Genomic DNA, 71,173 nt, shown 5'->3' with positions numbered 1-71,173 from the left:
AGGTGAATCAGATGAGTATCAACAGTTTGTACACTTAGCAGAAATCCTGCTAGTGGCGAAAACATATTCCGTTAAGTAATAGCTTTATTTTTTACAGTTCGTTTTTACAGCGGTTCGAGTTTGAGAGATCTTTGCGTTGTTTACGCCGCCATTACCCGCTTCCTGACCGTTGACCAATCAGAGAGGCAGAAATCTAAAGGGGCGTGGTTGGGCCAAACGCATGCGCATTGGGCTTCTAATTTGACATTTCGCTGCTACATGTTTATCAATAACGTTGTTTTGTTCTCTATTGACCTACATAGCCATGTATGAAATATTTGATGTGAAATAATTATATTATTAATAATTCTAATAAAATGATTATAATGAAGTACTTAATGTTAGAGTTAACAAAGTAATTTTAATTAAAGACATTAATGTTGAATATTTTTTCCATGTGTTTACATATGAATTATTATTATTATTGTTATTATTATTATATTAGTAGTAGTACTACTACTACTAATATTATTATGGTCTTTGGTAATACAATACCTCATTGAAGATTAATTGATTGATTTTAATTCTTCTTTTTTGTTCTCCAATACATCCTTGTTATAGGATTTTACTTAAACTAGTATGTTTTCAGTGAAGACCTATTTTTCCATTTTTACTTCACAAAAAATGGCAGTATAAGTTCATTGGGTTCCTGTAAAAGGGGTTACTCCACAGGTCATGCTGGCATTTTCTGATTGCTTTCATTCTGCAGACATATGAATAGCAGCTGCTGACTAAAAAAGCCCTGTAATTACAACCCGAGGGTCATGGTGGAAAGAAAGAGGGTGTGTGCACATGTGTGAGCGAGGGAGCCGTGCTGGGAGAGAATTGGGAAGGAGGGAAGGGCAAACAGAAAGATGGGCAGAGACACAGAGAGAGGGAGGGAGGGAGAGTCACTGTCAATGCACAATTATCTCACCTCACTGGTCTTTCTCGTTGGTCTGCTTCAGTTTGAGGAACACTGCCGTGCACCATCTCTCCTCCCATCAACGTTGATGTAAATGGCCGTTGCTGAAGAGGTGTGACTAAAACAACATTTGGGCACTGAAACCACGTAAGAGAGAGACACGACGCGACGAGACGACAGTCAGCAATAGTTTAGTTTCTGCCTCAACTTTGTGCTAAAACAACACAAAAAGAGAGAAACTGCTGCTGAAACTTTTGTGGATTATGGAGGAGTGTGAAGAAACCATGTGAAGAAACAACCTGCCCGGAGAGGAAGAAGAATTTCTATCCTCGCTGAGGAAGTTAAATTATAAGAGATGGACCTGTCTAAATATTTGCATTGAAAAACTGTTAAGAAGATAATGGAGAAAGACTGGAATATGAAAACAGAGGGACACAACCATCATCGCAGTCTTAAAGGGTGACGTGATTCACACACAGCTATTTTCTCCTGTCATGGTCTCCAGTCTCTGTTTCAACACAAAACACAAACCTGTGTGCAATCCATCCCTGTTCAGTGGACTACATTGTTATGTTTACACACTTATTGTTGTGATGCTTTTCGGTGACTTCTGGATTTGACACACAACAGTTCTGTTCCTCGATGTCTCGGTCAAATGATCAAAAAGACACTCAGGCCTTGCTGCAGTCTATGCTGCAGAGACTGAAGCTCCAGCCGGGAAGAGAGGGCCAGGCGTACCTGCACACACCTGTACCCGCCTCAGCTGCTCCCACACGGGGGCAAGATGGAGAGAGAGGAGCCTCGAGCCTCCAAAAGGGAAACAACACTCCTGTAAATGGCTTTGGTTCTAATGGTATCACCTCAAAAGAGTTCGGGATCTCTGCTGCGGACGGGAACTTTGGCCTCAAAGGCGAGGAGGTACAGCGACCAGGTCATGGCTGTGAAGTGGACGGGGGTGTTGTCTTCCCCTCCCAGAAAGACAACATTGATGGTCACACAGGACAGGCCACTCAGCCTGTGATCACCTCAACAGGAACATCGCAGCTGTCTCCTGATAAAGCACTTAAAGACGCTAATGTCACTTCCTCTGTGAGGAGTGACGGGGAGAGGGTGAATTTTGGCAACTTTGCAATGACAAGGAACATTACTAGTGATAAAGATGTTGTCACAAGCACGGGACAGAATCACGACCAGAGTTTTACTCCCAAAGTCTACTCGTGGTCCTTGAAGCCCACAAACACGGGGTCAAGTCAAGAGGTGTTGCATATGGGAAATGGAGGATTTGGAACTTTGGCACAAAGTAAAGACATGCAGATTGTCCCGACAAACAACAGCTTTAGAAGAAAACAGCGATCGTCTGAGAATAAAACGAGAAGATGGACTCAAAAGATCAAGGAGAGATGGAGGGACAGGCCGGGGAGCTTTGGCAAGAAGGGGAAAGAAGGAGGGGGAGCGGACCAAAAGAGTGTAGGAACTGAAGTGAGTAGTGCATTTTGATTATTTTTATAGTTAAAAGTTACAAAATAAGCATCTCAAAGTGAAACTGTAACTTGTTTACTTCATAGATTTCATCTCAAAACCAGCTATCGACCGCAGAAACTTTCATCACATCAAATAAGGAGGAAGAAAGGACACTCGCCTCACAGGACATCACAGATCCCAGTAACACCCCTCACACAGAGGACGCCACTAACGATGGATATATGAGGTAATCTACTGACAAATTGTCAAAAAAAGCCCACCAGCACTGAAGTCAGAATGACACAGGCTTCAACTGAAGTTCTCACAGTCAGGTTTAGTTGATTTGTCTCTCAGCCTGACAGCAATGCGCGTTAGATATGTGAGGTATTTCTGAGACATTTCCAACCACAACTTGGATATTAGTTTGGTCTGATATTTGTGGTCTGATGTGCCAAACACACCCCTGTCATCTGTCATCGGCCATGCTGTCACACTTTCGTTGTGTGCTTAGTCTCATGAGATTTTTTATAACTACACAGCATAACATAAATGCCTGCGAGCGATATACCATCGCACTGATACATATACACATGATTACATATAAAGAGATCTTTTTTTTTTATTTACAAAGGATGAAGATTAAGGCTGGGGGTGTTGTATGTTTTTCTGCCTAAGTCAGTCTTTTAATACTTTTTGTCTTTCCCAGGCTGTCTGTGGTACTTAGCAGCGCCGAGCTTTTAAAGCAATTAGTAGCTTAAGGTGGAAATACAGCTTTCCCGTCCGTCACGTGATGCCATTGGGCTCAAAAAGCCTTTTTCCTATAAACTTACATTTTAAAAGACACGTTTATAAATCATTGAATAAACTATTTTGAGCATCACAACCCCTGCAAAATGATTTGTTTCACTATCAGAGTTTGATCCATTAAGTCCAATAACTGAACCATTTCATCCCCTTTCATGTTAACAAAGCCGGCTTCAATGCCAGCTTGGCTGGTAGAAGTCTCTGGGGCACTTAGTCTATTAGGTGGTGCAGGAATGAGTCCTACAACCCGGATTTAGTTTGTTTTTCAGCACTCATGATTTTCTCGTCTCGAAGTCAGTGGGTGTTTTGAATGGATTTTTGGTTAGATGCCTGAAATAAGGTCTGTGGTTAACACAAGCTTAAGAGGCCTTTGAAGGTCTTGTCTCTTTTAAAAGACGATTGCTAACAATTGGCTGAATGAGACAACAGAACGTCTTCCTGCTGAACACGGCTTTACAGCCTCATTGTGGCATTGAGAGACGTGACCGAGGTGTAGTTCATTTATTGCCTAACCTTAGCTTTTTAATTCTGGATTGCATTTACACTTCAAAGATCCTAAGAGTGGTTTTTATTTGTGAAGATGATCTTGCTGAACAAAAAATGTAAATATCATAAAAGTTTGTAATCCAGAAACAAAAAATCCCTTCAGCTTTTTTACGAGGGAACCAAGGTGACGCAAACTCTCACGTCGGTCTACAGAAGAGCGACATCCCTGGAGATAACATTAGCTAGCTGCTGAGATCACGCATACAGTGTGTAAATATGTTTCAACTTTAGTCAATATGGACAAACTATACACAATGTTAGCTAAAAGAGATTAGTGGAAGTAGAAGAAAAGATAAGGAAAAAAGTCCAGTGAACTATACTCATAATAATATATTTAAAATGATTTTACAGAATTGCTTTAATTTTTAATATATATATTTTTTTAGGTAATTTCTCACTTTGCATTTTTTTGTTTGTTTAATTTTTTGTTTCTTGTTTAAGTTTTTTTGTGCAATTTTTCATGTAATTTTCTTGTACTTGAGTTTTCTTGTACCTTTGTTGCTCATGACTTTCTTCCCATGTTTTTGAAAATAAAGAAATGTATAAATAAAGCTAATTAGTCCAGGTTTTAAATGGTTAAATAAATAATTTAATTGTATTTTCCATCTTTGCTGAGCAACCGTTTTGTGCGAAAGGAAATAAAACCTGTTCCACTTAGACGCCTGTCCCAAATAAAAGCCTGTTGAGGTCAATGATTTAAGCAAATAATAGCTATTAATTGAAGTCTTACAGTAGTCTGAAATCTACTTGTCTTGATTGTAATTCATGAACTTGAGACCGAGGTGATTTAATTTGTGCTGTACAGACTTTACAGAGTGTCTTTTTTTGTTCCAGATCTATCGGTGACTTTGAGTTCGGCCTGGGCTCCTTTAGCTTGCTTGACGAGATCGTCACGGGTCAGAAGTGGGCCAAGTTCCTTAACCCCAACCTAACAGTCGCCTCAGCCAATCAGGGACCATCAGAACTCAAAATCCCACCACATCCTCATGATGGTGGTCAGTTATCTCTGATTTTGAACCAACATGAAGGTGTGAACAGGCATTGGAGCTTCAGGGGAACTGAGGAGGCATCACCAACTTCAGATTTCAGCATGGCACAAATGTCACCTGATGCTTTTCAACCTGTCAGCATGGACGTTATGGAGGGAAAACCAGCTGTGGAGCAGGGTGAGGCTGATCACTCAGAGCCAATGGAGCATGGACATCTCCGCAGACCTCCTTCATCTCTACAGGTTAGATATAAAAAAAGAATGCATAATTTAACAGAAATCATGCAATTAAAAATATGTTCAACAGAAATTACACCAAAATGAAAACACCCATAGGCACTGTAATTAATTTTAGTTTTGCTCAGGAGTAGGTCACCCTGTTATCTGTTTTTATTTGCAGCCTGCGGATATTCTGAACAAGTCAGCGCTGAGGAGCAGAGTCAGCCTCAGCAGGAAGAGACAGCATCAGTCAGCCGACAATAGAGAGGAGAGGCTTCAAACACAGAAAATACAGGATGAGAAAGACACACGCCAAGGTCAGAACAACATGACTCTCTGCATAGTCACGTTTCAGGCATCTGAGTTGGTAGAGGTTAAATGTTTTGTCAGTTATAGCTAAAAGTATGATCTCTAGAAGTTAAAAACTCAATTCTTGTGTCTCTCACAGAGGGGTCCGAATCTCCAATGAGCCCAACAAGCAACCACGTGATGGAGGAAACAGGAGAGTCACAACCTGATAACCTGAAGCCTGTATACATCCTAAAGTCTCCTCCTCCTCCTCCTCTCTCTCCATCTGTTCCTTTTGCTCCTGCACCCCGAGGAGTCCTCAAACACTCCATATCCCATGATTCACAGTGCTCAATGGAGACAGAGACAAAAAGGGTAAGTTGTGTCCCACACTGCCTCCCTGTGGTATAAAATGTAAAAATACATACTGGATGCTAATTCTTTTTTTCTAATCCAGCAACAGTTTAACAAAGACATGCATGTGGATGTTAAATAAAGATATATGGGTTCAGGTTCAGTTGTCGTATGTTGCAATTAGGTGAGGTTGAAGTGTTCATGGACTGTAGATGTTGAAAGGTTTTGTTAAAAAATGAGATCATTCACACAAAATAGCTTTTTCCATACACAGTGCTGAACTCTAAAAAAAACCCATGAATTTATAGATTTTTTTGATACCCTGGTGTGCACAGCAATATGTATTTTTAAAGTATATTTTTGATTTTCTAAAAATTGGAAACACATAGTTAAGTACTTTCTGTGTATATATATATATATATTAGGTATTTTAAGATGTATCTTAAAAAGAGTGATGTTATTTGAACCATACTTTAAGAGGAGGGAATATAAATGTCCCTGAGAGAAATGCTGAATTTAAACCTACAAATGTGTTTTTTTATGTTTAGCTGACAAAAAATGAAAATATTCAAGGTTACGCATGCAGTAAAATGTTAATGATTGATTTAAAAAGTACCAGCTGAACACTTTACCACATTTTCTTATAAGTAGTGCCAAATTACACTTAAAACAAACATGACACTATTAGTAAACTGTTCAGAAATAACAGATGCTAAAGCTTTCCTAAAATATTGTGCAATCAGTGTGATCAATGATTAACCTTTAATGCAAATTTCCACAAATGGCAAGAAATTAGTAAAAGGTGACAAGAAAATGCTGTGAAAATTATTTTTAAAAAAGGGGAGAATTCAGAGAAAACTGGTAAAAATGTTCAGAAAATTATATTATAATCATATTATCAAATTATGTTTCAGAAAAAAAAAATTAAACATATTTTTTTCAAATTTCAGTACTTTTTTTCTGCAGTTTTTTTTGTTTTATTTTCTTTCTTCTTTTTTGGCTTCTTTTCTTTTTTTTTTTTAAGTTTTTACTTATTTATTGCCATAGGTTGCTCATCGGCCTCTTCTTGTGTTTTTAAAAGAAATCAAATCAGTTTGCTCAGGTTTCAAAGGGTTAAAGTAAATATGACATTTTATTAACTATTTCTTCTTTTTCATATTCTGTTCATCTCCCCTTTTCTTTTATTCCATTCATCCTACCTCTGGATCAGAGGCGAGTCGAGGAGAACAGGCGGGTTCACTTTTCAGAGGCGGTGGTGACCATCGAGCCTCCAGAGCTGGATCTGGATGCTACAGACTCGGAGGAGGATTCAGGAGCAGATGAGGACTCTGTGTTGGAGCAGGACAGTGAGGAGGAGCGGGCAGCGATAGAGGAGGTGGCAGCACCGGCACGCCGGGCCGCTCTCCCAGCCTGGATACTGGCTCTGAAGAGGAGGAACACAGGGAGGAAGCACAGATAGGGACTGTAAAACTGCCAGAACTGCAGTCTCACTGACTTGTGTGTCTTAAAATGAGCTCTTTCTGGACACTTAAAGCACCTCTGAGTGATGTCCCGCTCCACACCACCACCGTTCAAAATGAAAGCTGATGACAGTATTTAAAGCCTTTGCATCTGCAGCCAGAATTTCTCTTTCAGTCTTGATTATCATTTTAGCTGCACAAGTAGATTTAGTTGATGGAGTAAATATTATTCAAACAGCTTTTACAGCTTTTATCAGAGATGTTGTCATCCTCCCTCTCACACTGACCAGCAGCAGACTGTCTCTGGGTAATGGCTCCCCGACCGGCCATCCTGGAAATTAACCCCAGAGGAGGAAAGAGAGTTGGAGTTAAAGCAGTGGCTGCAGGCTGTCCGTGGTTTCTGATGGTCTGCTGCTCTCTGATCAGCTCTTGAAATATTGAAACCTTATTTTGAAGCCATTTCGTTCTCTCATGTCTGTATGCGAGTGTATGTTTGATCCAGAGTCTTCGCCGGCTGCTCGTCTGACACATAAATGCCTGTAAAAGCTTCACTGTGTCATTTTTACACTTCAGTTTTTGTATGCATTAAACAAATTAGATGATATTTTAAGTTGTGAACTTCTGATGTTTCATTTTGACAGTCATGCTAGCTGCTAGTTCCCCCTCTGCTCCCAATCTCTGTGTTAAATTTTAGCTTCATATTTAACCCTTTGAAACCTGGAGTGACTCATTTTTCTCGTGCTGCTTTCAGATGCCTTTCACAAATACTTAAACCTTAGAACCCTGAGCAAACTGTGAAATTGGTGTGATTTCATGATTTCAAACATGAGGAAAAAAGGCAATAAGAAACTTAGTAAGAAATGTTGCACGAATAGCAAGATTTAATTTTTAAAAAGCTTAGGGAAAAATGTCAGGGGGGAAAAATACTATTTTTAATCATTATAATTTAATATTTAAAATTGTGTTACAGAATATTATAACTGAAGATTTTTTTCCCAATTTTTGTTCACCTCATTTGTTTTGTTGTTGTTTTTTAAAACTCCTTTTCTTATTAAATTTTCCTTTTTAAAAAGAAATTAGGTAATTTCTTAATTTTTGTGTCATACCTTCTTTCCTTGCTCATTGCCTTCTTCCAATGTTTTAGTCTGAAATCAAACCAATTTGCTGCCCAGGGTTCAAAGTGTTAAAAGATCTTACAGACATTTTTCTTCTCCTTTACCATCCTACCATCTTGTTATCCTGGACAGAAGTGTTGGAAAATCTGTGTTTGTCCACATGTCAAATGTGTGGACTGAAGTCACGTGACTTCAACTCGCATCAGATACGAATCATTTCATTAATTTGATGACTTCAGACTCGACTTGACAAAATCAAAAAAAATGTAGGTATCAAAACAGGCGTTCTTTGGATCCATGGACTAAAATGACCAAAAACGAGGGGGAAGCTAGACTTGTAGTTTGCTTTGTCAAATAAGTCATAACCCCTGAAAAAGTCACACTGTTTGGTAAAAGTTAACCCTTTTAACGGGTTTAGTGCCTACGCGTTTTTACTCACAGTCTTGGCAGCTCACAGATATATCAAGGCTGGTGTCAGGTGCCAGGCAGTCAGGGTAACGCTGGATATTTTGTCACAGGTGCAATCAATGAAGTGAGTGTGCACACAATCAAGTCAACTCCAACAAAGTATCATTGTTCAAGACCAGCAAATTCATTACACAATCAACAACATCGGAAAGTCACATAATCAGTTAATTCCCCTTCCGACAGCATCCAATCAGCTCGCAGGAGAAAACCATGAGAAAATAACATAATATTTATGAGTGCCAAAAATGATACCAAAGATGAATTTGTTCATGTACAAAAATTAGGCCACGGGCTACTGAGACATTTGGTAGACAGTGGATTTTGATTACTTGACATATCAACTTAAAACCAACAAATTATCACCATCATCTGTCATCAGTATTCTTCGCTGAAATTTTCAAATTCGCTGTGTCACACTGTCCTGACATCAAAATTTGGTTACCTGATGTAGGCAACCTAATTTCAACCAAATATTAACATATGGCATAACTGGGGGCCAGCTGGGTCAAGTAATCAAATTTGTGACTCAAGTCAAGTCATGTGACTCAAGTCCCCTACCTCCAGCCACCTCATCATCCTGGTTCCATTTATTAAATCCTCTAATTAGAAATTAACCAAAGAAGTGATCTTAACTGCTTTTTCTTATGATTTGTAATGACAGAGATGTGTGCAAGGAAACACACACACACACACACACACACACACACACACACACACACACACACACACACACACACTTAGTCTTGCTTGGTCTTAAAGTGCTGTTACTGTAAACAGAATCTATTTCTTCATTCTGTCCACAGATGAGCTGCAGATTTGCGTGAGAGTAACCGGATGCATCATTCAGAGAGATAGAGTGCTTCATGTCGCTATGTATCATATTCTGTCATTTCCATTACATGCATTATACTGATTTGTCTGATTAAATTAGTACATCAAACTATAGCTAACTGCTGTCAATTCCTCTGCGGCCTCTCTTCACAGCTATCTTCTCTCCTAAATCTCTGTCAGAGCCATTAAGAGGCTCTATAGCTGATGTATAAGTGCTCTGGTCACAGTTTATACTGAAACGAGGAATAGGAGGAGGAGGCACTAAAATGTGTGGGACAGAAAAAGCGAGAAATAGATTTAATTACATAAATGTCTGGGATGAAAATATAGTAAACCAGTGAAATGAAGGGAGAAAAAAAGAGAATCATAATGTAATTTTGGATTGGAAAAAGATGAATTACATGGGTCCATTAGTCTGTACAGTAACATCGACAGTACGTCATCGCCCAGAAGTGGACTAATAATGGCCCATTTGTAAACCTCAAACCACACACACATTTATCCCACTGTAGCCCCCTCTTATAACATGCGCGCATGCACACACACACACACACACACACACGCACACACTCACAATCATTAACCATGTCTTCACACCAAAAGGAGGCTCTTTAGTGCTTTTATTTGTGCAGGACAGTGAAGGACAGTTTGAGCGTGTGTGAACGTGACAAAAAGACATTCTTCAAATTATACAAATAGTTCATTCTAAGCACTATTTTTTTTTAAATTTAAAATTCTGTCTCATTCGAGCAAAGCTAACAGCAAACGATATTTATGAAGCTTTAATATTTCTGGCTGACAAATAGGAGGCTGTAGTTTACTGTAGCTGTAAAATGCATTATAAAAATGAAACTGCTTACAGTAAAATAACATTTTTTATGTTTCCCTCTAAGTTTAAATGGCTATCTTTAAATAATCTAAATGTTGAAGAGTTGACCATTTATTTAGTTTCATCTTTAAGGTACTATATAGTAAAAAGTCAGATTTCCATGTCTATTTTATCATAAATCAGTTATAGGCGCTATATAAATACTGTGAAAGTATCAAAAAGCTTAATCCACAGAGAAATGCATAAAGTCCATATATAGAAACTGTGCCTTTAAATGAGCCGTCAGGACTTCTGTGAATTATGATGTCACAAATATACTAAAAACTAAATCAGTGTGACGTCACACTAACAACAATAATCACTTCCAAGCGGATAACTGGCAATTGTTTGCAATTGCAGAAATATGTGAAATCGGCAAAATGTGTAAATTCTGTTGTCATTTTTGGTTGTAACGTAACTTTTAAAGATAGAAAGTTAAACACCGTGGACGCACCTATCTGATGTTCGTGCTGTGCTTATTTAATGTACTTTGTTGCTTTGCTATCATCTTTAATAAACCAAATCTACCGACAGGAGGCTAGGCAATGTACTGATGTGAACGAGACTAAAGCAAAATCAATTCTAGCCACCTAAACAATTATTATCAGTGTATGTGGACACTTAAGCTAACACTAATTGATCGAGGCCGCGGTAAACCAGCAACTCAAAGTTCTGCTAAGTAAAACTACCATATCTGTCAATGGGGTCTGGCGGCTTTGAAATGTTTGAGATATGATACATTGGAAAAGGCTGTCTGAGGGAAAGGTAAAGTGGTTAAATTTTCTAAATATAGCGTAAAGTAAACCGAAAGTGATTTTTTTGGACGGCCTTGTTTTAGGTGGTGAAAAACTGACCAATTGAGGCATCGTTTGCTCAATGCCATTTTATGTGATGCAATGATTTTCTGTGTGGAAGTTATTGCAAACAAATATTATGATTCGGTCTACAAAAGGGTATAAACTACTGTTACTCTGACGTTACTGTCATTTCGTGGCTGCAATGATGGTGCAGGGATCATGGATGTATCATAGGGAAGTCAGCCGGGATGCAGAGAGTACAAATTTGGAAGACCTGGAAACGCCGACCAATCAGAGCAGACTGTGTTTTTTAAGTAACAGAGCTTTAAGAGATGACACTAAAACAGACCATTTCTGACATCAGGCAGACAATATGAGAAAAATGAAGTCTTTCACATTTTCTAGTTGAAACCTAAAGTACAAATATTAGCATCATATGGGACCCTCAACCCTATATACCTATGTAAATTGGCTTGATTTTTTTTCCCCAAAAAGGTGGCAATGAGCAACTACAAAAAGATCGTCAGAAAATAGCAAGATATGAGTAAAAAATTGCAAAAAGTAATTTTAGTAAGTAATAAATTACCAGAAAATTTCAGGGAAAAAAAAGCAGAAAATTACCTAAAACTAAGCATAAGAAAAGAAAAGTTTAAAAAAATCACCAAATAAACAAGAAAATTACTCCGGAAAATGATTAAATTTAATTTAAATAATGAATATACTGATTAGAATTTGTATTCAACATTTACCTTTTTTTGAGAAAGAGTTTTTTCAGGCTCTAAAGGTTTAAAAGCTTGTGAAAGGCATCTGATCGCAGCACGAGAAAACTGATGTCAATCCAGGTTTCAAAGTGTTAATTTTTTTTTTTTTTTTTAGGGGAACTTTGGTTGCAAAGTTGTTGCAAATTAGGAGGCTCTAGTTATTGTTATGAGCCAAAAGGCTGTAATTCTTTTATCCCACTTCTTATCACAAAATTGTGAAGCTGGCAGCAACGTTGCTCTTTTTTTACCCATTTGTCAAACTGCAAGCTTCTGACAACAACAAAGGCATAATGATTGTCTTGTATTAAGGCAATAAGACTTGAATGTAGAGGCTCATGCACACCTTAAAAAACTTGCAGACATGTGCAGGAAATTGTCCCTAGGAGAAGAAAAGTTACTTGCAATAAACACAATGTTTTGGTCCCAAGACCGTCATCGGTTCAAGTTTACTGCAAGTAATGGGGCAGTGTGTGTGAATTATCTTTTCTTCAAATAAGGCAATAAGAGCAAGAGAAAGAGAGATCATGGAGGATGACTGTTTCTTCAGATTGTTGTCGTTGTTGCCAGGTCAGGTTGGTCAGTCATATCGAGGGAAACGGCTCCAGAGTCGTAGGAGCTCTTGATACCAGGTTTGAGTGACAGCTGGCTGCCTGGGCTCTGAGCAAGATATGCTTCTATCTGAGCCTCCGACACCTGGATGGAGACAACGATGACAAAAGTCAATTTAAATGGTGTTGAAATTGAAAGAGTATTTATAGATCTGAAACTATGTTGGAAGACACACATAAATTATATTAAACAGAAATTATCTAAACCCGATGCTATTCTCTATATAACAAGGGAGCTGTTGAATAAGAAACATCCGTATATATTTTATTACTCAATTGTAATGCCATATATGTATTACTGTGCTGAAATTAGGGGAAATGCATATAAACAAATATAGACCCTAAAATTAAACTTCAGAACTTCGAGGATTCTACACCTTAAACTTTCTAGTTATTGTATATTTGAAAAATATTGGAAATAAACAAAAGCCTTCCTGTCTGTATTCATTTTTTTAAACGTGAGAGAAGGAAATTACAATTTGAGATGGTTGTTTATTTTTGAAACATGTAATGTAAGAATCTCTCTCAGTTTTAAAAAAAGCCTTAACATATAAAATAATTACAGATTATAATATAAAATTATAATGATGTAAAATAATTGGGGATTATAATTTAGAATATAATGTATCTTTTATTGATTAATTTATTTTCTTTCTTTGGATATATTCTGGTTTATCCTTTGGTTGATACGGAATAGGCAAAAGTAAGCCTTAAGCTTCAGCCTATTCATTCATTCAAAATTTTTGTAAAATAATCTTTGTTTCTCAAGATGCATGTAACCGAAACAAAAAATATTCACTCATTGATTCATTCAAGTCAGTGATGAAGCTCTTATTGGAAAACTTTCCAGGATGCTATACATGTACGTATTGTTGGATAAAATGCGTGCGACTGCATCATACAAAAAGCATTACCTCTTCAAACTTCTTGGCTTTGTACTGGTCTGCCCCCTTCAAGAAGTTCAGTAAGATAACATCACAGAGAACCGTACCCTGCCGACACAGATATAAAAAAAAAATGTGATTAAAGCTGACAGCATCAAAAAAATATACATTTTTATTATCTTTAGTCTGATCAGAGATCCTTACCAGTCCAACAGAGGTGAAAGCAGCGACCAAGTTGATCAGAGTTGGGATCGTGTCAAACTTTCCTGCCTGGAAGAGAGTTTTAGTCACATCAGACAGGAGTGCTTTCTTTAAAACATATATACTTAAATTAAACATACACTCTGCAGGATTTTCCTTAAGAAAAAACAACGTATAGACTCATACAAAAGGAATCCCTCTCAAGCATCGCACACAGCGAGTCAGGACTTTATAAAAAGGCCAGGTGAAGTAACCAGGTGACAGACCGTGAGCAGCATGCATTCAAGAGGGCACTGCAAAAAAAATCACACACAGAGCCGAAAAACGCAAATATAATGAGGCAAAACAACAGGTGGAATGATATGGGGTTGGCTTTCACTTTTACTTTCCTAAGATGTCAAAGGAAGGGCCCGTCTTACTGTCTCTGATTTGCTTATCCTGACATTCTTATTGTAACCAATGGCACTCTCTTGCCTAAAAGCCAATCCAACCATCAAAGGCAATGAGTACTAGCCAATCAGAGGGAGAGTACGGAGGATTGCTCCTCCTCTATCTTAGGAAATGCAGATTTGCGTACAGAAAAGGCCAGCAGTGCCAACCTGTTTCTAGTCTTAGTGCTGAGCTCAGCTAACTGGCTGTTGGCAAATTTGTCGCACAGACTAGCGTTGCAAATTGTAAGCACTCTACTTGATAGATTATTGGTAAAATCAAAAATCGATTAATCAATTAATCATTATTTGAAAAGAAAAAACAATAAGGAATGCATTTTTGCCTCAATAAAAGATCACAGCACGGTATTGCATCAATTAAATTCTTGACAACTGATTTATCGATTGTTGATTAATTGTAATTATCCCTTATACACACACAAGGGGTTCAGTGTTTTCATCTGACTATCTTCAAGAAAGAATGCAAACTTTTAAAGAGGCGGATAATTCTCTCTGCAAATTACAGTAACAGTACAAACACTATCCATGATTTCTATGGCAACCAGTTGCTGCCAAATGGACAAATGCAGCAAGTAAACCAACCTATGTTTGAAACAATTTATGGTATTACCATATTCAAAGATGTTTTTAGTGACCCCCCCCCCAAAAAAAAACAAATAAAAGGTTTAAAAATGTGTTTTAAATTTATACAAACAAACATGCACTCACACACAAATTCACAAACGGGTTGCCACAGTGTCACACAACTCACATTGCCCGTGACCATGACATCAAAACGGATTGCATATGCTTTGTGAAGTGTCCGAAACTCAGTCCCATTCTCTGTCTTAAAATATTTGGCGAATCTGCATTCAAAGAGAAGGAAAAAAGTGACCAAAGAATGAAAAGGAATAAAAAGAGTAAAAAAACCCAGAAAAAACAGCCTCCTTACCTGAAGTTGTAGCCTTTGGAGACGGCATTCTTGGCAAATGGTGCGTCCAGTCGTGTGAACGAGTACTCGGGTACACAGTTTTCAATGTCCAGGTCCAGGTTACACCTCCACTGAATGTTTATTCCTATTTCTCCCCCCTGAAAGAGAAGGATGAGGAAAAGACAGATGCACCCTGAGGTAGGTCACCTGTAATTATTTGGTAAATCAGAATCAGAATCCAGAATCAGAAGTTAACTTTGTATTTGCTCAAACTCTGGATGTAATAATTAAAGTTAGGTCACACCAGGTAATGAAAACAATGTGCACATCTTTATATATTTGTTTTAAGAAGCTTGGTGATGTAGTAACTAGTGAGTAAATGTCATTTAATGCACTATTGTACATTGCTTTGTTCAATACAGTGTCACTAAGGAGCTCTCAAAGCTCACAAGCTTACTTAACGGAGAGTTAGCACACCTTAACCTGTTAACTTCTAATGGGACAATACAGTAGATTCACACAGTTTATTGAATAGAAGTATTTGTACAATCGACTCTTGCCCACAAACCCCTCCATTTGTAGAACATTTTATACTCCAACAGAGTTAGTTAAGTGAAAGTGAACATTACAAAACAGCTAATGACCAACAACAACTCCCCCAGTTTAAGACTCCCAGGCCCTCTGTCGCCTCAAAGGTCAGCACTGTCAGGACAGCTTGCAATTAGTCAACAACATAAATTCACAAGTCAAGGTCAACTACAACGGCCTTCAAATGGGTTAGGTAGTGTTTAAAACGTCCCCCTCTTGTGGTGTCCACGACCTTTTCTATAAGCTCTGAGTTCCCAAGTTGTGATGTGTTTGCTGACTTGTATTAGAAAGGCCTTGAAGATTCATTTTTCGGTGGATATTAAGTTAAAATGTTGTAATTTTAGTCATATGGCCCCCAGGCTTTGAAAAAAAATTCATAGTAGCCAAACACTGGAATTACAGCTATAAGAGCTGCAAAATTAAATCATTTTATTCCCATTAAAGTTACCAGAGGACTAAAGAGGAAATTGGCGTTAAGTAAATTTTGAAGAATAAGGAGGAGAGAGAGAATACATAAGACAGACCTTCTCTGCCAGGTCAGACACGCTCTGCCCTGTGTAGTTTAGGATGTCGCCCACACGAAAGATGGGGCAGAAGGGGTTGTTCTCCGGATGGTAGGTGCAACTCTTGATCTGTTCGGACGTCATACTGGAGGGAAAGTTCCCTCTGAGAGAAAGAGTTCATGTTAATGGTTAGAAAAATACATTTTTGTAGTTCTGAAAGGAGCATACACCAGATTATTTGTGATGATTCCAAATTTTTCACACATTACGGTGGCAAACAGGGGCAAACGCTTTTATTTTGAAGTCAGCTCTTAAACCCTCTCGTAATACACAAACAACTAAACCAGGTGGCAGCTAGTAAGACTGACTTTCTGGAGGTGGAGGCTGGCTTGACTGCAGTAAAAAACACCAACACCACCACCACTTTTACAACACCACTGACAGATAACCAACTCCACTAACATAAATCACAAACTGAGGCAAAAACAAGTTCGTCCAGATGTGCGCATCACTATTAAGTGTCCTCTGTATATATCCTCTATGTCCTCTGCCCTCTGTCTGTTGTGCTGTGATGAATTGCAGCGCGTTTTCAGAATGTGTTGTGTTGTGGGATTTGCAGCACGTTCTCCAAATGATGTGTAAGTCTTCAATTTCCTGAGGATGTTTTCTTAATTTGCTTATGTTTTGTCTATTTGCACGAGTTCCCTTCAATTGTTAGGCCCCTGTTGGCCACCGTAGACATTTGTTTTCAGCTGCTTAAATTTGATAATGAGTGTATGTGTATGTATGTCCTACCTGGTGACATCGAAGAGTGGAAAGCGAATACTATTTTTGATGAAGATGGTGAAGTTGTTCACATCTTGCATCGGCTCTCTGTGCAGGATGTTGACAAACAAGGAGCGAGGATGACAATCCAAGCTTTTAATGAGAGAAGTGCTGTCTGGTGCATAAATGTGTGTGCGTGTGTGTGAGCATGTGTGTGTAAATCTTACATCTTAACTTGGTCGTTCTCGGCTGGACACCATCCGTTAATCTCGCATTGACCCATCTCGTTGTCATTGGTGGAATTGATGCACGTGCCTGTTATTACACCTGGTGTGTGAGACAGAGCGAGAGGAGAGATGTCAGTGAAAGGGAGACATGATGATCAAATTTGTTTGGGTGGGGTGAAATCAGTGGCAGACTTAAGAGTTTACAAGTCTTTTTGTGGATCACTTTCAGAGATTGTGGATGTTTTTTTTTTTTTTAGCTCATACTCTTTCTTTTCTGCTTTTATGTCATTTATGACACCCAACCTTTACCTCAACTGATTGGCCAAACTAACTCGTTCTGGACATCAGAGTCAACAATGATCCGTATGACTAACTGGACAATCTTTTATTTGAAAATGAACATAACCTGAATGTTATGTATACGGCTTGCCTTACATTTAAGCAATTTAGGAATTATAACATTTTTCAACGGCTCATTTTTCTGTCAACAAAATCCCACATCAGCAGAATCATTTTAAAGATGCAATAATGTCAGGAAAGTCTCAACACATAGTAAGTTAAATGGTTTTATTGGCTTAGTCAAAATTAGGAGAATTTCTGAGGGTATTCTGGGAATTATTGCAAGTCTAAGACTCTGCAGTGTTTTTGCGTTAGGAGGAGCATGATATTGAGTGTACTTGAAAATAGCTTTCTTCTGATGATGACGTGTGAGTTTCTTTTATAGAGGTTCGACTCACCATTGGCAAGGATGCTGCCAAAATGTGTGTGGCAATCTTCATCTGTTTTACATTTAAACCTCCAGCCCAACTGAAACACACACACACACACACACAGAAACTTTAAAGTGCAACCTCATACATAGACTCAACTCATTCTATGATTACCCTGAAACACCTGTCCTTGTCAGTTATGAACGTCAGTAAAAACTTGCAGTTTGCCTTAATATCGGTATTAATAAGGTGAAATAAATTATAATATTGGAGTTATGATTGAAGTTCTTCAGGCAAGTAAAATTCAGAAATGAAATATAATACAATAAATATGTAAGAATGAAATAAGTATAACATTTAAGACATACACTGAAAATTGAATTGATGAAAATTAGGGCAAACATTTGTAAAAGAGAAGAGAAAAAAAAAGGTTTTAAGAAGTGATTTAAAAGATGTTCCTGAGTCTGTAAGCCTGACATCATCATGGAGCACTCTGACTGCAACATTTGGTGATGAGCAGGGATTTAAAATAGTGTTATAAAGCACTTACACTGTTTTATCCTCACCTCTTTACATGTTCCTTGAAACTGATTTTGTGTGATGATGACTTTGGTCATGATGCAGAAGACACCTGCACCCTGAATCACAGCAGAACATTTGTGTTACAGTGTATGTTCATGTAATGCTTTACAAAATGTGCTGCACAAAAATAAATGGATAAGCTCATAAACTGAAAAGAAAAGCTCATAATCACAGTTTCTGCACCACAAAGACAGCACTGACTCTCACATGCTTCACATGCACCTCAAACCATCCACAAACCTTTCGTTCCACCCTCATAAGGTTTTGTGTGTACTTCATTTGATAAAAAACCTCAGACAAAGCTGTAGATGGTTATTCTGACAGCAGCTAAATCAAAGGTCAAAGGTCATACTATATATTTGTGTTGGCATGTCATATACCTGTTGGGGGAAGACGTAGTCGGCCACATCCATCACCTGGTTGTGATGGTAACCAAAGCCTTTTACTTTGGTCATCACAGAGGATTCGATGCCGGTGTCGATCGACTGATAAGCTTTCTCGTGGATGAAGACCCAGCTGCAGGACACGAAAGAGTTCAGTCAAAGCCATGTAAAACATGAAGAGTCCTGCTGCTGGACATGTGTGTCTTTTTTAAAATATCAAATTCAGCCATAAAGGACCGTAAACAACATTCAGAGCATTAATATAGCAGCAAACTAAATTTGTGAAGATATAAAAGAGTAACAGCGTCCTGAGCCGAGAATAAAATTATGCTCCCTCTGTCTGTGTTTGAATCCTGGCTTCGCTTTTTGTTGTTGTGATAGACGGCACGGTAGCATGTGCATGCTAATTCATGTGAGTCCCTGTGTGTTTGTGTGTGTGTGTGTGTGTGTGTGTGTGTGTGTGTGTGTGTGAGTATCCCACTGGCTCGCTGCTGATCTGCACTGCGCTCATATTGCAGTTAGTGCTGATAAGGCAGCACTCCCTCCAAATGCTCCAAGGTTAACACCATTAGTTATGTCGGCACTGCTGCTGTTATTAGCACTTGTCACACTGTTAGCACAGTTAGCGATCAGCTTAGCCACCTCCATGTTGAGAACCATATGCAGACAATCTGATTCAGACTTGAGGAGCGCTGAATGTGGTATACAGCTTGATATAAATTTTGTTTTAATAAAAAAGAATTTTCTATTTAACCTCCAGTCTAAAATAACATTTAATGTTTTGTGATTTCACTTCAGTTTTAAGTAAATGTTATGCAGTCTAGCCCAAAAAGGGAAAAATCTCCTGTGTGAAACAATAACTTTCCGGTCACTTCTGCTGTTCCAACCCCACTCATGTAATCTTGCCGACTTTTTGTTGTGTTTTTTAAACACTTGGGTAGTGTCTCACAGGTATTACATTCAAGTAGTTTCCAAAACATAAATACCTAGCACTATTTTAAAACTTCAAGAGGTTCTTTAACAACACTCTCTATCCTAGACGCATTTCCAGAACTGTGAAAAACTTTTTTAACCATCTGGATAAAACAAAGTTTGTTGCAACATAAAATTTAGTACAACACAAGTAAAATATTTAAACATTGATAAAGACAAATATAAGTTATACTAAAAGTTGTTACTTTGGTTTACGCATGGTAATATGTCATTTCTGGATCCTTATTTGGACTATAAATTGTAAAGAAAGAAAGAAAAGAAAACCTTTCTTATTTTTTCTATCCTGCAGCAGACTGATACTGATTTCATCCAGATGGACAAAACAAAAAATCTTAAAGGAATCTCCAAAAAGAGCAAAGTGTCATCAAACAACCTGACAGTAAATTTGAGGGATCTCTTTGGCCAACGGTTCCAACATGTAATAAATTTAATCGCATTATAAGAAGTTTGATTTGTATAATTTTGAGGTATTTGTACGTCTCATTTATGCTACTTAATACTTCTGCACTAGATTCACTCCATTATAATCAGTTGCTGCTAAAGATGAAACGTATAAATGAGATAAAATGATCTCATTCTCGACCAGTGAACAACAAAGTGCTGCTCACATGTTCATCATGCAGCGGCCATTTTGCTCCACAATGAATACTTTTACTTAAGAATAGAATAGAAATACTTTTTTAATACCGTGAGGGAAATTGTTTTGTTGCAGCAGCAAATAAGAGAGCTGACAATTATTTCTTTCACTTGAGCTAACCTATAACATCACAATTTTGAGTTTAAGCACTCTAGTTTTGGATTTTGGGAGAGATTCGGTTATGTTTACTTATATTTTTTTAAACTGTCTTAGATAATTGGAATAACATTATGGATTTTGAAACTGGGTGTAGTTCCCTTCGGAGTAAAAGGATGTGCACTTCACTTTTTCTTCTTCTTTCTAGTCTAAAATTAAAGTGACAAAGGGACATATTTTAAGACTAAATGCAGGTGGTGTCTAGTGGCTGTTTATCACACAACTATTTCTTCTGAAAGTAAGCTAGAGTCTGAAAAACTGCTTGAAGAGGAGCCAAAGTGTTAAAAGTTGGCTCAAGCAAAATCAGAGATGTGAACATTTTAAAATATTTTATTGTGTTTTTTAGTTGAGTGTTGTAACTGAATGTAACGTTGATATTTTTTTTAAAACCTAAGGAGGGACAGGAGTTGGAAACTAGCAATAGCTACAATCTCTATAGTGAAACATCAGTTTCTACAGCCTGTTTGTAACAGGTGGAAGTGCTATTATATTAATTCACACCATATAAACTATATAACTAACTAACTATATATATAACTATATAAATAAATAAAATAAGATATATCTCAGGAGCTCACCAAATAAACTGCCATAAAAACTACCAACATGGCTAGATTAAGAAAAATTAAAGTAAGTTTTTGTAATTTGGCTGAACTGACCCTTTGACAGGACAGAGATTCAAATCTGGGATAGACAGATGATAAAAACATCAGAATTATCAACAAAACATGCAAAAAACATCACTGACCCAACAAAATATGTGATGATGAGCAATTGTACAATCCGGTTGATGATGCCCACAGACCAGCTCTTGACCACCACAGACTTGGTGGTCTCGTAGGTGAAGAAGTCAGTGACGCAGACCCACACCAAGGAGCTCATGGCTGCTTACAAGAGAGCAACAGACGGCGAGGTTGGGTCCTTCTCAATCTGAGAGAAAAGTGCAGCTCCTGTCCAGCCTCAACAGGTGCCTTCAGAGTAGTGGAGGGGTAAAACTGCAGCTCACTATAAGGTCCCTGTCCTTTCACTCTCGGTGTGGCTCGTGTTCATCTGCCTCATTGCATGTTTGAGAGTTAAACCTCTCCGTCTCTCCTCTTTGTTTCATTGGTTTATGAGACACACTGGACCTCCCCTTCATTTACTCACATCAGAGAGAGGAAAATGTGATAGTGTCCTTTTGTCCCTCCCTCCTCTTCTTTCTTTCTTCACCACAAATCCCCATCTCCCATGCCTCTTTTCTCTCACCACAAACACACACACACACACACACACACACACATCACCAAAGGACACTAATTACCATCCCATACATCCATTTTCATGTGCTCCAGACACATTTCTGACATCATTTCAGCGGGTTTTTCCACGTTTCTTTGACGCTTTTATCCTGAGTACACTACTATTCATTCACATTTTAAAGATCAACTCAAAGGGATGGGTTTGTGTAATGCTGTTTATTATTTATGGTTTATTTCACAACGTGGCTCTTTAATAGGCGTTAATGGGACAGAGTGAGTCAAAAGGTTTGCTTTCACTCTGGTGAAATGTTATACAGGATTCGTAATAATAATAATAATTCAGTCATTCATTTAGTTTCTGTAACCGCTTGTCCTCGTAAGCGTCGCGGGGGGCTGGAGCCTATCCCAGCTGTCATAGGGCCATAATAATAATAGTATTAATAATAATAAAGAATAATCATAATTTGAAATTATCATATTTTGACATTTTCAGCTGAGTCACCAGAGTAAAATGCTGACATGGTACATTTACACAAACCATGGATATGCTCTGTGTGTGTGCCATCATATTAACATTTTAAAGTGACGTAGTTTAGATTACATGTATATGAGCTGAGTTTCTCATCATATGGAGGAGAAGCAATTAAAGTGTTGGGATGGCAAGGTGGCTGCCAAGCTGCAGACAACAGTTTGAGTTCAGGGACATTTCCAGTCTGTTAGTGGGGACAAAATATGGCATTTTCAGCCAAAACATGATTCTTTCTTTCCCCGTGTTAACCACTGCATTGTCGCAACATTAAATTCACAACTGAAACATAACGAAACAGGAAGGTTCTTTGTTACATTTGAAATTTGCAGAAACGTACAGAGCCAACACAAGAGCTGTTTGTATTCTCCTTCAATGCTCCTTTAAAATCTCCTTTAGCATAGGATACATCCTATGAAAGGAGGTAATTCAGTCAAGTCAAGTCAAGTCAATTTTATTTGTAGAGCCCATTATCACAAAACATGCCTCATGCCTCAGAGGGCTTTACAGTGTACGACATCCCTCTGCCCTTAGACCCTCACATCACCCAAGGAAAAACTCCCGAAAAAGAACCCCTGTAACGGGGCGAAAAAGGAAGAAACCTCAGGAAGAGCAGCAGAGGATGATGAGGGATCCCTCTTCCAGGACGGACAGATGTGCAACAGATGTCGTAAATGACGAGTGATATACAACTGTGTAAAAGGAGAAAGAGAAAGACAGAGGGGAGGGAGGGAGAGAGAGGGTGCGAGAGGCACAGCAATAATGGAAACAGATGCATGTCATATCACAATAACAATAGGTGTGAAATTATTAAATGCACTCTATGATGAAATGCGCTCTATGATAATTCAGTCCCACAATGCTTTGTGGTGCAACATGCAAAGTGACCCGCCTTGATTGATTCCCCAAAGAGGAATCAACTTTTATATTACAAACAGATCCACAGTCTGTATGAGCCAAAACATCCTCAAAACACAATCACATCAACATGAAGCTGTTTACTGAGCTGCTGGTTCTTATGCTGTTATATGCACAGGCTTATAATATAAGGGCAGAGGGATGTCGTACACTGTAAAGCCCTCTGAGGCAAACCATGTTTTGTGATAATGGGCTATATAAATAAAACTGACTTGAAAACTGACTTATAATCACATCTTTGCCCTGAATTAAGGCTATATATTGTTAAAAAGAACAACAACAATTTGTTATTACTTCTTATAGGCTAATTTTGTTATTATACATTATTATGTTTTATGTGTATTTAATATTTACTATTAACTGGTTTCTATAATATAGTTTCTACCAGAAATATTTCATATTATTGTTTTTCTGTTAGCAAAGTGACAATAAACATCTCTACAAGATCATAATGATCATTTACCATTTTAAGACACATTATGTTTTTAATTCAACATGTTTGAAATGCAAGAATGCTCATGTGTACAGTAGTGGGTCTGACGCGTACATATCTTGCATAATTATTATTTTGATAAAATAATATTAGGATTCATGGCGATAAATATGTGGGTAAAAGTGACAAGGTTATATTTCACTTCTGTGACTTGGATCTTATATTATTTTTTTATTTAAATTTTAACTTTGGCAGTTATGTTATATCTTTCACAGGGTTTTCCTTGTTTAGCCGTTATAACGTGCATGACACAAGTTGAGTATGCGCAGGGCAAAGTAGGCTTAGTTAAGATAATAATATAAGTAATCATAATAAAGATCATAATAAGAATTTATAGCACACTTTGTATAAGATTACAAAGTGCTTTAAGAAGGCAGCAAAGTTTTTTAAAAGAAAACAGATAAATAAAACAATTACAAAAAAAATACATTTGGTGCATAAAAACTACTACAGTGAAGATGTGCTTTTAGTAAACCATCATCTGAACATTGTAGTTTCATCACAGCAAACCCACGTCAACAACATCCACTGTCACATCGTCACTGAGCTGAGAATAACTACAGTCAGATTCTTCACACTCTGTGGTTTTCTTTTTTAAAGTTTAAATTCTCCTTCACATCTTACCTTGATCTTGTGATGTTTTCTATCAAAGTAAGGAAAAATGGTTAGGAAAGGAGATTATCTGGACTTTTCAACTGTAGCCCAAGACTTAAATCCAAACTAGACTGACGAGGGGATGAAGTGCAGGTGGAGAAAAAAGGGCAGGGAAGCTCAGGTGAAGGGAATAAAGTGATGTGGCAGAAGAGCACGCAGGAAGCTGACTGGCTGAGAGAAAGTGAAGAGCAGGGAAGGACTAATGAGGCTGATGCAGGACAGATGTGTAGATGGGGTAACAGCAAACGAAAAACCCCAAAACCAAGAAAACACAATCATCTTAATAACAAGTCAACCAAGTGAAAACAAAGACAGACTAACTAATGAAGGTAACTTAAATGACTCATAAACAGACACTTAGTCCCAAAAAGTCTACAGCAGACTGTGACAGAGGTCAGATTTAAGCCTCATGGATAAATCAGCCGAGCTAAAACGCTTTATATCAACCGATATTAGCTTAGTGTAGATTTATTGGTATCTCTGTGAAAGTCAAGTCTGAATTATAATTTAGGGTTCCCACATGTTCTCATACGTCAAATTCAAGGACTTTAAAAGGACTTTCTGCGTTCAATTGCCCTATTTTCAAGCACTCAATATAGCAGAGTTTGACACATGGATCAAGGTTATTTATTGTTACAAATCTGATCATTTTTTAAGAAGTAGCAGGCTTTACAGAACCTCACGGACAACAATCAAACATAGCCTGTTTTCAAACAAGTGCAAAATAAGCTTGCAAATTGTGTGCACTTTCCTTAATCAATTATTTGTAAAATTAACAATTAATCTATTAATCTTTAAAAAAAAAAAAAAAACATAAAAATTGTGCTTATTTCAAACAAAACCAAATGTGTTTTTTTCCTTTATCAAAGCTCACAGTAACATATTACGTGCAATTTGACAGGATAGCATAACCTATAAATTGATTGAATTAAATTTCATGTTAGATTAAAATTGATCGTCAATTAATTATCATCCTTCCTACAAAAAAAAGCAAACTTTAATGTCTACTTTATAATATATACATTTTCCAAACTTTTCATTTTATGTCATTTTATGTCCAAACTTTTAAGTAGTTGGTTTTTTTCATCAAATTCACAAACTTTCAAGGTTTAAAGACTCACGGGAAACCTGATGACTAAATATTCATGAAAAATGTAGAAACAGTGTCTTTTTTACACTGATTGTCCTCCAGGAAGCATTAACCATTTTGTCTTTAAACTGCGAGACGCACCACTCAGGACAAATACGTATGTCAGAATTCAAGGAATCCATGAGAATTAATGTAAGAAAAAAAAAGGAATATTGATATGTCAAAAGTTTTAATCCTTGTTGACCTAAAGAAAAAATCTGGAGTTTTACAAAAAGATGTAAATAAAATTTTTAACACTACAAACAGGAGACTTTGGAAGCCAATCGAGACAAATTTCATCCGAGATGAATTCTTGAAAGAAGCTGTTAAAAACTTCTATATCATAATCTTCATTAAACGTCATTTTGGACATTTCTGAACATCACCAGTATAGAAAAAAAAGAAATCAGATTCTATACTTAAAGGTTCATATAGGAGGCTTGATGCACTGCAATGAATTACAAACAGTGGCGTTATTGACAACTGTGCAATAATTGCGACATATGATACGACCACTTCTCAATACACTCAAAAGCACCAGCAGCATTACTGCCTCTCACATCACAGAGATAATGTAATGATGCGATGACAGTGTGTGTGTGTGTGTGTGTATGTGTGTGTGCGTGTGTGTGTGTAGATGTATGTGCCAAGAGACTTTGTCATTTCTTAAGTGGGTCCATTATGTTTGTGGTCAATTAATGGTAACCTAATACAAGACGGGACAAACACACATGCACAAGCTTTCAGGCTGCATGCGGCTGTAACGTTCATTATGAAGACTGTAAGCATTCCTGTAATAGTCAACGATACTGTGAAACATATACGGCTACAAATGTGAGACACCATTTGTCAGGTCATAGACACGGACACACATGAGGAGGGAGTGGACTGTCTGATTGGATTTCTTTATGAAAGGGGAAACCAACATAAAAGTGATCATCATTCAACAGGAAGGGCCGAATGTAAATACGTTCGATCCATCTCTGACCGCTACATTTATAACATACCAGCACACAAACATCCCCAAATCACGTGAACATGACCCCACAAATAAACTGACACGTCTTATTTTTGGCTCTAGGATGGCTATGAGTTCACCACTTTGGTCCAAACAGAAATATCTCAACAACTGCTTGATGGATAGTTGTGAAACTTTGTGCAGACATTTACACCGATCAGCCAAAACATTAAAACCACCAACAGGGTGAAGGGAATAATATTGATCATGTTGCTTAGATGCAATGATCTGCTGAGTAACTTTGGATCCTGGCAACCACCCACCCAAACACCCTTACAAACCAAGTGCACTCCCTCATCTCAACAGCTTTCTTACATGGCTGTGGACCCCCAGCGGGACAATGTGCCCTGAGACACCACAAAAACTGCTCAGGAATGACCCAAGGATAAAGAGCTCAAGGCATTCACCTGGCCTCAAACTTCCCCAAATCACAATCAGATTGAGCAACCGTGAGACATGCTGGTACCCTGCCCCGCAACACACAGGACTCAAAAGATTCACCGCCTACGCCCTGGTGCACACAGGACACTCCCAGAGGTCTTGTGTCCATGTTTCGAAGGGTCAGAGCCAAGTCTGGTCAAAGAAAGCCCACTGTGAATGAGGGGAACCTCAAGGATACGAGTATGTCCCGATGATGCTTGATCTGATTGATCAGGTGGACGCCTTGAGCTCTTCATCACGTTCTCTGAGCCATTCCAGAGTAGTTTTGCGGTGTGGCATGGTGCATTGTCCTGCTGGGGCGGCAGAACTTCCTTGTTCTCTTCACTTTCATTGCTACATTTATATGTTTATAGCTACATTTCCAACAGTGAAAATGGCATCCCCCTAAAAAAAAATGTGTGCAGAGGATGTTCTGAATAAGGACACATTTCACCATGTTTTGGCTGACTTGACTATTCAGCCGTATTTGTTCGAGAACACAGCTGATGAAATGCATTAGAGAGAGGCCAGAGCTGCAGCTGCATAAGAGGATACAGCCGGCACCTCAGGAGACTCAAAACATGAAGTGCTGACTTGAATTATGATTTTAAGTGTCACATATTGTGAAACACATGGAGATCTTTAAGCAAAAATCCATTCAAATGACTGCATAAAAGGAATTCATATAAAAAACGGCAAAACAATGCAGCTGACATTAAACACAAAGGGCATTCTGAGGACATCCAGTCAGTGTTACTGCAGCAGGATATGCTGGAAGAGTATCTTGTCATAAAAACCAGCTCTGTCCAGTGTAAATCGACCACACATCCGGGAGTGTTTGGCTCTTAAAAACCACCCTCTTCGACCCTAATATAGCCGCACTTTTACAAACCGCTGTGTACTTAGTCCTCAGCCTCCCGTTTGAAACCACTGTCTCTCCATCATTCAATGTTGCCATCTAACTTCCTGTGATGACACGCACTTCCAAACCACCCAGACTGGTTAAAAGGTCCTGATGTACAACACCACAGAGGACAGAAATCTAAAGGAATTTACCGAGTAAGACTTCAGTAAGAGCTACGAGCTCCGAGCACAGTGCCATTCCTACACTGGAGAGTTGGATGTTTTCATTCTCTAACTTGGCAATAACAAATGACAAAACAATCTCACCAAAACTCCATTTACAGGTATTTGCTGTTCTGGCATGATATTTGTTTGGCAAGTGTTGGCACGACATTAGATGTTAAAACTTCAATTTTTTTCTGTACAATTTTAGGTCTTTCTATTCATGTTGACCAAAAAGTTGGGTGTCAGTATTCATCGTTTTGGGCTGAAATAATGTGATCATTTTTTGCAAATTAGCTTATTTCTTTATGCAAATGCATCCATGACACACCATGCTTTGATATGATGAAGCAGAAAACCATTTTAAAAAAGCTGATGCAGCATACTTACATATACAGAACTCTAACCTGACTTAATTATACCACCAAGATTGTTCAGTGCTTTAATGGCTAATTTTATTGATCCTCAGTTTTATGTACTGGTGTTAATCTTTGTTTTTTTTTTGTTAACTCTTTGAAACCTCAAAAACAAGGGAAGAAGCAAAGAGCAATTAAGAAATGACCCAAAACATAGAAAAATACAGTAAAACGTACAATAAAATAACAAAAGTAAAAGTAAGTAAAGTAAAATTAAAAATACAACAAATGGGAAATGACTTGAAAAACATAGTTTTAAATATGCAATTATGCTAATTAAATGATTGTCAAGGCATTTTACTTAGCTTTTTAAAAATAATTTTGTAAATCTGCTTACTTCTTGCAATTTGCGCAACACTTCTTCCCAAGTTGCACTTTGCCTTTTTCACCATCAAATAAATTTGCTAAAGGTTCAAAGGTTTATATATTTGTGAAAGGCATCTGAACGCAGCATATAAAAGTGATGCTGCTCCAGCTTTCAAAAGGTTAATTGATAAAATCATGTATGTTTTTTTCAGTTACTTGATATTAGTTGTGTCTGCTTTAAAGTGGTTGGTTCAGCTATACAATAAGAGCTGCTCTACGCTGCTGAAAGGATGTTTACACCAGACGATGAAAGAATAAGGCCAGGAAAGTCATTAAAGGTCCTCACCGCCCTTTTCTCTCTGTTGAGGTCGGTAAGAAGTTACCGGTTACACCAGGAAGAGCTTCTACCCTCACGCCACAAGGACCTTCAATGAGGACACCGCCTAAGACCGTGTCTCATTATCTTAAATTTACTGTTACAGTAATTTCTTAATGCATAAATTGATTGACCTAGCAGCATTACTTTATACAGGTTTAACATTTTTATGGACAAAATTTCACTTTTGCCATAACTTTTCAAGGACCTGTGATTAAAAAAAAGAACCATATAATATACTTTCCCTCAAATGTTTATTATATTATTATAGGCAGTGTTTGGACACGGAGCAGTAAGCTCCCAGAGTGGGAGAGTAACAGCCAACATTTCTGTTAGTTAATCTGTTAAAACATAAAATAAATGAAAAGCTCTGTACCTTTTCAACACCTAGCTCTACTCTCCAAGCAGAAACCAACATGCACATTGGCACTCGGAGTGACAACTGAACGCCCTAGGCTGCCCATGTCAATTGCTCCATCTCAAAAATGCTGTTTAATTTGTAAGTAGGAGTGGGGCATAGGCATGAAAACTTGCCCCTGCATGTTAAAAATGTCACATCATTTTCGTCAGATTTAAACTCTATAAAAACATAATTCCAGCTAGCTGGCATACATGGAGTGACAGAAGGACAGCAGAGAAAGTTGGTAAACTTGCATGCTTGCATGTTAGATCTATGCTACGTCAAAAGCTACATAAAAATAAATATCGTTATGTTACATTACATGGAAGGTTATCCACAGAACATTATTCCAACAGCCAACTGTTAAGTGAGATTTGAACACAGGCTAGATTATTATTTATTATTAGATTATTATTTATTTGTTAATCAACATATCATCAAAATGAACCATTATGCTTGCTTGTTGCCCCTCACTGTTTTATTATCATGATCCAGTTTGATTGTCTCAATCTACTTAATGGCAGAAGACAGTGTAACAAGCTGTTGATATTTATTGGTTATGATGCTTTTGTAAAGAATTTCTGTCCTGACCCCTGTGATGTCAGAAAGATATGATTGTGATTTAACCAAAACCTGAGAAAAGTTAATTTTGAAGTAGTCTGTTTTTTCGTCCATTTGATTCATTAGTTATGATAAGGTTGTTGTAAGCCCATAGTTGCAGTCAGTTTAATAAAAAAACGTCACTAATTTGTTGAATTACAGTTTTATAATGAGCCGTCATATTTGTCAACCTCAGAATTTTAAAAACATGTATTTTGTAAAATGAATGTTTATAGACTGGCTGTAGATTAATTGTGGCTTTTTTAAACAATCAGAAATTGTTTAAAAAATAAAAAATAAGTAAAATAGGTAAATAAACCTTGGGTTTGCAGGGCCCGTAAGTAAAACTTAATTAGTAGGCACCATAAAAAAAACTGAAAAAAGTCAAATAAAGCTGCTGATTTCCACAGACACTCATCATCATGATACAAAAAACCTCAGCAAAGTGCAAATTTATTAAAAATGATTCATTTATTTATTCACGCCTGAAAACATGACATGGTAGAACACACACAAAAAAAAAATTAGCTGCTGTGGTTAAATGCTCTACGCATGAAGAACAAAACAGCTTTGCATCTTCTCCTCTCCGTCACATCCACATCATATCAACTAATAACTCCTACAGTCCTCAGTGCTATAAAACTACAACCATCCCTGTGGGTGAGGTGAAAAACCCTTTGAGAATTGTGGGAAAAGTGGTTCACGAGTATACCACCATTTCACTGAGCTGTGAGCAGGAAAAAAAACCTGTTTGATAATTAAATGAGCTTTCAGAGTCACAAGATGAGTTTGTACTCTTACAGCAAAATATGCATCGGGAAAAAACAAAAAACAACAACTCAAGTCTGTTGATTTTTCTATCAGTCCGTTTGTGTGAGATCAACACAGAGAGCATAAACGCTTGGTCCTTGGTTTGTGGGTCGGATGGGTAAACATGTGTGTGTTTAGTCAGAGTCTTCCTCTGAGCTGGCAGGTGTGGATACAGCCTCTTCTTCCTCTTCTTCGGATTCCTGGTTTAAAAAAGAGACAGAGGTATTAGGCCAGTGCAATATATATCCCTTTAAAAAAATGGTGAAATACTGCAATATAGCATGCTACATAGTAATTGAATTGCATTTTGTCTGTGTAGCAAGGTTTGAGTTAGGTTAATTAATATTGTCAAATTAAAAATCCCAGTCATTCATTTACTTGTATAACTACTTTTGGACTTGCTTTTCTGAATAAAAGTCATGAAAAAATATTTTTTTAATTCTGAATTACTGCTGCTTTACTCTGAAGGAGTGCATTTCACAAGGCTGGGCCAGGAGGTAAAGTCCTGACAAAGTTTGAAATCTTACTTACTTGACCTTGAATCTTACTAAAGTATCGGTTAATCACAGATAGATTAGTGTGTGTAGATGTCAGCCGACAAGTAACAGAAAATTCTAAAATGCACGTTTGAGGTAAGTTAGAAACTGTCATCCTTACAAAATGCATTTCCACCAGACAGCACTGAGAAGTTATTTAATTGGTAGAAATTTGAACCAAGCTCATTATGAAAAATGCTGTTTTTATGCAATATTAAAATTCACTATTTATTTAAATATCATAGTATATACTATGTGCACACTGGATTTTTTCAGCTCCTAAACAGCATCAGTATCAGCCTGGTTATAGCTGCATCGCACATCCAAGCAGAAATTTCAGATTGCATTCAAAACTCAACTTAGAAAAGTGTTTTCCAAACCTCTCCTCAAGTACTACTCGTCCTGCATGTTTGAGATCGCTCCCCGCTGCAGCACAGCTAAATTCAATGATTGGCCTGTTAGCATGCAGCTTCAAGAGTTCATAACGAGTTGTTTATTTGAATTTGTTGGCGCAGAGAGAGATCTAAAACGTGCAGGACAAGTGGTACTACAAGAAAGGTTTGGCAAGAATACAGAATAACATTTGCATTTTTTCTTTATTTTGTAGGCAGCTTTGGTCAAAAGTCCTCTCTGCTCCTTTCCTTTTCCTCTGCAGCTGTTCTTCCTAATAAAACCTGCTGGCTTCCTTATTTAAAAAATCCTCTCCTCCTAACATTAGTTGATTTGGACTCCAGATTCACTCCATAATCAAATAAGTTAAAAAAAAAAAAAAAAAAAAAGAATTTTCTGTTTTTTTTAACCGAGCAGCGATTTATCAGTCCTCAAATTACACAAATAACTTCAAATGTTTCTTGTTGTTGCTTTCCCTTGAGCTTCATACTGCCACGTTTATTTAGCGTCATGCTGTAGGTGTTTGGTTCTACGGTCTAATCACTAGAACCTAATGAACACCTGCTAGTTAATCAGAACCAAGAGGTTCCAGTTGAACTTTATGTCCTGTCCGTCACTCAAAAAAGCCTCCGTATTGACCTGTAATGCAAACTTAAAGGTGGTGGAAAACAACGTTGCACCCAACGTGTTCATTACAAAAACACTGACTGACTACAGTGAGCGACGTCTGTGGTGATCAAAGAGAAACACTCAGAGCATGAATCGGATCATGGCTCATGCTGCTGCCGCTCTGATGACATTTGTCATTGATGGCTTTACCTTCTTCCTCTTGGACTTGCTCTTGTGGTCAGAGTCTGATGAACTCTCCTCGCTGGTCTCGATGAACTCTTTACTTTTAAAGCTGTCGTTGCCTCCTCGCTCCTTGTCCTTGTCTCCCCCAGCAGACTTTCTCTTCTTCTCCTCCTTCTTACCTCCTTTTTTACTTTCCCTTATGGATGAAGGGTGGAGAGAAAAAGTCATATATTTAAGACTTATTGTATCAAAGTATATAACATATAATAAGAATATATAACATGTACAGTCAGAAAACATGGATGCTTCACACACAGTAGGCATATAATCTTATATATATATATATATATATATACACACATATATATATATACACACACATATATTATATATACATATATATAAGTTTCAAGATATTTCTGGATGATTCTTAAGTTACGGCCAAAACATGTTGTATGAGGTCACTGTGACCTTGAACTTTGATTGGAATGAGTTCATTCTTGCGTCAAGGTGAACGTTTGTGCCAAATTTGAGGAAACTCCCTCAAGATATTACCTTCACAAAAATGAGAGGTGAAAAGTCACATTGTCCTTAACATTTGAACGCCAAATTCAAATCAGCTCATCATTGAGTCCAAGTGAATGTTTGTACCAAATTTGAATAAATTCCCTCAAGGTGTTCTTGAAATATCACGTTCAAAGGAACGGGCCTCTGGCCAAAGCTGTCAGCAGGGCGGAGGCATAAAAACTAACAGGCAAAACTGAGCTTGTGTTACAGGTCTTACTTCTTGGAACTGGAAGTCGCTCCTCCGCCGCTCTCTTTGTACTCTTTCTTTGCTTTGTCATACTGCCTCTTTGCCTCTCCTGCCTTTGTTTCCCACTCCTGAAGGAACAGCGAGGAATTAATAAAACATCATGGGACAAACGAATATAGACTGAGTTTGTTAAAACACAGCTCTGCATAGCTCAAGTTAACCAAGTTAAATGTAGCAAAGATGTAATGAAACGTAACAATTCGCAGTATTTCCCCTATGGTGGGTCGCAGGCCAATGTGCCCGAGCCAGGTCAAAAACTTTTTTTTAAATGCCAATGCTTCCTCCATCTCATTCTCCTGCCTCACCTCCTTCTCGTCTTTGCCCAGTTGTCTCCACATCTCTCCGGCCTTCTTGGAAATCTCTGTGATGGAGATGCCCGGGTTCTCCGACTTGATGCGCTCGCGGCTGGAGTTGAGCCACAGCATGTAGGCGCTCATCGGCCTCTTGGGGCCGCCTTTATCTTTCTGCTTCTTCTACTCAGATCAAACACAGTAATTTTAAAGGTTAACAAGTGCAGCTGTGGAGGTTTATACACACTGTGCATCTGTTTGTAATACCAGAGGCAAAAAAAAAAAGAAAAAAGAAAAGTTGCTGCTGTCTCAACTGCCCTCTTACCTCTTTGCGTGGTTTCCTCTCTTTTTTCTCCTTAACCACTTTGGCTTTCTTGATCTTTTTCTTCTTTGCGCTCTCATCTTCGCTATCATCTCCATCATCGCTGCTGTCGCTTGCTGAGGCATTGCTGTCATACCTGATTGATCGGGAAAAGGAAAGTCAGCTGGGTTAAAGTAGCCAGGGTGAACAGACTCAAAACAAACAGTCACTTAAAGAAAAAGTCACTTACTCTTCTGCAATGTCATCATCTTCTTCTCCGGGGTTAAACGACTCATCTAAAAAGTGAAACAGAAATGGAAATAAAATGTACCGAACTCAGCATTTACTACCAACTCCTGTAATGCTGAGACTGTTACTCACCGCTTTCGCCTCCTGAATCATCGCTGTCGTTGCCCTCCTCTCTGATCTTGCCCTCAGCCTTCATCCTCTCCAGGTAGGCATCGTGCTGGTCGTCGTCTGAGTCGCTGTACTCGTCAATATTACCCTTCATGCCCTGAAAGTAAACACGGCCAAAGTCAGAATTTAAAACATACAATAGAGAACATCCAGAGAAGAGTCTTCCATGACCTACAGCAGTCAGACGAAGCTCATCTTAAAAAGGTTAAAAAATATCAGGCCTGCAATTAGCTGTTAATTTAAAAATGAATGAATCATTCAGTTAATTAAATGTTAGAAGATCCTAAAAAATTACAATTTCAAAAGAGGCTTTTTCCAAAGGGCTTATTTTGTCAAACCAGCACTCCAAACCCCGTAAAATATTACATTTACAGTGACGTCACACAAATCTGCAAACCCTCACTTGATGAAATTAGAATTATTTGGGAGTTTTACTTAATATAGGAAATAAACAAATCAATTATCTGTATTGTAGGGCTGTACCCGTCTCCGAATCATATCAGTCAAGTCAGATTTGTCCGTTCAATAGGAATATTCGACTATTTCTTATTTTGTCCACGCAGAGTCTGATCAGGGTCCAGCGGGAGTTAACTGTACGAGTTAATGTGTGCTAACTACACTAACGACACGCTGGAAATGTGTAACAACATTTTTTGCCGACTCTAGATACCAAACAAAAGCCGGAGACTATGTTATGTTAAGTTGCAGAGGTGTAACGATACATCTTTCTGCACTGATACATCAATCCAATGATTATGATCCCATAATAAAGCGAAAAAAAAAACTGATTAGTGTCATCCTTACAATACACCTTTACTCTGATATTCCCAAGGGATGTGTGCGTCACTTCCATCCAGGCACACCTCCTTCCTAAATTTTCAAACAGTGCCAACGGCGTAGCGCCAAGCAGACGATGGTAAGCAGCCAAGAAAAAGTCATTGAGGATATTAACGCGTATCGTCTCATATTGATCGTAGACCCTTGAATTGAAATTAAATTTTATCTAAGCGGACTTTGTGATATCAGTAAATATCATATTGCTTCCCAAAGAATTGATACATTACTATATCATGATAACACTTGTGATTTACCCTCCTATTATGTTGCTGTGAGTTGTAAATTCAACACTTCTAGGCAGGATACAGATGACAATATTATCCCGGAGCCTGATCAAGCAATGCTTTCTGCAGGCAGCTGCCTGCTCAGGCTCACTCTGGGTTAGCAGCTGGAGAGCCGCATGAAAACAAGGAAACAAGGAGCACTCACTCTGTACCTGTATCTGAGGACTGAAATGTCCCCAGAGGTACACTGCACACTGACTGCCAAAAAAAAAACAACACTGCTCATATCAGTCTGCTCAGCAACCTCCAACTGTTGATTTGAATTTTTGTCTTTCAGGGGCAGCCCACAATATTGTAGTCTACTTCCTTTGACTATCTAAATAATTCACCAGTTAATGAAATAAAATAACACCATGTTGGGGTTGGATTTCATGAATTTTAAGCTTCACAAGCACTGGGCTTCATGCTAAACAGTTGTCAAATTCTTAACCTACATTTTTCTTACTGTTTTTCGTGATCGTCGCTCATCAGAGAATTCCAAGTCCGATTCTGCAAACTCTCTTAACTGCTTCACCTTTTTGTGAGTTACAGATAGATACCTTATGAGTGACATCTGATGCTCATGAGTGGGTGAATAGTTGTGAGTATTGGTCATTGGAATAATGTAGCCTCCAAATTTCTGTCCAAGGCTACTTGTTCTTTTTTATTTGTGCCAAGTTTCTTGTGCAAAAGATGTCACCCAGGAGTAAAAACAAGGATTTCACACCACGCCATTGGAGGTCAGTGGATAAAAACATTGGTTTTGTTATCTTAAACCAAACAGTTTCCTTTTCTTCCCACAGTCCCCATCTCCATGCACCAGTATCTGTGTCTGCCAGAGACAGACAGACGACAAGTCAGGGAAGCTCATATTAAAACAACAGGAAATGGAGAGTAGGCCCATTCATTTTCATTGACCTACTCAGCTGACCCTGTCACCATAGCAACAAATGGCCCTGTTACCAGTAAAATCCTGCTGCTGCCTCGGCTGTATTGTCGGGACAGACCAGGAACTTGTACATGACGGCATGAGTGCAATCAACACCGCCGATGTTTGGCAGTGGCCATGCCGACAGCCATGTTGAGTGTTAAAGCACACCAAAAGCCCCCCGGCCACACATTAGTCAGCATGATGCAAACACACACAAACACACACAGACAGACTCGGTTATCAGAGTCTCACACTCCATCACCCCCCATGTCCCATGATTAGTCATGAATCAATAATGTTTTATCAGGTTCAGTATCATTCCTATTGGTGACCTCCAGCCAAAAATCATCATAGGAAACAATCCTCTTTAACACACACGCACACGCACACGCACACGCACACGCACACACACACACACACACACACAGCGGCACGCCATGCAAGCAGAAATCACTCCACACCAATAAAATCAAGTGTCTAGTTCACACGTGACGCCCGTGACCATACCCACCTTCTTCTACAAGGGTACAAGGACAGACACACAGGAGAAGGGCAACAACAAGCATCAATATCTGAGATGGAAGACAATATTTATTTGCGTTGCTTACAAACAAGGACACGTTTTAACGGCTTACCTCTTTGAATCCTCTGTTCTTGATGTTGAGCTTCTTGGCGTTAACGAAGTCAAACAGTTTGCCGTACTCTTCTCTAAAAAGGAGAGGAGACAGAACGTTATTTTGGATGAAATTTCCCAAGATAGGTGATCTGACTTCTACATCACGATGAGTTGCCACATTTATTTCATTAACAATGGATGTAACATCAGACAACATTTCCGTTGTCATGCTTGCTCACTGTTTTAGTGTCTGTGTAGATTCATAACAGCATGACCACTCTCACCTCTTCCTCTCCTCCAGGATACCAGCGTCTTCAGCACACTTCTGTCTTTCAGAAGCTGTAGCGGCTGATGATACTGGTATCATGTGAAACTAGAAGACTGACAAAATCTAACTTCACAGGGAGGGGGCGAGATAACACTCCAAAGTTAGGCTAAATTTTGGCAAGGGAACTGGCATTCATGGGGGCCCCTGACCTCTCACCTCAAGATATCTGAATGAAAATGGGTTCTATAGGTACAAATGAGTCTCCCCTTTACAGACGTGCCCACTTTATGTTTGTCCAATGCAGTTTAAAGAAAAAGAAAAAAAAACATTGCAATTTATGCATGCAGTATTAATGACATTTTCATCTACTGTACTTGAAAATTTCTGCATATCGGGTCCCTAAACAGTCTTGAAATTATATAAATTGGGAATGACTGGAAAGCTTAGACTCTTGTGGATTCAGTGAGCCCTGAAATTATTTTGTGTGATGATGTTAGTCCACATAGCAGCCATTTCATTGTTGTGAGGCCATTTTTCTAAAACTTAAACTCACTGTACAAAATGGGCTCTAGTGACCTCCTTGACAACCACAGCCTCATCAAATTTTACAACCTCAAACTACAGATGTTGGGCATTCAGCTGATGTGTGGCTTTCATAGGTAAACTGACCAATCAATTGATTAAAAATGCCATTTTTACAGAAATCTCCTAATGTCAAAAGACTTTGATACCAAATCATGGCATGAATATTTCTGTGGTTTTCGTCATGGCCGTGGTAACTTTCTGTGTTTTTTTGGAGGGATTATTGACTATTTCAATCCATTCTAGAGGGGTTAAAAATGGTTATATTTACATTTAGCACCAAATCTGTGTAACATATGGTATCAACCCCAAAGTTGCTGCATCAACTTAACAACATGTTTGAGCATGTCAATGGCCATCAAAATCCTCCATCATCATGTTTTAAGAACCTATACAATCCAAACTTTTAAAGTCTAAATAGGCGCCTGGCCAAATCACAAGGTTCACTACTTAATTGTCACTAAAGAAACTTTAGTGGTGCTAAACTGCATCTCAAATGTATCTGCAGGTTCAAAGCTATCAGATGATGATTACCACTTTTATGTGGCATGGCCTGTTGACCTGCTGTGTCCCCTTAAAGACCCGCTGCCCCTCTAAAAAAGACAAAAGTGGGTCTAGAGGGAGGAGGGGAGCGGAAGAGACCTATGTTCCTGCGTGTGATGTCGTCACCTCTCAATGCTGCTGAAGGTGTACTGATTTCCTTGCTTGGTCTCAATTTCGAAGTCAAAGGACCGTGTTGTGGTGGTGCCTCGGGCGAAGTTGACGCAGGAGATCTCCTCGAAGCGTAGGTGCACGGGGGGCTTGTGGACGTAAATGAAGCCCCTCTCCAGAGGGTAGAGGAGGCCTGAGGACGCCTTGTAGGAGCAGGTGATGCACTGAGCTCCAGAGTGACTGGAGAAGATTGAGGCATGTTGAACAGGATTTTGTTGAACAGGATTTTCTCAAGCATATTAGAAAATGTGTTCTGAATGTGTCTATTAGGTGCTTACCCCTGGAAATTTCCGGGCACAGTGATCTTACGGTTGACCAGGGCCTTCATCACCCTGCTGACCATCTCATACAGAGACCCTGACATGTTTTTACTGAGTTTGCCCTCAAAACGGCGCTCCACATCCTCCCTATTACACACAGAGCAACGGATGTGAAATTAAACAGACAGATTTCTTAATTTGTACACAACAATGCAAAGAACAGAAGAAGAAGCCGGTGCCACTGTAAATGCATGAAAATGACTCCTCCGGTCATTTGCTCCCCCCTAGTGGACACATGCTTTGCAACATGAAAAAGCTTGCATGGGGGTCGTGCATTGACAATGAAACAGCCTTTTTACGACGAGCTCATACGGCACGTGACTACATGCAGCTCATAACCTCATGGTGTGCTTTTTGTGTCACACACTCACTCGCTCATGTTGAGGGTGAGGCTGATGTCCTCTTCCTTGGAGAAGAGCAGGATGAGAAAGTGATAACGCGTCTGACCCTGCTTGATGGGAGGATCCAGACTGATCTATGAGCACAACACATAAACAACACACCGAGAGAAAGAGTGAGAGAGGGAACAATAGCAGCTGTGACGGGAAAATGTCAGACAGAAAAGGCACAAACATCCACTCACCACAAAGAACATCTGCCTCTGATCCTTGTGTGGCAGCAGGAACAGACGGAGGACGGTGGTGTACGGGATCTTGTAGTCAAAAGTTTTACCATGGAGGTGAAGGAAAGTCGGGTAGATACGGATGTCATATCTGAGAGAGGAAAAAGAGAAATGAGATCACCTACAATTAGGGATGGGGATCGAAGCCTGGTTCTATTGAGGACCCAGTTCTGCTTTTTTTCAAAACCTGAAAATCAATAACGTTTGAGCTCATCTACACTGCTATCGAGTCCTGTGGGTCCTATAACGTAACATTACATCTTGAGTTGAGCCACGTCATTGAAATCCAATCACTGGTCTGCATACATTGACTGTACGGCAGATTAAACCTAAATGCTGTACTTTTGTCTGTCTTTACGGGAAAAAAAATAAGAAATCCTTCAACTAGTTCAAATAGTACTCCACTGTTGAAATCCGAGTTGAAATCGTCAGAATAAGAGCTAGTTAGCTTAATAAATAACGTTTTATAAGGTTTCACAGTGATTTGCTAATGTTGGATCAGTAAAATGACTTTTAGTTAAAGGTAAATAAAACATCATGATGTGTTCAATTGTAATATCAAGAAAAATTGATTGAATTTTTGGTGAGAAACTTGAATAATACAGTTGTTTGGGTGAGAGATTTGTTTTTGCAGCAATGTAAAATGGAATAGCAGGAATGGAATTACATCCTGTTCAACGTTTTATGATGAGCTCTAATCATCTTATAGTACATAATAAAAGCTACTGATGCCAAGATTTTTCAAAGTAAATATTTAAATTAAAAAACAACAATTTATTTCCTTATCACTAAAAACATGACTGAGAGTGACAGTAAAACTAGTTCTGTTAAAAAAGGATTTTTCGGGGCACCCGGTGGCTCAGTAGATAGAGCAGGTACCCCACGTACAGAGGCTGTGTCCTCGCCGCAGCAGCCGCGGATTCGATTCCAGCCTTGGCCCTGCAGGTCGCCCCCTCTCTCTCCCCCTTTCACACTTGTCCTTTCTTATCATTTAAAGGCATAAAAGCCCAGAAAAATAATCTTTAACACCAAATAATAGAAAAGTATCGATAAGGGCTCGGATCATTAAGGAGTCTCTATAATGGTGTCTACATCAATAAAAATCAACGATGCCCGTCCCTACCCACAACTTTCAATTCATGGGATAGCATAAATGAGGGAATTTGTGAGTGACTGTGTTTTCTGTTTATCTCCTACCTTCCTCTGGGCGTAAGACACTGCAGCTCTTTGAAGATACACACAGCGTCTCCTGTGGCCTGGATCACGTCAGCCTTAGACAACACATTCTGGGCAAACGCCTGAAGGGAAACACACATTTTAAGCACTATAATCAACATCTTTAAAACATAAATAAATAAATAAACTTTAATAGAGAAAGAACTGGCAGTATAAAGGGAAGTAGTCCATTTTTTGTCACCTCCACAGGGTCTTGTCGCTCATCAGACTGGCTGGGCGGGACGTAGAATCGGACCTCCATGAGAGACACTTCAGTGTCGTCCGTCTGGTGAAACTCCAGAGTGACTTCGTTCTTCCCCGTGGCGCACTGGGACACATTGGATAGTGGGATCTCGAATGCTGTGCTGTCATTTACATCAAATGATAACAGTGGCCCTGCAGTGGAAGAAGGGAGGGGTGACAGACAAAAAAAAAAAAAAAAACAGCTTAGTTTTGAAATCTATTATTTATCTCTTTAACCATAGTGTTATTATCAAAGAACCTTTTAGTTGTTAAGCTTGAAACTGAGATCAGCAAAACATAAAAACTTTTCAGGTTCTCTACATTTTCAGCTGTAGGTCTATTTTTTTAAAGATCACTTGGGTTGATAAAAATAGATCAGCCCATCTTAGGGCTTTGGGAAACACTGACCGACATGTTTCACCATTTTCTGACATTTTATAGACCAAACAACTAATCGAATAACTGAGAAAATAATAGATTAATCAGCAATAGATATAACTGATGGTTGCAGCTCTAGCCTTGACGAATCGTGCAGCAGCCTCCCAGTGAGGACGTTTTGGTTGTTGTGTGCAATTTTACCTGAGAACTTCGCTGTTCCCCAGTTCCATCCCTTCACACACATGTCCTTCTCCTCGAGCTCCACCTTGTAGTTAGCCTTGAAAAACTCAGAGATCTTCTCCAAGTCCTGATGGACAAAAGTTGAGAGGCGAAAAAGAGAGGTTGAGAGACATAAGGTAAAACAGAAAATGAAGTTGACAGGAGAGGAAGTGATGAAAAGAAGAAGAAATAAATGAAGGTAGAAGAGGGCTTCATGTAAGTGAGGCAGCAACACGCTGGCACCACATGGGTCAAAGCTTAAAAAAACACCCTCTAAAAAGGGTGAGGGGATGGAGGGCTAATTAATCACGACGCAATTATAACCGCGCCCGCCGCTGAGGTCTCATGGGAACACTGGAGGTGAATGTAATCCATCTGCCCTCTCTGTCCTCCTCCCCTCCACACCGCCGCTGACAATCAGCCTGTTTATTTATCCTGCAGGCCCACTTACAACTGGAAAGGACACACACACACACACAGTCACACACACAGCGACAAACACATGCTCAATCACACACACTGTGTCAGTAGTACACACACATGTGGAAATGATTGCGGTGTGCGAGTGTGTGCAGGGCAGAGACTCTGTGGGAAACAGAGTTTACGCACCTGGATATCTGCCTGTCCATAAGGTTATTACAGCCAATTAGAGCCCGGAGAGTCTGTGTGTGTGTGTGTGTGTGTGTGTGTGTGTGTGTGTGTGTGTGTGTGTGTGTGTGTGTGTGTGTGTGTGTGTGTGTGTGCGCATGCGCGCGCGCGCATTCTTTAGTGTGTTTGTTAGCTGGGATTAAGGCATTGTTTAGATAGGAGAGCTGTGAGAGCAGATGTGTAATTGCATAAAAAATTATGCAAAAAAAAAAAAGAGTTTGTGCAGAAGTGGCCGATTTGTGTGGTTGTTTGTGTGTGTGTGTGTGTGTGTGTGTGTGTGTGCGCGTGTGTATACTGGTGTGCACGCTCATTCTCAGTGTCCGCATCAGGCCTGCTGTTGAGTGTTTCTTTACTCCTCATTACAGTTTTGGCAGATTTGTTGTTGCTCAGCTCATTTAATCATAATAAACACAGACCCCCCACCACCCACCACAGACCCATACGCACACAGCGTTACCAACATAACAATCTGTCTTTTATTGCTACATTTTTCAACCATGGTCTCCCCACAACCGTCAACCTTTCATTTGTTAAAAGCTATGGATGTATCAAGAAAAACTGGATAATGCTTTTCTGCTTTCACCTTTTAGGCCGTAGAGCATGACAACTACCCGGTGCCTCCTCGCACACACGGATGGCATAAAATAATTTCATTTTGAGGCTCTTCAAGACTTTTTTCAATTGGATCTAATGGATCAAATTATGAGATTCATGTTGGGGTGTTTTCTGACAACATTCTCAATCTCAAACAGTCCTTTTCTAAAAACGGCGGATGGAAAAAGTCTTTTTGAGCCAGTGTGCTCATGAGATGCTGCAGGGTGCGAACGATGCAGCATAATCTCCCTACAGACCAGCGCTGTTCCTGGGGGCTGAATCAACACACACTCACCAAACAAAAACCAAATTGTTGAACTATAATTGCAGATACGATACCCCAGTTTTGGTAAGGATACAAAACTTTTATTTTCTATATTTAATTTAATATGTGTTTATATATATATTTTTAAGAGTTAAACAAAATCATTTTGTTCAATTAAAATAAAAGTTAAATGTTGTGTACATCAAGCAGCTGTACAGTAGCTCTGCCTAAATAAGATTTAGTCCAAAAATGGCAAATTAATGCTTTAAAGTGGAAAATTGTCAAAACTGTGCAGAAGAACAGACGACGATGAATCTAACCAGGTTTTTGAAACTAGCTTTTAAAAACTGACAGTATTCCAGATACATTTCATCCTGTAGTAAAAAAAAGAGGTTTGAAACCCAGCCCTAGACAAGACTAAAAATCTGATGTTTTCAACGGTTTAAGGTGATGTCTTGTTTTGTAAATAGCAGATTCTTATGTTTTAGAAGCCAAAACTAGACATTAATTATGTTTTTTTTTTTAATTCACGATTTTTATGACAACTTGTTTATTTATTATCCAAAATAGTTGTTGATTCATTTCCGTGCAATTGAATTAGTGACTAATTGTCTGTTTCTGCTCTATGTGCAATATCAGTTTCTGTTGGCACTAAAAAAGTTTTTGAGATTAGATACCCAACCCTATTATCAAGATGCAACCACAGCGAGCAGCCTGTGCATTCAGTGCCACACTCTCAACGTAAAGTGTGACGACGTCTTTGGACAGTAACAAACTAAACATAAAAGCAGCAAAAAAAGACAGACATTCCTCTACATTCCTCAAGTACACAATTACGGGTCAAATACATAACAATCTTTGGCAGAGACTTGTTGCTCAAGGACACTTCACAAGGACAGATGCATCACAGCTCCTGTACAGCTCGCCAGCGGCCAAACTTCCAGCCAACTCCCGATTACTGACACTGGCGGTGGGATAATAAACAATGACATCACACCCTGCAATCCGGGACAGGAGGATCCATCTCCAAAAAAAGGACACTGATTAACCCCGGGAGACGCCACCACTCGCAGCCACAGACTCCAGGTTATACCCGCTCCGCGCTCCCAGTCCTTTACTTGCGTGCTGACATTCCCCATACACGCAGAACAGCGGGAGAAAAAAAATGGGGTGATAAAAAACAAACACGACCACAATTTTTTTTTCTCGTCTGTCCTCTATGCCAAATTGTTTCAGCGGATTGATATAAACACTGACTCACATGAGCCGATGATTGCACTGTTTATGGAACACACATGCTAGCGCTGGTTTCCCTCATTAATCCCATTAGGAGCTTTGAGAGAGAAGAGCCGACTCATTCACATACTTTTGATAGCAACACACACACACACACCAACACGCACGCACGCCTTTTCGCAACATGGTAGCGTTTTTCTGTGGAAATGTCAGACGCGGGATGGAAGTTGTTTATCGGCGGTCCCCTTGCTTGTGTTACCTTCTTGTCATAAACACAGCGCTGAACAAACCAGCAGTGTGTGTCAGTCTGTAATATTCCACTGTTGCCTTGTTCTCCTCTGAGTACGGTAACAATTATTTCCCAGAAACAGAAAAATACAACCAGGGAGAAAGATTTGGAGTCTGTCTGGGTATGAAGGAAAATAAGGACAGTGTAAGCTGAAGCTTGAGAGCCTGATCTGCCGTCTAAACCTCAAAAACTGTACGACCACCAAGGCTGCACCTACTGATTATTTTTTTTCTCCATTGATCTAAGGATCATTTTTTTGATTAGTTGACTAATCTAGCAACTAATGTATCATTACTCTATACATTTTTTTATTACTTGATTAATGTAAGAATTTAACCAAAAATAAAGGTCAATATTTAATAATAATATTTAAATAATTTATTCAATTATTTTGTTTAAAAAAAACAACAATTATATTGTAAATATCATATTTTAAATGAGTCTAATTTCTACATCCCTGCTGTTTTATCATATTAATAATAATATTTCTTATTATTATGCCCCATTTGTCATATGCCTGATCAGAAAAATACTGGAACTAAATCTCGAAGTATTGCTGTGACACATCCATTAATTAAACACTGTACATCACAGGAGCCCTTTACCTGAACTGGAGAATCTTCTTATTTTCTTAAATATTTGACTTTAAACTTAAAATGGTTATGATATGGACTTATTCAATCACTTAACTAATATGCAGTGTAGATAATCACTGGAAAATGTGGAATTCTTGCTCTGACTGGGTGCAGCTTATCTATTTTGCAACACGTCAATGCATTATTTGAAAATGGATGTATTTTCGCAAGCAATTACGTCGATTACGTTTATGAATCACCCCGGCCCTAAAAACTACTGCTTTGTAAAAACTCACTGTGTCTCTGAAGCCATCATATTTGTAGACATGTCCCGTGCTGGTGCCCAGCTTGATGCCGTGACCTAAACACACTCGTCTCCACTGGGCCAGGTTGAGCTCTCCAGCCGGGATGCTGTCCACCTTCCCGGTCTTGCTGCTCTTGTAAACCACATTTTGCTTGCTGAAACGCAGCCGCCCATCATTCTGCAGCAATAACAGAGAGTACACAGTATGTGAACAAAAATAACAAATCAGAAACAGAAATACAAGACTGATGGTTTCACTAGAGACTTGTCTTTGATTGTTTTGGTTTTTTTTTGTTCATGTGCAGTGGATTCTTGCAAATGTCATTAAAAGCACTACAAGGAAGTTATAGTTTATCTGTCTCATACAGTACTGTGTGGATATAGTGACAGTCCCGCAAATATAACAAAAAGTTCTTTTTATAAACATTTCATAACACTGCCTTAATTTAATATCTTGATGTTTTATTTGTACTTATTTAACAATTAAATATAAAAATAGACACATTATTAACAGTCAAATATTATAACTATATTAGGGTTGCACAATATTGGATTTTTTTGCAGCTGTCCCCTATGTTAATATATGTAACAACTCAATTGGCCAATAAGTAATACTGATCGATATATCGACTTTTTTCCTCCCATCTTAGTGAATTGATAATCAAGTCTATCTGTAGTGGAATTAACATACTGTTATGCACACTCTTAATCGTGACGGCCTACCAGTGGATGTTGGCCAGTTTGGATAGTTCATGTTAAAACTAATATGGTCCGATGACTGATATGTATATAATATCTACAAAATATTGCTGTGATTTTATCATGACTTAATTATGTGAATATATCTGCGTAAGTACTGACAGTATTCTGGACAGCCTTCCAGCACGGTCGCCCTCTACACATGAAATCATTAAACAGAGGTGGATGATGAGCATACTGACCCAGGAGCCTTTGACCTCCTGGTAAATCTCGTTGAACTCTAGTGTGTCTCCCATCTCAGCTACAGGCGACGACTGATGCTCTGCAGATGGAAAAAAAATGCATTAAATAGAACGAAACATCAGCAAAACTTATATCAACCACTGTCTTATTAAATTGTATTTGCAGTTGGGGCACAAAGTCCCTGTAATTCCTTAAAGATGCAATTTGTAACTGTTAATTTGAGATCGTTGATGTTTAATGAAAACACTGACCTACAAACACAAGAGAAAAGAAAAGAAAAGAAAAGAAAGATAAGATAAGATAAGATAAGAATCCTTTATTTGTCCCACAGTAGGGAAATTCATAATGTTGCAGCAGCTATGAGATACAGTATAAGCAGCAAAAGAACAATACAATAATAAAAAAAATTTAAATATTAAAATTTTAAAATGTTAGATAAGGCAGGTGCAAAAACAGTAACATAAAATTACAATTACAAGAGAACCCTGCCATCATGTGATGGTGTAAATATTACACGCAGTACTATACTTATTTCTATTAAATGCTGGTTTTCTTTATGGCATACACATTTCTGACTGATGTCAGTTCACGTTACTCTGCTCTCAGTTTAAAACACGGAGTAACATTTGAGTTGTGAGCTAACGTTAGCAGTTAACGACTAGCCTCAACAGTTTATTTTGGCTGTGAGTTAACAGTGAGATAAGAGTTTTACGGACATTTCCGCCACTTTTCTTCTGACATAAATCGATTAGTAAATGTCAGCAGAGTTCAATTTTTTGATTGAAATTGTTTATAATTAAACAAAACTTTAACTAACATCCATGCTGCGCCACTAACAATAGCTATGCTAGCTTGAAGTGCACAAGGTGCGCGTCTTCTATACAACGTTGTTGCACTGAATTCGACTGAGCGCTCAGTTTAACAGCGTAACAGGCGGCACGCGGTACAGCACCGCCCCGTCCCAGACACGGCGTACATCAAATCGAGCGCACCGGCAGAGCTAGGCCAGTGTACAGAAATCAAGTGATATTCGGCGTCAGTTTTTACAAGCGAAATAGCTCCAAACAAAACACGTAGGCGATATATACCTCATCTTTACTTACAAATATCTCAAAATCAATCTCTAAACAAGCGACAGGATACAGTTTGAAAACTTTATGTCTTACTGTTAATGTGAGGAGCCGCTTCGCCTGTTTCCCGCGTGTAGCATCAGAAGCTAGCGCTACGTCACAGGAAAGAATCAGAGTGTTAGTATTTACTTCCGGTTTGGCGAAGAGTTTTTCTTTTCACTTTTAAAACCTTAAATTCAAAAGCATAAACACTATGAAGTATTTTCTTTTTGAGTATACCTCTAAATACTGAGTTGCTCGTGGCAAGTCCAGTAAAAAAACAAAACTAAAAACAGATAGTTGTTGCAGAGTCCGTGCGGGGCAGAACAGACTGCAGTGACCACTTATAACCACTGGGTGTCACACAACACATCTAAAGAAATAGGCCTATTCTATTCTATTCTATTCTATTCTATTCTATTCTATTCTAATATTAAAAAAAGTTTAGCAGAACAGTAGCCTTCACAAAACACAAAAGTACAGGGGTCATATTTTAACAAGAACAGTAAAAGGTAATTATTTTACTTAATTCAAATTACAGTCTAATATAGATTTTAAAACAGCATGATAAAGAGCAGACTTCATGTGACTGTGGGTAGGGCCTGGATCAAATAAAACTCAAAGGATAGTCAAGGCCAGATTAACTTTCTTGGAGCCTTTGGATTAAACTAATCAGTGTTCTCTGTTTCTCCCACTCTCTGTGCACTGTAGAGTTTTTATTACTCGGCTCTAAGTTTTATAGATAGGACTTTGGTCAAACAAATTAATTTAAGAAAACGTGATAAACAATAAAAGCACAAAACGAATCTAAACAAATGGACCATCTTAGTTTAGGGCCTCAGTAGGCTGTATAAAACCAGGATCCACAGAGCCCTTATGGTGTAAAATGAAATTTACTCCCAATGGCCTGAGCATGTTGCACCAGGCTTGTGCTGTCTATTGTGATGTTCTTTTTTGTGTTCATCCTGTGTGTTACCTGTTTGTTTGTTTTTTGTTTTTTAAACTAGAGACTGTGAAATCAAATTTCCTGCACAGAGGTCAATAAAGTATGGATCAATCAAAATTCTAGGCTAATTAAATCAAACAAAATCAGCTGACAGGATTTTTTTTTCAAGTTGGAACCAATTGGATCCAATTTTACAATCAGCAGTGATGCTTCTTCCTGTATCTCTCCCCTCGTTCACGCGCACAAACACGCGCGCGCCACGGTGTGGCGCGGCTGTTGGTTTGCTGCTGAAAGACAGCTGGATGTCAGAAACTCACCGTAATCCAAATGTCAATAATTAACTAAAACCCGAGGAATGAAAGAAGAAGGAAGAGACGCCGTGGACCAGGTAAATGCTTGTCCTCATCCTCTCCCTTTCTTAGAAACAGACCTAAAAACAGGCGGAATATTTACCCATGGGGACTCGGTGTAACTATGCTCCATTGATAAATCGCAGTTTATGGGAGGCCTCTAAATTTATGGGCCCTATAGTTGTTACAGTATTCCTGTCAACAGCCATTCAAGTCACAGGCTGCTCAATGAAATCATAGCTCGTTTTTTTAAAGAGCGAGATTTTTTTATGTTTTGTATAGTTCAATTTCATTTGGAAGTTTTAATTCATGTCTTTACACTGTAAAATATGAAAAGTTGATTTTACTTTAAAAAACTAGAAAACGGATTGCATTGAAAACTATACTATTATTAGTATACTTAATTTGTTCACTTTATATCTAATAACAATTTAATTATATTGCCTAATGGTGAAGTTGCAACTTAAATATGACAAGTTTAATTAAATAAATCTTTTTTTAAGTTTTAGCAACTCAAATAAACCAAGTTTACAGTGATGTATATAGCAAATCTATAGGCTGTTCTGCTTGTTGCAAACATGTTAACAAAGTAGAACTTGCAGATCTCCTGACTTCATCATGGGCAAAACCCTGTTTGTCATGACAACTTCAGAGTCAAACTAACTTGGTTTACTAAAGTTGCCAACACTGAGAGGGAACAAGATCATTTCATTTGTCATTTTTAAGTGTTAACAACTTCACAAAATTAAGGAAATACTTAAGTAAATATTTTCAAGTAAATTTTACAATTATAGATAAAGAGTAAACATAAATCAAGACTGATTGCCAAGATTATTTTAAGTAAGATCAACTTGTCAGGTCTTACAGTTATACCTAATAAACTACTTTTTTTTTTTTTTTTTTTTTTAGATTTTTCGGGGCCTTATTGCAAATGCGAGGGAAATTATTTGCTCTTAATTGTTATTGCTTGTCTTTATTTAAAGAAAGGCCCATGAATTGGCCAATAAATTCTTAACGGTGAATTTAAAACAGCAAACATAAAAAGAAAGACATGTCAAATCCCATACAGGCTCGATGAAGTAAAGAGAGGACATGTAATTCCTTGTGTCCTGGATGATTGGAGGGTCACGGGGTTGCTGGGTCCTCTTGGCCCGCGCAGATCTGATCCAGCCGGACTCGCACCTTATTAAAGGGGAGCAGATTAAAGATCAAACAGCTGCAGTCAGATCGCGTTCAGGAGGATGACGAGCCGAGAGAGACAGAAATGAGTTGTGACAAGTCCCGTGGTTCAGCGGCTCTGTCAAGTCGAGCTGCGATGCGTCAACCCGGTGATTCACCAGCACCGAGGAGGAGGACAACGAAAGAAGGAGAGACAGGGATGGGAAGGAGGGGAGAAAAAGGAGAAAGGGGTAGAAAAAGAGGAGGAGGAGGAGGAGGTAGGCTACAAAAAGGCTCCGCCGTCATTCCGTCTGTCACACAGACCACACAAGTCAGCGCAGCGTCAATATTTCAACCCCAGCGTCTGATATTATCAATACATCCATCTATTGGATTAAATCGACACCACGTGCATTTTTTTTTCTTCTTTTAATCTTCTCCTGAGTTGTCTGGGGCAAGGGAGCAGATTTAATTGGTGGAAAGTTTTTAGGGAGCGAACACGAGGAGAGAAAACATCTTTATCTCTTTATTTCAGCTCCTTAATTCACCAGTGGATGAACTTGTGAGCGCGAACTGAACGGAATAAAAGGATTTGGAGAAGATGAAAAAGTTTTGCAGAGGTAAGTACATCAATTTTAATACTTGTTATAGAAGCTAAAAAAAGAAAAGAAAAGAAAAACACATGGGGTCCTACTTCTTATAATTATCATTTGTACTGCTCTGATAATTATTGCAATTTTCCTCGTCGTCGATTTTGAGATATATTTCCCTGCAAATCCAATTGATATGCTAAAGTGTAAAAAAGCAGGGTGCAAAAGCTGTGTTTTTATGTTATGTTTACACACTTTCTACATATTGTCTTATAGTATGGTTTAATTATGCATGTATTTTGTAGCTTAACCTAAAGAATAAAACATCCTTTTATATTCCATTCAAACTGTCTTCGTAACCCTATGAAGAAATGCATGCAAACTTTTTAAAAATGTTTTCATCCTTTTATACAAAATTAGCTGAAATGTTATGTCAGTTCTTTGCATGGGAGGATTTATGACAAAGAAGCAAATTGGTTTGGTGGTTCATCCACAAACCTCAAAGAAATAATAGAAACAGAAAAAAATCACATTTTGAACAGACTTGTTAAGCACAGAGGCAAACTTTTATTCATTTTAGAGATTTTTGCATGTGTTTTCCAAGAAATGTGAAGGCTGTGTGAGAGGAATGTGAGATACAGAGTCCACAAAAAGAGAGAGAGGGGGTAAAAGACTGAAAGAAAGTGTGTGTGTGTGTGTGTGTGTGTATGTATTAAAAAGAGAGGGAGAGGGAGGGGGGACGGCTCTTATTCACAGTGAAAAATGACAGGGGTTGAGGGGGTCAGAGGCAGCTAAAGCCCCTGTCTAGTTAGCTGTCACCGATATGAGAAAGTACATGATTCACGTTAGTCAGGGTGTGAGAGGACACACACACACACACACACACACACACACACACACACATAAGTCCCCGTGGGACGACTGGTGCGGCTGCTGCTCCTTGTCTATGAAAGGAAGGAAAAGGAGGTGAAAGAAAAGGATGCCTGTGCGATGAAATGATGCGCTGAACAAAAGATCACCAAGTTCCTCTCTCCCTTCTTCCCTCCACTTCTCCTCCTGCCATCCTCCCTCACTCCTCCCTTTCTTCATCTCATCTAGACGGTCACACATGAGGCCTAAAAAACTTGTAGTCTCTTCAATCCTGATAAATAATAAAATAAACATGATGAGCTTCGGTTGATCTTACTTGAATTACACACAAGACAAATCTCCTATCAGAGAAGTTTTTTGGCACAACACGTGCATTGACAGAAACACAAGAGGAAAACTTTGCTGCTCACAGTAGTCACGTCTTTGCCTCACCAGAAATAAATCAGCTTCTATTTGGGGATTACTAAAGTCTGATCTGTCTCTCAAAAGAGTAAATCAGCAGTTCCTCTGCTGTGCTCATAGGTTTCTCAGAAGTGAGACAGGTCTGAGAACAGATCAAATACACAGAGTTGAGACTGATTTGACCACTGAGACAAATTTCTGAAATGTGCAGACTCATTTATAAGCCAGTCAAGTTTTCTTTTGGATCTTGCTGTTACCTCAAGAGTGAATTATTTCACATGAATAAATGTCAGTGCAGTGGGAGAGGACAAAGAGTGTTTTAAGATCATAAATTAGGATCGGGCTGAGACAAGAGGAAGGCTTTTCCTTAGGAACTGATTTTAATAAGTATGAGAAAATAATCAAAATCTTATATTAATGATACAGTTAGGTCTGGGAGATATAGGCTAGACAAATAAGAGAACTTGTTTTAAATTTCCTTTACTCCAAGTTACCAAAAACTTAAAACAGGACAATGATTCAGCCACAACAAATTTTCCTGTAAAATTATGGTAAACTTCTGGCAGCTGTAGTTGGCAGCATTCTACCATTACTTTACACTGTCACTGCCATCGTTTATTTCAACAGTATATTGCAGTTAAATTTATTACAGTATTCTACAGTGGGATTTGAGGTTTACAGTGTAATTTGGTGATTGATAAAGGTTGCATGTGGCTTCTGTCCCCAGTCAAGATTTAAAGTGTTTTGCTATACTTTTGAAAAATGGTACATAACTGTTAGAATTTGGCTGTATTTTTACAGCAATTTGTTACAGTGCAAATCTCTTTAAGACTGGAGTCTGAAAGTCCACAAGGTCCCCGTCTTACAACATCCTAACCTCCAGAGCCTCCACACCTGCCCAGACCTCAGAAATATCTACGCCATTACAATGCCGAATCACACACCGTAATACAGTTATTATTTTTCACGATGACATCCACATACTTTTCTATTTAATAATAAAATGCCAAATTTACTGATGGCAGTAGAGCCAGGTCACATGATGTGACCACCTAGACGAGGAGAGCTGAGTGCAGAACAAACTGCTGCTCCCTCTGAAACTCAGAGCAAATAAATACGCTAAGAGCTCAGCTGTTCGAGAACACACACACACGGCAGCATGCACACACACACACACACACACACACACATGCATCTCCACAGGTAGACACACACAACACGTTCGTACACATACATGCACGTTTTTTTTTCTCCAATTTAAATACACAATACCCACTTTCTCTCTCAAATACATACACACACACACACACGGCCTGTTATTGCTGGGAGGGTTGAATTAGTGTCGGTGTGTTTCAGATAAAAGCATTAGTGTGTGTTGGACAAGTGAGCTCAAACACACCCTCCAATAGGACGAAACAAAGAGAGAGAGAGAGGAAAAAGTGAGCCTTTCACATCTTTTGATTCGCTCAGCGCCATCCTCAATTCTTCACGGTATATATATGGATGTCAGGAGGATTTGTGGATGTGGGGGGAGGCTGTGTGTGTGTTGGGGGTGAGAGGGAGTAAGGAGAGGTAGAGACAGATAAAAGTAAATAGAGAGAGAGGGACGGAGGGAGAGGGAGAGAGGAACTGGTGGTAGAGGGGTTAATGCAGTGCAGATTCCCCGATTGACAGAAGTTAGCAGCACCCAGAGGGAAAGAGAGAGGAGAGAGGAGAGGGGAATGATATAAAATGAGTCGGTCACGCTTTGAACAGTTACACATGCTGTTTACATTTTTCCCAAATTAACATGGCCCCTCGCTTCAGAAAACTCTCCCCCTCTCTCCCCTCCACCAACTCCTTTTCCTCTCCCTCCTTCCTTTCAAATCCTCTCTTCCTCCTCCTGCTCCCCTCTGTCTCGATCCTTCAAGACCCTGAAATATCTTTCCTCACTCTCCAGATCAAGATATTTAACACCACAATGTAAAAATACAGTGAAAAGTCCCTCATTCAAAACTTTACTTAAGAAAAAGTATTTTGCATCATCAGCCAAATTTAAAAGTAATCATAATGCCAGAAGAGTTGAACTATATTATTGGATTAGTGTCACTGATGGATTAATATATTAGCAGCATTTTGATGTTGTGTTGAGCAAATTATTTGTTTTAAAATGTCTGTATAACAATACGTTGTTTACATGCTTGTTTTTAAAATCTCAATCTGCAAAGTAACTGTCACATGAATGTAAAAAAACAAACAAACAGGATACAGGAAATCTTGCTTGATATTTTTTTAATGCAGACACCCATGCACAAAAAGCTCTTTGTCACCAGAGATCTCCCAATGCAATATTTTCTCACCTCTTGGCTCACGATACAATATTATTGCAATTTAAAATATTGTGCAATAATATTAGGATAACACAAATTGCAATTTATTAACTTTTTTTTTTTTTTTACAGCAAATCAAGGAAAATGTTGTCAGTGTCTGTTTTTATCTGATAAGATAACGTTTTCAGTTTGTGTGTCTCACTTCAATCATTTTTATTGCAGCAAAATGTATCTATGGACTGAAAAAGATAAACGATTTTATTATTTGGGTACCTAAAGTCACTTAAAGTTTAATTGTATTTGCAGTAATTATCAACTCTATAAAAAAAAAATCTATACTTGTATGTATCAATACAATGCTGCTGCACAATATATCATGATAATTTACTGTCTCCTCCCCAATCTCGACAGGGGAAGTTTGGTCACTCGTTCACAGTAACAAATAAGAAAAGACACGCATGTCAACCAGCTCACAGCAAACACAGTTTCTAAGAAGACATTAATATTGCTCAGGATCCTGGCTAGCTACTGAATTAAAAGCCAATATAGTGATACAATTAATTAATCAATAAATAAAAATACCATAAGTTGTGCTCTTAAAAAATGACCAGTGAAACAGATGAAAAATCCAGTAAATCAATTAAATAAAACATTCAACAATTATCAAAGAAAAGAAAAGCGAGACCTTACCATTTGGTTGCGCACTAATACTTTTTTTTTTAATTAATCTGCTTTTGCTTTGTTCATTTATCAATCAATTCTCTTGAATATCAGAAAACAGGGATGGACTTTCCTAAAGCCCAATCTTTGAATCACTTGTTTTGTCAACCAGAAGTCCAAAACCCAAATATATTCTGTTTATCATCAAATCAGATTAAAAAAAAAACAAAATTTAAAAAAAGCAGTAATTCCTAATCCAGAAACTGGAACTACAGAACTATATTTTTCTATTAAATGATGAAACCATTGTCAGAATGGATTTTGATTCATTTTCTGTTGTCTGACTATTAGTTTCAGTTCTATTTTCAAATAAAAAATACTACAGCGAATTGTCAGAGCTCTGTTATTTTCCCACTCCTGCTTTCCTACTTTCTCTTAAGGCAGTGACAGAGCAGAGACTTTGAAATTCAGCAACACGTTCTTGTCTGATTCTCTTTTGAGGGATTATTTAAGAGAAAACCATAAGGTGGAGTAGCCGGGGTGAGGACGGGGGGGTTTAAGAGGTAAATTAAAAGCTGAAGGTCTGAAAAAGGGGATGAAGGCAGTGAAAGACGTAGATGGAGGGAGCGAGTGGAGCCAATTAGTGAAAGGAAGAGAGGGGAATGGTAATTAGGGAGAGAAAGGAAGGAGACTTTAAACTGGAGGTTTGATGTTTCAGGAAGATTTAGGGAGAGAGGGGGACAGATGAAGCGACAACGAAATTGAAACCAAACATGGCGATAAAGTTTGGAGCGAATGGAATCCACAGATTTAAAAAAAGGGCATGGATATACTGGCTTATAAGGTGAAGAGAGAGACAGACAGTGAAGGGGAACTAAACAGGACGCTGAGTTTACGACTTGCGAGAAATAGTTTCACAGAGTTTGGGAGCATAAACAAAAATTTTATTGGATTTTTTTTTAATGTTTTTTTTTTCGCCTTTGTTTTTGGGTCATTGATGTTGTTTGGCAGCCCAAGTGTGTGTCCGGTGCCAAGAGGATCAATTTGAAATTCAGTATGAACAAACTCCAGAGGAAGGAATCTCATGGGACAAGAGATGGGAAAAGTGTGTGTTTGTGCACGTCTGTGTGTGTTTGTTTATATTTATTCAGGGTAACGTCTGTGCGTACATGGATCTCCAGAGCACAATCTGGATGCATGTGTGTGTGCACGTGTGTGTGTGTGTCTGTGTGTGTGTGTGTGTGTGTGTGTGTGTGTGTGTGCACATTTGTGTGTGTTGAGTTAGTAAAAGAATGCACATTTGATTGAGTACAGACTGCACATAAATCTGGCCTTTAACTGTACACAGGCACACAACACCGACCCCGACCCTGGACTGTCAACCCCCCCCTCACCTAACGTGTGTCTCTGTCCACTTCCACTGTCTCGGTATCCTTCAAAGCAGTCTCTTGATATGTGGGTGGATTTTTTGCCCCTGGCATCCTGCGCAGGTGTGTTTATGTTTAGGCGTAAGTGTTATGACAGAATTGCCACCAGGTACAGTGCGGCAGAATAATTAAAAAACTATGCAAGAGATAAACAGCTACTCTGAGTTTGGCTCCGATGGGTCTTTTCTGTCAGCAAAGCCACAGTGAGCCTCCAGCTCCGTCTTTGACATGTAGGATACATGACAACAAGTAAGCAAGACAAGTCAGAGGACAGGTAAATGTTCTGAGAAAGAAATGCGACACTTGTGAGGTTGAAAAATGGCAACAGATAACAAAAGCAACTCCGTGTAATGACTAATCTAAGTAATCACATGTACAGTATGTAGATTTTACTAATATTGAACCATTTAAAGAGTGTGGAGAATCATTATTGATCAAGGGAGCACATATCTGCAGTGATGTAGTGGAGGGTCTACGCAGGTTTAGGGTACACCCACCTTTCTTAATGGCAGTTTACAGTATACCCACATATCAGCCAAAATGCTCTGTAGGAATATAAAGGACCCACTTCTCCTCCTCAGTGAACACGTTGATGCACTAATGTCATCAGTTACCACACTAATATAATCTGTCATAAGATATTCTAAATTCCAGGTTAAATTGTTAGCTTTTTCTGGAGCTCTCAGCTATATCCCCATCAATGTTCATGTTCCCATTAATGTTTACATTATGTCTATTTGTCCCACCCAATAAAAGTAGCAGAGGTCTCTTTGTTCTGACAAAATTTAAGACATTGACCCCATAAAATGATGCAGAAAAGCCTCAAAGTGGTGAATTAAAATTTACCAGAATGCAAGAAATTTAGTGTTTAATGCTCCAAATTTTCTTGCAGAGGATCCCCAAACTCCCGTTTTATATGTGTCTCCCCTTCATTGTTGAAACAAAACCAATGTCCTTGCATATCAAACAGTTTTCTTTTTCAAATAGAAGTTTTAAGACGTTATCACGGCATTCCAGGACTCCAGGTTGTTGTGGATACGTGAACACGTTCATTCTCTGAAGAACACTGTAGGATGTGGTTAAAATCTCTGGGAATGTGAGAAAGTGAACCTTGAGTTTATGGTGCATTCACATCATGTTTGCAGAATGGGAAGGACAGAAAAACTTCCCAGTATTACGGCTTGTAAGAATTAACACCCCTATTATTTGAATGACCAAAATTATCTAATTTTGAGTGTGTTGGGGGTGAGTTTAACACGGACACTTTTCTTTCTACAATTGCACATGTAGCAGTTTGGAAATGAACCGCATAGAAGACACTGTGTTCAGAACTGCAGCCCAAATCACATCATCATATCGTAATCAGATTTCTTTCATCAAGTCTGTATAGGGGAAAAAATCACATTAAAAAAATACACATGAATCAGATTAAATCAGATTTATGATGAAGTATGTTGGATCCAACTCAAATCAAACTTTTAGAGATGCAGACTCTCAGATTGAATTTAAATCTGTCTTGACATAATGTGCATATAGCATGAAACATAGCTGGATACATCAGTCACATCTGTGCCTTGTGTTGTCTGATATTGTCCTCTGATATAGCAGAAAACACTAAATGACTGTGAGGAGCGAGAGGATGTAGCGTGCAGCATGTTATTCTGGTTCTGGAAAACACACCGCGGATGATGTTTCATCATTTTTGTTCTAAAATCAGGCTGCGACATGGCTTGATTAATTAATGGTAAATCTTGTATAAGTTTTACTACAGAACGCATGGCACGACAATAAACTGAAGTCATCCTAATCACCGCTGCACTGGAATAAACATAGTAAATAAACATATAATTTGGAGCGGATTCCTATATCGTCTACATACTGCTAATGTTTCCTTTCTGTTTAAGACCTCTTTCAAGTGGTTAGATCAATAAAGGGCAACCTCTTTTGGCACCGGAGCTCGTTTTCCCTGGACCAGACTGGAAAGATTAACTTGCACATGGTTTTCCCACAATACCAAATTCTGTTTAAGTGCTTGTTTAAAACCTCAAATGGTGGTGCATGTTGGGAAAGATGAAATACTAGTACTTTTGGATGGAAGCGGTACAGCACCCTCAGGGTTTACCAAAACACCGTCTGGAGTGTAAAAGTCAAGTGTGCAACAAGCCTCTTTTTTGTCCCTGAACACGACCTTGCGCCCCCAAATTCAACTGTGAACCCTGACCCTGTGCTGGTGTTTATTTTTGACCCATTAGGAGCTCTGAAGCGCCGGCGCCCAAACCTCATGTCGAGCTCTGTATTGCAGATGGCAGCCAGACTCCGCAGTGCCAGATCTGACTTGAGCGAACAAACCGTAGATAAAAAAATACGATCTGTTGTGAGTAATGGAGCTCCCCTGTGTGTGCATGTGTGTAGCCCTAATAGGTATGTGTGCCAAAATATGTATTCACACACACATAAGTGCACAGAGGCAGGTCATGGTCGGCCGTTCTAGGGAACCCCTGTGTTGCCGTAATGCAATCCTCCCACAGAGAATGTTCTGGTTTCAACCCTGCCCTGCGGAGTGTGCTTCCACTGCCAGGTACACAGCCTCCAGCCTGCAGCGCTCCCCTTGATGTCGGGCTATATGCCGACTGTAGTGCAGTTGCTCAATGTAATATTATATAACAACAACATAGCCCTGGGTTTGAGTTAGCTCAGTTTACCCGTACAAAAGAGCGGTTGTTTTAATCCACAGCGGAGGATGCTTTTAGACAAGGCTCAATCAAAACAACAAGAGGCTTTCATGTCTGGCAATCATCTCTGAGCATGTGGCTGCAGACAAAAGGAAACAGTTTGGAACAATTTGGGTTGATTTTTGCATGAGAGAATTTTGTCTTTCTGCGTCCTTTTTTTTTTTCTTTTAGTACCTGTTTATTCCTTCTGAATGCGATCCCTTTTTGCATGCTGTGTGTCCTTTTCCTTCAGGGCTGTTTACTCAGTAATGTCGTGGTGATTTCGGGGGGTTTTGATGCTAATGGAGGATGTGCTGTGGGAGGAGCCCGTGCCTTGATGAGCTCCAAATGTTCAGGAGTTGCTGAAAGATGCTTATTGCTTCTGACAGGTGATGAGGCTTTTGCGGTTGAGGAGATCGGAGGAGGCTTGGCTGACAGGGGGGTTGTCCTAGTTGACTGATTTCAAGGTGTGTGGGAGCATGTGGGAGTTGGCCCAACCACAATGTTTTAGAAAATAGACTGAGAGGTGACTTTGATGTAGCCGACAACTTGGGGTCAACAGGTAGTAGAAGAGTTACCAGCTATCAAGCAGACAGTTTTTTGACAAGCATTTCTAATCCTGCTTTAATTTCAAACTGCCAGATTCCCAATCTGTCACTCAAACTGTTACTTAAACTTTTTTCCAGTGAAATTTAGCTTGTTGGGCTATTATGAAAATATTTATCATCACAGTTACTCGTTACCATGTCATCCATTTGTAACATAATCAGGGTTATTGAAGAAATACTTCACATACAAAATGATCATTTGTACACCAGTTACTCACCCTATGTTGCACTGAATTCATAAAGAATACTCTTTTTCTCGCATGCCCCCATAGTGACCAAAACATTTAGAAAATGAAAACATTTTGGGTTGAGTTGAAGTCATAGTAGGCCGTGTGTAACAACAGCAAAACTATATAAAAAATCTGTTTACAAACTCTCATACAACTCGTGCAGTAAAATCCAAGTTTATTCAGTCGGCTGCTCACTCAACATACGATGGTTCGTATCATACCCTACAAAGAAGCGCCCCGTGATTGGCGTTACTTCCTTAACAAGTTACATAGTTACAAAGTTACATATTGAATGCAATACTACTGCAGTTAGGTTTAGGAAAAGAAACATGCTGAAGATGTACCTCAAAATGACTCAAAATTCACACAATTCTGAACCTCCTGAGGAAAGTCTTGTGTTTTGTGATCCACCCACACTTCCAACCTGCTACGTTACTGGACCGCTCGGGACCGCTTCCTTCTCTACTCCCATCAGCATATATGCACGTTATGCACAAATTACTGGCTCATTATCACATGGTATATGTACAAATATTGGTGCATTACTTTTTTAGGAAAGAACAATGCAGCCTGGCTGCTTACTTCCCAAACGTGCATTTTTACTAAAACCTTACTATTCCAGATATAAGTATTATGCCCTAGGTAGAACTGCAAAAAGTAGTCCAACGGTCAATCAAAAGAAAATACATCAGCAACTTTTTTGATAACCAATTAATCATTTCAGTCTTTTTCCAAGCATAATGTCAAACATTTGCTGGTTCTAGCTTCTTAAATTTGAGAATTTGCTCCTTTTCTTTGTCATCTATGACAGTAAATGAACTGTGTTAAGGATTCGGACTACTGGTTGAACAAAAGGAGCAATGTGAAGATGTGGTGAGCACTGTTCACATTTTTTGTTTTGACATTTATAGAGTAATCCATTAATCCATTAATCTTGAAAATAATTAGTAGAGTAATTGATTATGAAAATAAAAGCTAGTCACAGCTCTTGCCTTGAGTGCACCTGAGCAATGTGTGCATTTGAACTCTTCCACCGTCATTCATGCATGAGACTGTTTATGCAGAGGAGAGTTTTAAATAGTAAGGTTTCAGTGAAAATGCATCAGTTTGGTAAGTACTGAGCATACAACTAGATACATGAGACTTGAATTATACTGCATGAGTTTATAAAGATATTTTTTTATACAGTTTGTACAGTGCTGTTTCTATATTTGGTCCCTGTTAACTTAAATTCATAAAGAATGTTCTGTGTTTTTGGATTTTCGTTCACTGTGGAGGCATGCAAGAAAAACTTTCCACACGAAAACTTTAACTTTAACTTTAAACATTTTAATGTAACACAGGGTGTGTAACTGATACACAAATGGTTATTTTGTGGGTGAAGTATTCCTTTAACATTACTTGTCAGTGTATTCTAGTAGTTCTTCCTGATACTTCAGATGTATGCGTAAAGGCAAGACAAAAAAATTTCAACAACATATTTATTTTTGAACCAAATAATTTCTTCTGTGACATATTTCATAGTGCTCAATGCAATTCCAATACACTCCTGTTTTAAACAGCACAGCAGACGTCACATTTTTTTGTAAAGAGTCGTATAGAGTTCATAACATCATCAAGTTTCTACCCAACCCTTGTCGGGGAGTACATACCTATACATCACATGTAAGTGGTTGAGTCAGAGGAAAAAGGTGTTGACTGTTTTTGGTCAGAACTTTTTTCTTACAATCACTAGTGTTTCAACCATTCACATTCTCATCCTGTGGGGCCCGTCATGATGGATGGATGAAAGAAAAAGAAAAAAAGAGGCATTAGAGGGAGAGTAGGAGAGCTAATCGGGGTTAATTAGTTGCTGTTATTTTGACCCGAGGCAGAAAAGAGATAAGCGTTGAGCGGAGGATAAGTGTGGGGGAGAAAGGTATGATGGGAAAGTTTGAGTGCGGTATGACAAGTTTGAGAGGAGAAAGGGATTAAATTGGTGAAGCAACGGGAGGCCCGAGGTGAGTCAGAGGAAGACGGAGAGAAAGCTGACACACGTTGTGCAATACATATTTCACACCTGTTAAACAGCAGCATGCTTTGCCCATAATTACAAACATGAATCACTGCCTACCGTCTGGGTGTCAGGAGGATGAGAGAGAGAGTGCAGAGAGGATGGAAAAGGATGACAGAGTGCAGAGACGATGACAGAAATGTGTGTCGTGCTCAAGAAAGGCTGAAAAAGCCTCTAGAGAGAGAGTAAAGGGAGAGAGTGTGAAAGTGAAAGAGACAGCAACCATGGGACGAAGAGAAGTAGACGTACATGAAGTTCCTTAATGTTGAAAACCACCTTTCAGCTCCAATTTTCTCTGTTTGAAACCAGAGACAGGGGCACTAAAAGGTTTTCAGTGTTACAGCCCCCCTCTCTTTCTCACACACACACACATACAAGCACACACACACACACACTCTAAATCATTGTATACACTCTCAGCGATGTGAATTTCATCCACATATTAAGTTACGACTAGAAACATTCTCACAAACACTCACATAGTAACATAAAACACTTACACAAACACTCCGAAACCTAAACAGTCTGCAGCAAACACACAACTGATACAAACACATTAATGTTTGTGATTGTAAAGAAAGCCACATGTCTTTGTTTCGGGATATCGGTCAAGAATGAGCTGGTGTGTGTGTGTGTGTGTGTGTGTGTGTGTGTGTGTGTGTGTGTGTGTGTGTGTGTGTGTTAAAGCGGCTGTTTGCCTGACAGGCTGGTGCATTGAACATAGGAGCCATTTGTCTGACTGTCTGAAGCTATTAAGCAAGGTTTTATTTGAAGCCAGTGTAAACCTCCGACAGCCAGAAACCTCTAAAATTAGATGGGAAACGGAAAAAGCTTTATTGGCAGTGTCAGATGACCTGGCAATATGTAAACAGACAAGGCCATTGCCATAGAAACAAAGAAATAAACCAGAATATTGTAAAAATTCCTATAAACAGTGTGATAGTGCACCGATGCTTGGAAACTGTAGCTGGAGGTGTTTTTTGTCTGTTGAGCTCTCAAATCATCAAATTCATTAAAAACCAAACGTCCAAGTTAAATAATCATAAGATGTCTGAGAAAATAACGGCTGAGATAAATTTCACCACACTGTTATGACTACAAATACCTTTGCGCTGTGTTAATTATCACTTGGACACCCATGATGTGAGAAGCATCTCACACTGTCTGTCTGAGCTTTAATTGTTTTTTAAATTTCTCCACAGTTTCTCACCACCTGCTCCTCTTGCTGTTGGCTGCTGCCATGGCGGTGGCCCTGGATTCTTCACACAACCTGGCCAGTGAGAGAAGTTCGATAGAAAGCACGTACGAGCTCACCAAATACCTGGAGTATCAGCTGAAGGAAATCAAAGACATATATGTGAGTCATTTCTTGTGATTTTCTGTTTCAGTTTGCCTGTGTTAAGGCCTTTCAGCCTGTCTACTCCACTGAGTTCAAGCGGACTGATTTGTCAGGCATCATGACATGAAAGAGCGGTTTCTCGGTTAAAATAAAAAACAACCAGTGAGCACTGAGGTCGACTCAAAATCTGCACCACAGGTGTGATCGTCATTGTTATGCTGTTACACCACAACCAATAAGAGGAATAACAACAATGGCGAGCGGTTTGGACAAGATAGATGCCTTTGAGGCTGTTATAAATTGACATGTCTTAGCAATATCGCCCGCTGTAGAAGTTTGTTTTACTTCACTCTGCTTCACAGTTAAAAGCCCGGCAAAACAGATGCAAAGAAATCGAACACCTCCCCCACAAAAATTGGTTTGAGTGATGTCAGACTGAGGAGGGAAACGTAGTGAAGTGAATATTCTTTTTGAAATCAGGCAGTGTTTCAGTATGGACCCAATTACAAACATTGCAGGTTCCCATTAAAGCAGATAAAATCAATATTTGCATAACAGCGAATTAATGGCAACATCAGACACTTGCAAAAGAAATGTGAATTTATCTGCTTTTCTATCCAACACTAATTTGTGAATTGGAGTTCAAGTGGTGGCACTAATTCTCCAGTCAGGTGCCATATAACACATCCACTTGGTTCTCTAAATTTTCTGTGGTTTTTGTCTGACATTTGTTTTTGCAGTTACTAATATTTGGTGGTGTTTTGTTGCTGGTTTCCATCTAATATGGCATTTATGTTTCTTGCAATAACTGAAGTCTCCTCTTCGTTTCATACATACCAGATGTTTTCATCCAACACCATTTTTTGTCTCTCCAGTGGAGCAAAATCTTTAGTGACATTTAAGTCTTGTGATTTTTTTATGTCATCATATAGTTTTATTGAAAATGTGCATGAAAACAGGTAGATGAAATTGCACCCTATGTGATCATTTGAATGGTCAACCTTGGAGAATTATTGCCCCTCTCTGCTCCGCTCTGCAGATGTTTTCAGTGAAAAATCTCTAAGAAGTAGGCTACCGACTGTCCATGACCTGCTCAGTTCCAAACAGCAGACAGAATATAGTGGAGCATTTATCTGCTGGAGATCCAGATATTTCCTTCAGGAGCTGGAGTTAGGGGTTAGAGCAAAAACAGAGCCTAAAGAAAGTTAATATTGCCAAATTAATTCAAAAAAGAAAACAAAGCCAAAATGCATAGTGTTTGCTGTAAACATCCATCAAAGTTTAGTGGCTGATTTAGTGGTTCAGCTTTGAATTACTTGTCTTGATTTGTCTTAGTTGTGCATGCAGTTTTCCTGTGTATCAAGGGATTGTTACATACATGACAGCAGCATTCAATCTCGTGTTTCTTGGCTTAGTAAACTTTACTGTAGCAATAAAGCTGTAGAAAGTCTTATAATGAATGATTGCCCAAGCTATGAAAATAAGTGATTATCCATTAAACCTTCAAATCTTTCTGATTTTTGTATATCTCCTCCAGCTGACCTACCTGGGCCCCCCATTCAACGAGAAAGACTTCTCCCCTCCTCGACCCAACAGCACGGCTCTGTCTCTGCCCAGCGCCGCCACCCGACTGGAGCTGTGGCACGGCCTTGAAAACCAAGCTCGGCTCGCCCAGAACCAAAAGGCCTACTCTGTTCTGCTGGCAGCCGTCAGGGAGTTGGCCCGCTCCACCCTCTGCCCCTCCCTCAAAACCTCGCTGTTGCACTTTTGCACCGGCCTGGACGGCCTGCTGGGCTCCATATCTGCACTGATGACCACCCTCGGTTATGCACTTCCTCCTTCATCTGCAAACATGGGAAGTAATGCCGGAGAGCTGCAGTACCCTCTGAGGGGGGTAGGAGGCGACCGACCTGCTCCGCTCATGAGCCAGAACCTCTACAGGTCCAGAGGCGGGACAAGGACGCAGTCTGGTCAGCGTAACAACCAAAGAAGAAGCGGGATGAGGGTTGTCAGAGGAGAGAGGGAGGACGGCGTCACTGAAGGCCTGGTGGAAAAAAGGAAAGGGAAAGAGGGGAGGAGGGCGGACACAACGGCAGCTGGAAGAAGGAGTGGCGGATCGAGGGAGAAGGGAAGAGGAGAAAGAGGGAGGAGAGGGAGGAGGGAAGAGCCAGAGAAATGGACAGCTAGAGAGGAAGAGAGAGCAGGAGAGGAAGCGCCAGAGCAACAAGGAGGTGAGGAGCAATGGGGGAGGAGAAGGTTGTTGAGTATCAGTGAGGATGGGGAGGAAAAGGAGAGGCAGATTGGGGTAGAGGTGTCGTACCCGGGCACAGACGGCTTCCTCTATCAACCAGATGTTCAAACCAACAATCAATACAGCTACAACCTGAACTCCCATCACACAGACACACTCAGAAAAGAAGATGAATTTATTGTAGCTTCCTCCTCTTCCTCCACTCTTCATCATCAACGTCGACCTCCTCGCTCACTCCTCTCCCCCACCCTCCAGCCTCCTCTGTCCACCCTCTCCCTGCTCTACCAGTTCGGAGCAGGTGAGGAGCACACCCTCCTCTCCCAGCCTGTCCCCCTGTCTTTACAAAGAGGCACCTCCCTCCTTTCACCTCCTCTCACTCCACTCCTTTCCTCCACCTCCTCTTCGCTGTTGTCGGTGCGGCCGACAATGAACGACTTCGCCAGGAAGGTGGAGGGGTTTTGGATATTGAGAGAGCTGCAGAGTTGGCTGTGGCGGTCGGCGAAGGACTTCAACCGCCTCAAGAAGAGACTCAGAGGCTGAGACATCGAGACAGTCGAGTGCAGTATATCGGAAATTCGACGTTTGCACAAAATCTGAGTGGAAACAGACAAAAGCACATAAACACATTCACGCTTAACACATTCATTCATACTGTACTGGAATAAGTGAATGAAGCACTATTTGGCAGGTCACCAGCAGCGCTAATGGAATATAACACACACAAAGCCAACACATTACCAGCACTGTCACCCGTCTGATGCACATAGCAGCTCATTGAGCGAGGCACACTGAGACTGGGCTGAGTTACCGGACTTCACGGCTCATAGATCAACAGAAATACCACTGTAGGTGGCTAGACACACACACACACACACACACCGCACACGAGGTCAGACCGAGTGACAGGCAGAGAAACAAACAGTGCAGCCATTGACTGAGAACTGATTCAGTGACCCCCAGATGTGTGAATCAGCAAACATTCATTTTCTCTAAATGAAGAAAATTTCTGAATGGGCAAAAGACAAAAGACGAGAAGGAAAAGGCCAGAGGGATGAAGAGGAGGAGAGGAAGAAGCAAGAAAGGGAGAGGAAGATGAGAGGAGGCATGAGTCAGGGGATGAGCGCTGGAAATAAGGGGTACTGCTGAGTAATCAGAAGTCGGTTGGTCAGTTACAGTAACTCTACAACAGCGGTACACATACCGTCAAGACACACACACACACACACACGCACACACACTCCAGAGGACATTACATAGACCTACATTCATTTCCCGGAGACTTGCCCTAACCATAACCACTGACGCTAAAATTGTTTTTTTTCTGAACTGGGGACACAACTTCTGTCATTGAGAGATCGTCCACAAGAAACTGGTCTTGAATGTAGTTTGTGTTCCTGACGGCAACTTAAGTCATACCCACACATGCACACTTACTGTGGTATTCGGTGCCTTAACGAACTCTTCACTTTTATTCTGCTTTTGATTCAGTGCTCGCTCTTTGTACCACTTTTTATTGATTTCACTCCATAGCAACAAATATTTAACACAGTCTTAAAATGCCTTAGAACAGAATGAATTGAATGAATGTTCTCTGTACAAAGAAATGGTTTGACATTTTGGGAAACACACTTAGCCTTTTTACTTTCTTGCTGAGAGTCGGATGAGAGCATCTTAACAAACATCTGTACCACCCTCATATTTTTACACTTAGGATGAAGATAAAGCCTGCAGACTGTGCTGAACATGAAGACTGGAAACAAGGCGATACAGCGAGCCTGGCTCTGTCTAAAAGTAAAAAAAATATTCAAATGCCAAATACCACCACATTAAACCATAAAAACTTTTAATGCGTTAATTTTTAGTCAATTCTCATTCCCATTCAAATACCTACGCTTTGTCATGCCCCTCTGTGTGTGTGATATCGACACCAAAAGAGGCCTTTGGCGTCTTTATGAGGAGCAACTGGACGGAGAATCTTAACTGCATTTTCTTCTTTCTTTCTTTCCTCCTTGAATGCCTGTCATACATCTATTAAAAATGTTTTCAATTTATAATTAATATTGTAAATTTTTTGTTAAAACAAAAAATACCCTAAGTTTAATTTTTAAGGGTCACTGTAACTTATAGTGATAACAGTAATTGTGTAATACTGTATACTGTGGTGTTTTCTGATACAGTTACTGTAAAGGACAACTCTTACACTGTTGTGACCCCAAAGGGGCGGTAGGGTCAAACAAAACTAGACTTAAATCCAGGAGACCACAGTTTAGTCAGTGTTGTCAGTGTTGGTTTACGCAGTTTACGTACAGTCGTTGTACACTGATGTCAGTCACATGACTTATATATGAATTTGCATCACATTACGTAACAGCGTACTTATTTTAAGTCAAAACATATCTTTTTTTCTCATCCTACGCAAATAGTTTTGTTGCCTAAACCTAACCCAGACTGTTTCATAATATTAACCACGTGTTTCAGTGTGTTTCAGCTCTGTATCACATGATGAAGGGTGCCGTGTGTGTTGCAATGAGACGCTGAGGGGTGTGGCAATGCGTTGCTATTTGACGACCTGGGAAAGGGAGCAGGTTGTAATTTTACACTTGTGGTGGGCAGGGGGATTTGAAATGTAACTCCCTCTATAATCATAAATAGTCATTTTTATATTTGTTTGTGTGTGGATTATTTTTAACATTCATATTTAGCAGACGGACATGAGGGAGATCTACTCATCCAACACTCAAAAATGTCAAACTATTCCTTTAAGTAACTTTACACTCCTAAAAACAAACATTAGACGCATTGATGTGAATTTTTTGTGCCTTTTCAAACATGAAATCAGATACTTTTTCTTTGGAGACCTACAAAAGGCTTTATTTCTTTTGCAGAATAAATCTAATGTTATGTCTTTTCAATGTGCCTTGGATGATGTGGCGAAAGGTGATAGATGATATCTGTATAATATTTATTGAACAAGATGTTTATTTATTTTTCTCCAGTGTGAATATACTGTATCGTAACTCAAGAGAGAATAAATACTAGCTTTTGTACAGAGCGTGGTGTTATTGGTCATTTGGGAGCCCATCAAGACAAAAAAATAAATGCTTATGGGATTTTTGTTTGCGATGGTTTCAGTTTTATAGGGATGGTTTCGGGTGATTGGCACAAGGGGAGAGGAGTTGTGGGTCGGGGCGTTTTCTGGAAAACAAAGGCCGGCTCACATTCGTGACAAAAAAGTAGAGCGAGAGAGAGGCGGGGTATGAGAGAGTTTTTATTTGTCTGTCCTGGTAAAAATTTACGATCTCTCATTTTTCCTTTCATCTCTCTCTTCCCACTGCATCATCCCTCCCCCCACTTTGCTTTCTTTTCTCATCACACTATCTCACGAAGCTCCTCTTCCCCCCAAAAACATCCCTCTGACCTGTGACAGTGAGGGATTTACATGAAACAGGCACAGGTACAAACACACCCCCTCATAATCCCACCAACCGCACGCCACTCTTGTTGTGTCTGTGTTTCAATGCCGCCGTTCTCCCTGTCTCTGTCACTGCCTCTGCCTCTTATCGTTTTCGCTTTTCTCTTCCGCTCCCACTCTTTTATCGCTCTCCTCACCTGTTATCTTTCCTTTCTTGTTTGGCTTTATTGCTCTTGACTACGCTTTTTTCCCACATGCTCTGCAGCTCTCTGGCTCCCTGTCCTCGCCCCGGGCCAGATATTAAAGGATCAATGAGAATCCCCTTTCCATCACCTTCGAGGTACACACCTGTACGCAACCGCAGACACCCGCACTGACACACAAATGTGGACCATGTGCTGACAAACAAGTGCCCACATGAACCTTTAAAAGCAGCATTAGCTCAGCAGGAAGTGACTTATATGGGAGGTCAACGCTGACACATCATCACACACACTCTCACTAAGTGGGTGAAAGGGTTAACGCTGACGGAGACGTGACACATATGTATACACACACATACACACACAAGACGCTGTGTGTTTTTTACATTCAGTAAGCAATGACTGAGGGGCCGCCAGTAGTCAACAAAGGCAGCTTTGTCTGGACCGTGTGTGTGTATGCATTTATCTGTGTGTGTGTGTATTGTTTGCCCGAGTGTGGGCTTGCAAGCGCAGCACGTGTGTGAATCATTATCTCTGTGTGTCAGAACTTTGTTGGAATGAGGCTTGTCATGCATAACTATCGAACAGCCATCACTCAACATTGTCTCTCTCCTTCGCTATCCGTCTGTCTCTCTCTGTCAGCGAAGCGGAGACAAATTGCTGTAACTAATACGTAACAGGATTACCGAGTTGTATTTGTATGACTCAGCTTGCTCAGTACTTCGGTAATAACTGATACTGTGAGTGATATGGCATCGACATTATTGGGCTGTTCGGTCTATTAGGCAGCTGCAGACAGAAGGCCTGTCTGTCTGTGTGACTGGCAGGTCGTGATATATGAGAGTAATGATCTACAGAGGAGTCGATGCGCGGCCATCTTATTGAAGAGCTTTTATTTTCTTGGAGAGCACCTCATCTCCTTGCTGGCCCCTTCACTCCACACTTCATCTCCTTTTAAGGCCCAGACACACCAAACCTACATCAAAGAACAAGTAGCGATGATGGCCAACTGTTGCGTCACTTCACACCGTCTGTGTTTTGGCCAAAAAAAGTTACACATGAACACAAAGCAAAGATGTCAACCAACGGTCAGCATGTTCTACCCCTGCAGGAAAGGAAATGACTCCATACCAGAAGGTGGTGGCAGTCTTTACTTATCATTCTAAAAGGAAAATTGGAAGACCAACAGGACATATTTAAGATGCTAGTTAGTTAGTTAGTTGGCACATTAACAACACAACTGGATGTTGAAAGAACAAATGATATTTACTGTGCGCTAATGAACAATGCAAAAAAAAAAAAAAAAAACAGCTCAATGACTAAAATAATCTTAATCTCTAATCTTACCTAAAATAAAAAGTTGTTTTTTTCATTTCATGACCTCTTAATTTTAGCTGTTTGCTTGCTTTCCTTATTTCCACCTCTCTTCTTGTGCACTGAACTGCCAGTTAGTTAATTAATTAAATTCACTGACAGGTTCTGCTGTCTCTGACGCCGTTTCAACATGCAGACTTGGCCAAAACTGACATTGGCCGAATAGTCCCAATGGTGTGGGATGCACTGCAAAAAATAGGTCGACAGACACTTAAAGACACAATACTCCATCAATTTGATGTGTGAGGGCCTTTATCCTTTTAGAAAACAAGATGTGGGGTAATTTCTCTGTTTCTTTCCATGAAAGTCAAGTGCCTCATTTTAATATTATTTTACCATCATGTTGCATGATAGTACGATACTGGCACTAACTTCAAACTGATAGAAATTACTGGAGTACAACATTTTAGCAGCGCACTGCTATAACATTGTTGGACTCACAATGGGCAGTTCATAAATAAGTATGAATCAGTGCAGCAAAACTAGAGATATCTTTTTTATTCCACACATTCCTCTTTATCTTCAACAGTTCAGTCAGAGATTCACTTGAGGCCTTTTATGAAACGTTTGCAGCTCCAGCTGGAGCTACAAAAGGCTTTATACAACTTGTTACGCCGTAAGGACTATTCATCCTGTCTAAAAGTTGTAAAATGATAGTAAAATATTGGATTACTCACTGTACAGACACTCTTATTGGAGGCTGAA

The 71,173-nt window shown here is 39.3% G+C and overlaps 5 protein-coding genes across 7 annotated transcripts in view; 2 read left to right on the top strand and 3 right to left on the bottom strand.

Moving 5' to 3' along the window:
• The window catches only part of rad9a (RAD9 checkpoint clamp component A), an 8,412-nt gene extending 8,256 nt beyond the window's left edge, over positions 1-156 (bottom strand). Inside the window, exon 1 of the mRNA XM_042492733.1 lies at positions 1-156. This exon is cut by the window's left edge and continues 118 nt beyond it. The gene's annotated coding sequence lies outside the window, so the exon portion shown is untranslated.
• The window catches only part of zgc:113229 (uncharacterized protein LOC550612 homolog), a 7,987-nt gene extending 320 nt beyond the window's left edge, over positions 1-7,667 (top strand). The window contains exons 2-7 of the mRNA XM_042492731.1: positions 987-2,422; positions 2,509-2,651; positions 4,589-4,985; positions 5,143-5,278; positions 5,410-5,624; positions 6,814-7,667. Of these exons, the coding sequence (XP_042348665.1) occupies positions 1,586-2,422; positions 2,509-2,651; positions 4,589-4,985; positions 5,143-5,278; positions 5,410-5,624; positions 6,814-7,062 (1,977 nt within the window). The 5' untranslated portion in view covers positions 987-1,585 and the 3' untranslated portion in view covers positions 7,063-7,667. The remainder of the gene's footprint in view (positions 1-986; positions 2,423-2,508; positions 2,652-4,588; positions 4,986-5,142; positions 5,279-5,409; positions 5,625-6,813) is intronic.
• A 4,355-nt stretch (positions 7,668-12,022) lies between these two features.
• Positions 12,023-21,460, bottom strand: p2rx3a (purinergic receptor P2X, ligand-gated ion channel, 3a). The gene is made up of 12 exons (XM_042493769.1): positions 21,248-21,460; positions 18,711-18,846; positions 18,315-18,386; positions 17,776-17,845; positions 17,039-17,138; positions 16,842-16,919; positions 16,068-16,209; positions 14,977-15,113; positions 14,797-14,890; positions 13,600-13,665; positions 13,426-13,503; positions 12,023-12,596 (listed from the first exon to the last, which is right to left on the bottom strand). The coding sequence occupies exons 1-12, from the start codon at positions 21,379-21,381 to the stop codon at positions 12,447-12,449; spliced, it is 1,257 nt and encodes a 418-aa protein (XP_042349703.1). The 5' UTR covers positions 21,382-21,460; the 3' UTR covers positions 12,023-12,446.
• A 9,533-nt stretch (positions 21,461-30,993) lies between these two features.
• On the bottom strand, positions 30,994-47,702 carry ssrp1a (structure specific recognition protein 1a). 3 transcript variants are annotated; one of them, XM_042493503.1, is made up of 20 exons: positions 47,633-47,702; positions 46,466-46,545; positions 45,517-45,702; positions 41,596-41,701; positions 40,976-41,169; positions 40,756-40,856; positions 39,520-39,649; positions 39,308-39,411; positions 38,895-39,023; positions 38,575-38,796; positions 37,075-37,147; positions 36,951-36,956; positions 35,975-36,043; positions 34,373-34,505; positions 34,242-34,287; positions 34,016-34,148; positions 33,706-33,873; positions 33,371-33,468; positions 32,614-32,782; positions 30,994-31,068 (listed from the first exon to the last, which is right to left on the bottom strand). In XM_042493503.1, the coding sequence occupies exons 2-20, from the start codon at positions 46,517-46,519 to the stop codon at positions 31,003-31,005; spliced, it is 2,187 nt and encodes a 728-aa protein (XP_042349437.1). In that variant the 5' UTR covers positions 46,520-46,545; positions 47,633-47,702; the 3' UTR covers positions 30,994-31,002. The 3 variants fall into 3 exon arrangements, with proteins under 3 accessions (XP_042349437.1, XP_042349438.1, XP_042349439.1); XM_042493504.1 differs by lacking the exon at positions 35,975-36,043; XM_042493505.1 differs by lacking the exons at positions 35,975-36,043; positions 36,951-36,956.
• Positions 47,703-50,309: 2,607 nt separating this feature from the next.
• clcf1 (cardiotrophin-like cytokine factor 1) lies at positions 50,310-68,531 on the top strand. The gene is made up of 3 exons (XM_042493298.1): positions 50,310-50,649; positions 63,092-63,246; positions 64,766-68,531. The coding sequence occupies exons 1-3, from the start codon at positions 50,631-50,633 to the stop codon at positions 66,017-66,019; spliced, it is 1,428 nt and encodes a 475-aa protein (XP_042349232.1). The 5' UTR covers positions 50,310-50,630; the 3' UTR covers positions 66,020-68,531.
• The last annotated feature ends 2,642 nt before the right edge of the window (positions 68,532-71,173 follow it).

This window comes from Plectropomus leopardus, chromosome 9 (assembly GCF_008729295.1).
Source record: "Plectropomus leopardus isolate mb chromosome 9, YSFRI_Pleo_2.0, whole genome shotgun sequence".
In the NCBI taxonomy this organism is placed as follows: domain Eukaryota; kingdom Metazoa; phylum Chordata; class Actinopteri; order Perciformes; family Serranidae; genus Plectropomus; species Plectropomus leopardus.
Note: the sequence above shows the minus strand (reverse complement) of the source record. Positions and strands in the feature narration are given on the sequence as shown.

What these genes read in the sequence shown, in the direction of transcription:
- ssrp1a (XM_042493503.1), bottom strand. Translation starts at nt 46,519, where the DNA reads ATGGGAGACACACTAGAGTTCAACGAGATTTACCAGGAGGTCAAAGGC. An exon ending in AGAGGCAGATGTTCTTTGTG is followed by an intron (nt 39,412 to 39,519) that starts GTGAGTGGATGT and finishes TTGTGCTCATAG; the next exon opens with ATCAGTCTGGATCCTCCCAT. An exon ending in CTCACCCTCAACATGAGCGA is followed by an intron (nt 39,024 to 39,307) that starts GTGAGTGTGTGA and finishes TGTGTGTAATAG; the next exon opens with GGAGGATGTGGAGCGCCGTT.
- clcf1 (XM_042493298.1), top strand. An exon ending in AGGAAATCAAAGACATATAT is followed by an intron (nt 63,247 to 64,765) that starts GTGAGTCATTTC and finishes TATCTCCTCCAG; the next exon opens with CTGACCTACCTGGGCCCCCC.
- p2rx3a (XM_042493769.1), bottom strand. Translation starts at nt 21,381, where the DNA reads ATGAGCTCCTTGGTGTGGGTCTGCGTCACTGACTTCTTCACCTACGAG. An exon ending in ATCATCACATATTTTGTTGG is followed by an intron (nt 18,847 to 21,247) that starts GTCAGTGATGTT and finishes CGTGTCCTGCAG; the next exon opens with CTGGGTCTTCATCCACGAGA. An exon ending in CTTTCACCTCTGTTGGACTG is followed by an intron (nt 13,504 to 13,599) that starts GTAAGGATCTCT and finishes CTGTGTCGGCAG; the next exon opens with GGTACGGTTCTCTGTGATGT.